General features: G+C 42.7%; 1 protein-coding gene across 4 annotated transcripts; it reads right to left on the bottom strand.

Annotated features, from left to right (window-relative positions):
* Positions 1-13,378: 13,378 nt before the first annotated feature.
* LOC137371885 (ras-related protein M-Ras) lies at positions 13,379-65,747 on the bottom strand. Of its 4 annotated transcripts, XM_068034869.1 has the most exons (7): positions 65,004-65,747; positions 54,706-54,796; positions 47,530-47,735; positions 26,854-27,007; positions 21,265-21,364; positions 18,428-18,507; positions 13,379-16,669 (listed from the first exon to the last, which is right to left on the bottom strand). In XM_068034869.1, the coding sequence occupies exons 3-7, from the start codon at positions 47,720-47,722 to the stop codon at positions 16,570-16,572; spliced, it is 627 nt and encodes a 208-aa protein (XP_067890970.1). In that variant the 5' UTR covers positions 47,723-47,735; positions 54,706-54,796; positions 65,004-65,747; the 3' UTR covers positions 13,379-16,569. The 4 variants fall into 4 exon arrangements, with proteins under 4 accessions (XP_067890970.1, XP_067890971.1, XP_067890969.1 ...); XM_068034870.1 differs by lacking the exon at positions 54,706-54,796 and having other exon boundaries at positions 65,478-65,747; XM_068034868.1 differs by lacking the exon at positions 54,706-54,796 and having other exon boundaries at positions 65,004-65,746.
* Positions 65,748-72,089: the final 6,342 nt, after the last annotated feature.

The following is a 72,089-nucleotide window of genomic DNA, read 5'->3' as shown; positions in this document are numbered from 1 at the left end:
TTGAAGATGAAAGCCATTATCCACATCTGAATTAGCATTAGGGAAAACACATTGAAATGGAAAAGAACCCATTCCATGCTAACAACTCCTATCTGCAGGAATGGAGCTAATAATGACTTACAGACAGACTAACTCCACAGCCAAGACTAAGATAATGGCTGGAATTCTATGCCCCCCAAATGGGCTCGTGGTGGGGCACATAAAATTGAGTGGGAGGCCGGGGGGCCATTCCCGATCCCCTCCTGCCCCCGTTGCAAATTTACGCGGGGCAGCAGCGGCGAGAAATGGCTCGTCCACCCCAGGCCAATCAAGACCCTTCAGTGGCCAATTAACTGGCACTTAAGGGCCTCAGCCAGCGCCGCGGTATTTTACTCTTGGCTGGCGGGTGGCTGATGCCTCAGAAAGGCTGCTTGGTGAAACCAGGTGGCCTTCTTGCGGGCTGGTGTGGGGGCCCTCCTGATCAGGCACTCTGTGCTCCACGGAGGGCCGCCCCTGAGGCTCCAACTGCCCCCAATGCACAACACTCCCTCTGACCGCCCCCACTAACCGCACCCCCCTTGCCTTACTGGGGCCCGACTGATTGTCCTGGTGAGGCCCTAAAAACGTATCTTTTTCCAGGCCATCCTTCCTGTTGCTTCTGATTGACCAGCAGCTCCGTTAGGTGGGATGTCCTGCCTCAACGAGTTGGTGATCCCGCCCAAGACCAATTAAAGGCCTGTTGAGTGAAAAATCCCGGTCTGCCTCCCCAGGCTCGGTGGAGGAGGGCTTGCAGGTGAACGGGGCCTCCCGCCCAATGAAAAATTCCAGGCAATAGGTCCACTTTAGCAGAATGGACCACATTCAGACACCATTATGTGGCAATGGTTCCCACATCCTGGAACATTGTACAAATCATCCCGAGGAGTCACTGAGTCCCCGCTACCCAACCTGACAAGTTTCTACTTTAAAAGGTGTCTCTCTGAAGAGATAGAGAGGCGGAATAACCAGAGAAGATCTTTTTCAGCCAGAACAGCTGTGAGACCGTTCCAGCTAAGTAAGAGCCCTGCTGATAATATCTTTTAACTACTGCAGCTGAGAAATTGCAAGGTGACTTTGGAACTCCCCATCTGTGAAAGTGAATCAGGATTTCCACCATCAACTTTGGATTCAGGCTTAACCATAAACAGTCTGTGACACTTCATCCTTTTCACGACGACGAACATTCAGGCTTACATCGTTGAAAAATTTCCTCCTGAAAATCTTCCAAGGGCTTTTTAAAAACAACAAACTCTTCTACAACAATTGGACCCGAATTGTATGCTACCCTCTACTCTCTACCTTTTCTTTTGTGTGTGTATGTGTGTGAATGCATGAGTTGGTGAAGTCGCAAACAGTTCATGGTTATTGTGTAAAAATAAATATTTGTCTTTCTTTTTTAACCTATGAGAAAACCTGTCATTTGTCTATTTATTTGAACCTTAAAACATTCAGGGACTAAAACACTTTTTAAAACACTATCTGCAGTCAGTTGAGAGGTGAAAAGTGGAAGTCACCCATATGACTTCCCACCTGTCTGTAACGGCATCTTTCTTCATCATACTCTATCCGTCTAGCCAACTTAGCTTACCGACCCCTACTTGTAAAAAGATATAGATAGGTTAAATGAGTGGGCAAAAATTTGGCAGCTGGAGTATAATGTGAAAAAATGTGAGGTTGCCCTCTTTGGTGGGAAGAATAGAACAGCTGAATATTATTTAGTTTTAGTTTTAGTTTTTGAGATACAGCACTGAAACAGGCCCTTCGGCCCACCGAGTCTGTGCCGACCATCAACCACCCATTTATACTAATCCTACACTAATTCCATATTCCTACCATATTCCCCACCTGTCCCTGTATTTCCCTACCACCTACCTATACTGGGGACAATTTATAATGGCCAATTTACCTATCAACCTGCAAGTCTTTGGCATGTGGGAGGAAACCGGAGCACCCGGAGGAAACCCACGCAGACACAGGGAGAACTTGCAAACTCCACACAGGCAGTACCTAGAATTGAACCCGGGTCGCTGGAGCTGTGAGGCTGCGGTGCTAACCACTGCGCCACTGTGCCGCTCCATTTACATGGAGAGAGACTGTAGAATGCTGCGGTACAGAGGGATTTGGGTGTCCTTGCACCTGAATCACAAAAAGATAGCAAGCACGTACAGCAAGTAATTAGGAAGGCAAATAAAGAGTTGGCATTTATTGCAAGGGGAATGGAAAGTAGGGAAGTCTTGCTACAACTGTACTGGGTGAAACCATACCTGGAGTAATGTATACATTTTGGTCTCCTTAATTAAGGAGGAATATACTTACATTGGAAGCAGTTCAGAGAAGGTTCACTAGGCTGATTCTTGGGATGAGGGTGTTGTCTTATGAGGAAAGGTTGAGCAGGTTGGGCCTATAATCATTGGAGTTTAGAAGAATGAGAGGTGATCTTATTGAAACAGATAAGATTCTGAGGGGACTGGACAGGGTAGATGCTGAGAGGATGTTTGGCCTCGCGGGGGAATCTAGAACGAGGGGGCATAGTTTCAAAATAAGGGGCCTCCCTTTTAAGATGGAGCTGAGGAGGAATTTTTTCTCTTAGAAGGTGATTAATCTTTGGAATTCTCTTCCCCAGAGAGCAGTGGAGGCTGGGTCATTGAATATATTCAAGGCTGAGCTAGGCAGATTTTTGACCTACAAGGAGTCAAGTGTGTATGGGGGAGGGGTGGGGGCAGGCAGGAAAATGGATTTAAGGCCACAATCAGATCAACCATAATCTTATTGAATGGAAGAGCAGGCGCAAGGGGCCAAATGGCCTACTCCTGCTCCTTTTTCTTATGTTGTTCTGACCTAATGGAGGCAAAGGTGTCTTCAGGACTGTTGCTGCTGTGTAAATCCGGCTGAACAAAGCAGCATTGCGTGCAGGGCTGGCAGCTCTTTAAAGATGGTACCAGCACCTCCTCTTCTGTGATGCCAAAATTGACACCTCATTGCCTACCCCCGCTCGTCCATTGGACAGGCTCTGTGCCTCAATACTATTAATTGACCGGCTGCTGCTACTTACTGTAGTGGGTAGCTAAAACTGGTCTCCCAAAATATTATTTTAAAACTACATATTAAAAAAAAGAGAAATAAGGAAAAACTAATAAAAATAATATAGCACGAAAAGGTATTGTAAATATGGCAATAGAAAGAACTTGCATTGTTATAACACCTTTCATGACTTTACGATGTCTCAAAGTGCTTTTCAGCCAATGAAGTACTTTTGAAGTGCAGTCACTGTTGTAGCGCAGGAAATGTGGTGACCAATGTGTGCACAGAATGGTCCCACAAACAGCAATAGATAATAACCAGATAACCTGTGTTAATGATGGACACTGAGGGGTGGGGGTGGGAGGGGGGGTTAGGATGGTGGGGGGGGGGGTGGAATGTCCTACCATTCTTTGTGATACTTCCATTGGATCTTTTATGTTTTCCTGGAAAGGCAGATGGGGCCCCCTACCTGAGATTGAATGTTGAAAGATGCTGAGTGCAATGACTGGATGCATAAAGTCACGTATCCCATTTTACAGTCCTTGCCTGCCATCAGCAAAGTCCTGCTTTGGCTTAGCCTAGTTACCCAACCCCCAAGAGTACACTACTATTCTCAGACCTCTTAGTGTCCAACGCCTTTTTGCCTTTAAGATCGGTATAATATATAAAGCTTCCATTATGTTTATACAGATGGCTTTGAAGACAAAAGACACAATCTCAACATGAACTAGAACATGGCATACTGTTTTCTGTACTTTTACAGGCATTCTGGGGCCCTAATAAGCCTTTAGCCAAGGAGTATAATTTTAAACTAATCTTCTCAGTGGGAGACTGACGCAATCAGATCCAAATTTGTGTAAAACAGATGCCTGGTCCAATGCAGCCAGTTTCCTCCTTGGGTGAATTAGGTTAAAATTACCCCCTTCATTTTGGTTGATGTTCATGGTCTACATGCACCCACACTGGCAGCTCAGGGAGTGGGTTCTGCTGGACTATGCAATGGGATTCCTCATCCCACTAATTTAAATAGGCTATTGACATAAGAAGATTGCCCAGGTTGCTTGCACTGGAGCACATGTCAGTCATGCATCTTGTTCAGAATGCCCAAAGGACTATCCATCCTCACCTTTTTGCATGGTGTCCTTAAATGACAGCAGCAACTCAAACTAAGTATAGGTAAGGAAGAAAAATCCTAAAACTGGAGGACTATCAAGCACAACCAATTAATACTCAAAGTACAGTGGAGCAAAATGCAGTAATTGTAATGGAAAGTAATATTTTCCTTTAAGAAACCTCCTGAGCAGGGCAGTTCCTGGGAACTGCCCATATGCCCAGTTTTACAGGGGAGGGGTTTCAGCTGTTGTTGAAGCCTCATAGAAAAATGGGAAATTCAGCTTCGGTACTGTTTAAAATATTTTTTAGGTTCCAGGAACAGGGCCTCCTCCTACCCTCCCAACCCACCTGCACCTTCTCCCTTCCACCTACAATTGAGCGCTGCAAGATGCTGTGTGCAATGACTGGATGCAAGTATCCCATTTTTCAATCCTCACCTGCCTTCAGCAAAGCCCTGCTTTGGTTTACATTAGTTACCTAACCCCCAAGAGTACACTACTACTCTTAGTTCTCTTGATAACTTTCCTTGTGCTAAGTCAGTTATATTCATTGTAAACTCTTACTTTTTGACCTGTGTAGTAGTAAGTATTGGCTTGGCCATGTGAGCCGCATGGAAGATGGCAGGATCCCCAAAGACACATTGTACAGCGAGCTCGCCACTGGTATCAGACCCATCGGCCGTCCATATCTCCGCTTTAAAGACGTCTGCAAACACGACATGAAGCCCTGTGACATTGATCACAAGTTGTGGGAGTCAGTTGCCAGCGTTCGCCAGAGCTGGCGGGTAGCCATAAAGGCGGGGCTAAAGTGTGGCGAGTCGAAGAGACTTAGCAGTTGGCAGGAAAAAAGACAGAGGCGCAAGGGGAGAGCCAACTGTGTAACAGCCCCGACAAACAAATTTTTCTGCAGCACCTGTGGAAGAGCCTGTCATTCTAGAATTGGCCTTTATAGCCACTTCAGGCACTGCTTCACAAACCACTGACCACCTCCAGGCGCTTACCCATTGTCTCTCGAGATAAGGAGGCCAAAGAAGTAGTAAGTATTACATTTAATCTGTCTATTGCATAACCATGTAATTCTTTTTTAAAATGTTGACCTTTGTTTCTGATTCTTTCCCTAGTTTTATGATCAGGAAATTTGATGTTGACTTAATTTCAGTATCCAGTCACTTATATGTGTGAATTACAAGTAATAAGAATCTTCTTTATGATAGTCCCGACGAAACTCTATCTAATTCTCTCCCAGTCTCGCATTTCTATGAGTTCTCTTGGTTTACTATATCTTAACCTACATCTAATCCAGTTCCACATTCTAACCCGGATTCCCGTGGCATTTTGTTTAAGCACAAGTCTTTCATGTGGATCTTTGTCAAAAACATTCTGAAAGTCAAAATAAACTCTTGTCATAAGGAGGTCTGTTATTATTTCATCTGTAATGTCCTCAAGGAAGGTTTGCTGGCAAAATCTCTCCCGTTAAAATGCACATTGACTGCATTTCCCCTTCATCATTTATTTTCCAGAGAGCAAGTTCTATGTAAATACTCTCTGATCCTCAATAGTTTTGAAGCAAATCTCCAGACAAATTATCCATCCTCACATCAACAGTCTTCGATCACCCACATTGGCAGCAACCCACAAGTTAGTCTTATCTTCCCTCCCTCCCCCATTGCACTTGTCCAATGTGGAAATGTACTTTTTTAGAAGCAGCCTATTAGAAAAATTCTATTTATGTGCATGTGCGAAAATAAATATGGATGCGTTAACAGCTTTAAAACAGCGCTGCAACACTGTCAGTGAATAATTTAAAAGGTGGCAGCTCCAGTTAATCCATACATAGAGATTTGAATGCTGAGCCTAGGTTATGGCTCTGGGTCTTTGCATTAACGTGGACATAAGAATAGATAAACCTGCTCGAAAGCTGGCAAAATAAAGAGCCCATCAAAATAGAAATTCAGGTCATGACCCATTTGAAGATACCTCATCTGAAAAATCAATTGCTGCTCTCTGGAGATAAAAGCAGCATCTTAGGAGGGTGTGGGCTCAGGTGTGCATGAGATTGAACATGCGAACACTTACACCCCTCATCGGTGCAGGGGGTCAGGAGTTTAATTGATCAAGGCTCAGCCTTACATAATATTTATGTCTTCTGTGTCTGAAAACAGGAGCCTCTGAGGTTATGCTTGGCCATTTTCAACCACATACCAGAAGCAGTAATTCCATTAACCTTCTCCATCGTTGGGGTCACAGCTCTCCAGGGAAGGCAGACTTACTGTTCCATATTGGATTATCACCAGCTCTGCAACTATTAGCTTGTACTGCCTTTATCTACAGCATCCTTATATTTACAAATAGACTTGTCTTTAAAACTTGATGTGTCTATTTGTCTTGTTCTCATTAACTCATACAATGCAGACAGTCCTTCACACTCCAGAAACAGCACTTTGGAAAGATCTTTAAATTAATTTAGAAAAATGTAGATGCCACTGTTGCCAGATTCTATTACAGCCTATCAGGAGATTTGTCAGTTCCGAAGAAGGGTCACTGACCCGAAACGTTAACTCTGCTTCTCTTTCCACAGATGCTGCCAGACCTGCTGAGCGATTCCAGCATTTCTTGTTTTTGTTTCAGATTTCCAGCATCCGCAGTATTTTGCTTTTATGTTATTGATTTCAGGTTGTATATACGTTGGACCCTCGTGTTGAGTCAGTCCTGTGTAAACCTCACCTCATCAGCCGATCGATAAGATGCAATCATGAGCCTTACCCAATTGCCACCATCAGCGCTGTACCTCTAAATCTTTTGGCCTGTTAAATGCATACCTGCAGTCGCTGCACATTTTAAGTTTCTTGCTTGAAAATATAATATACAAGCACATTTCATTGGGGTGAGGGGGTAAAAAACGCAAAGTAATTCTAGCCCTTACAGTTCAATTTAGGCCTTTAAAAGGGTCAAGCTTTCACTTATTTATGGGAGCAGCCATGTCACACTTGGATTGTAGCATGAATACAGTATTTGAACTTGTAAGGCAATATTAACAGTGAAGCAGTAGTGAGCCACAGGATGTCCATATCCCTCATTTGTGGGAAGTAGATATAAGGCTGAAGTGAACCAACAGAAAGCTGAAGCTCCTATGGCTTTCATACAATGGTTTTGAGAATGGATCTTCCTTTGCTTCTTTAGTTTGTGGAAATATTGGGAATGCATTTCAAAAAAAATAAATCCGTCACTTTTTTTCACTGGTTCTTTTGATACTTGAGCACGCAGATTTGAAAAGCATTTGGTTGCAGCTGCCAATTTATCGACCATGAGAGGTTGACCTTCAAAACCCTTTGGACTTTGGTGTTTTTCTTGTGTCTTTTTGACTTGTTTTGACTTTGTTTTCAATTACTCTGGAATAATAGTCGCAATCAAACTATAGATTAATGAGCTCCAAGAACCATTTTGCTTCAGGTTAAAGATGGGTCTGCTCCGTGAGTAAACATTTAGATCAGGGAGCTTTCCTCAGCTTTTGGGGATACTACTCAACTTTTCAGTTCAGTGTATTTTGAAATGTGGAGATGTCTGTTATATATTGCATTGTAGCCAGTCTTGCATAGACCAGGACTGTATGTTCTAGTAATACTTTGAAACAAGAGATAGTTGCATTTTCTGTAGGACATTACTACATCTCTCAGAAGCATCACATCGATGCATACATACACTGGGAGTGAAGTCACTGTTGAGAAGTCATAAAAATCTGATAAATGTCAACAGGATACAAAATTGGTTAATCTGTTTTTGCTGGTGCTGGACAAGGAAGGTGCCTGGATACCCCTCTATTCTTTTGCAAATATCGATTCCCGTGAATGACTGGAACAGGCAGATCGGATCTTTCTTTGATCTCTCATCTAAAGCTGACACCTCCAGCATTTCGTAGAGTGTCAGCGCCTAGATAATGTGCTCACGCCTTGGAGTGGGACTAACCACACAACCTTCTGCTCAAGGGCAGGAGCGTGCAGCAAAAAAAAAAATCAAGATATTGTCAGGAATTTTTATATGAACTACAGTTAAAAAATTCTGACATAAACGTCAAAACACTGTTTCGTCCTCAACTAGACTATTGTGCCCCATTCTGGGCACCACACTTTAGGAAGGATGTGAAGGCTTTGGAGGGGGAGCAAAAAAGCTTTGCAAGAATGGTTCCAGGGATGTGGGACTTCAGTTACAAGGATAGATTGGAAAAGCTGGTGTTGTTCTCCAGAGAATGTTGAGAGATTTGATAGAGGTATTCAAAATCCTGAGGGGTCCAGACAGAGCAGATAGAGAGAAACTGTTTCCATTGGTGGAAGGGCCAAGAACCAGAGGACACAGATTTAAGCCAAATGGCAAAAAAAATCAATGGCGACACGAGGACGAACATTTTACATAGTGAGTAGCTAGGATATGGAATGCACTCCCCAGAGTGTGGTGGATGAAGATACGATTGTGGCTTTCAAAAAGGAATTGAATAAGCACCTGAGAAGAAAGAAAACTGCACAGACATGATGGGCTGAATGGCCTCCTGCAATGCTGTAGCCATTCTATGATTCAAAGAACTTTTATACCAGAAAGTAATACTGGAATATTGGGATTAGTTTTCCAAGTTTTCTCTACTGGTAAGGAGCCCTGCCCCTTACTGCCCACCACCATTTTGAATCACTTTGTCATTGTATGCACTAGGGAGTGGAAACAAAAACATGCTTTATCTCGAATAATGATTTTTAATCCACTGGCTGGAAACCTGAATTGAACTTAAAAAAAGAGATTAAAGGTGACCTGACGTTTGCAGTTAAAGATGACTATCCCAATTTGCACCACTGTACTTTCTATATTCCAATGCATTGAGATGGAGTCAGCATGTCTACACAGACTCATTAAGGACAATGACCTGGGGAATCTGAGTGAACCCACTATTCTTTTCCCATTAGTAAGGCATCAACCTGAGGTATTAAACTGGTTGAGTTAGAACCATTCTAACCTAACCACTTGAAAAATGGGATCCTAGCTGTGAGAAGGGGATTCCTAGACATGGACTAATTAAGTTGCAAGAGGGAATACACTAGTAATGAACCATGCTTGAATCGCTGGATGACAGTCTTGTGACAGGCCCACCCTTGATGTGCTTGAGGGAGTAAATCTGACAAGTCCCCGGGACCAGATGGCTGACATCCTAGGGTTCTAAAAGAGATAGCTGCAGAGATAGTGGCTGCGCTGGCTATGATTTTCCAGAATTCCTTATATTCAGGAATTGTCACATCAGATTGGAAGTTGGCAAATGTTATGCTGCTTTCCTAGAAAGGAGCTAGAGAGAAAACAGGGAACTACAGGTCAGTTAGCCTAACATCAGTCATTGGGATGATGCTGGAAACTATTATTAAAAGAAGTCTTAACATTGCACTTGGAAAGGCATAGTATGATTAAAACAAGTCAGCATAGTTTTGCTAAAGGGAGATCCTGTTTGACAAATTTATTTGAGTTTTTTGAGGATGTAACTTTCTTTCTTTCTTTGGCCTCCTTTGTCTCGGGAGACGATGGGTTAGCACCTGGCGGTGGTCAGTGGTTTGTGAAGCAGCACCTGGAGTGGCTATAAAGGCCAATTCTAGAGTGACAGGCTCTTCCACAGGTGCTGCAGATAACATTGGTTGCTGGGGCTGTTCCACAGTTGGCTCTCTCCTTGCGCTTCTGTCTTTTATCCTGCTAACTGCTAAGTCTCTTCGACTCGCTATGCTTTAGCCCCGCCTTTATGGTTGCCCGCCAGCTCTGGCGATTGCTGGCAAATGACTCCCATGACTTGTGATCAATGTCACAGGACTTCATGTCGCGTTTGCAGACGTCTTTAAAGCGGAGACAAGGACGGCCGGTGGGTCTGGTACCAGTGACGAGCTCGCTGTACAATGTGTCCTTGGGGATCCTGCCATCTTCCATGTGGCTCACATGGCCAAGCCATCTCAGGCGCTGCTGGCTTAGTATGGTGCATATGCTGGGGATGTTGGCCGCCTCGAGGACTTCTGTGTTGGAGATATGGTCCTGCCACCTGATGGCAAGGATTCTCCGGAGGCAGCGAAGATGGAATGAATTGAGACATCGCTCTTGGCTGACGTACGTTGTCCAGGCCTTGCTGCCGTAGAGCAAGGTACTGAGGACACAGGCTTGATACACTCGGACTTTTGTGTCATGTAACTAGTAGGGTAGATAAAGGGGAACCAGTAGATGTAGTATACCTGGATTTTCAAAAGGCATTCAATAAGGTGCCACATAAAAGTTTAATAGTCAAGATTAGGGCTCATGGTGTTGGGGGTAATATATTAGCATGGATAGAGGATTGGTTAACAGACAGGAAGCAGTGAGTGGGCATAAATGGGACATTTTTAAGTTGGCAGATGGTGAATAGTGGGGTGCTGCAAGGATCAATGCTGGGGCCTCAGCTATTTACAATCTATATTAATGACTTGGATGAAGAGACAGAGAGTAATGTATCTAAGTTTACTGATGATACAAAGCTCGGTGGAAAGGTAAGTTGCGGGGAGGACATAGAGAGACTGCTAAGAGATATATGCTCCGATTTCTTGTGTTCTTCTACTTAAGCTTCTGTTTTCTCTGCAGTAAAGGAGACAAGCAGCTAGATACTGATGAGATGACCCGAGTGGGGCCCATCCTTCCTATCTTGCTCCCCATCCACCTTGCAAGCTTTGAACACTGTTTGCTGACCGTGACCGCCCAAGGATGCCCCTGCTGCAAAGAGATTCCTTAAAGGAAATCAGCCACACTAACCACCAAATCAGCTGTTCACATCTTCAAATCAAAAGCCTCAGGACCATCAAAGTCACACTATCACCAAATTCAGCCTGCAGCCAGTTGAGTTACCAACTGCCACAGACTATATCCCCCTTTTATTTCTCTGGACTCTAATTTGAACAATCTATCCTTCCCCCCCCCTCACTCTGTAATCTATTTATTTGTGTGTGTGTGTGTGTGTGTGTGTGTGTGAGTGAAAGTCAGAGCATATTTTTATTATTTTATTTAGATTGGTTTAAGTAGAAGAAAGCTTGTTAAACTCACGAAAATTCGTCCAGTTGGTTCTTTTCATGATCACCACGCATAAACAGTTTAAAACTCACTGAATTGGTAAGTATATCCTCTTCAAAAAAGAAATAAACCTATTGCAGTCAAACAAAGAGAGGGAAAAAAGAGGGGAATGCCTCCTCATCAGACTAACGATTGACACACTTTAAAAAAAAATGGACATCTTGACAGAGTTTAAACATAGGACTAAAGCATTTTTAAAAACTGCACAAATGTAGGGTGCAGACGGAGGAAAAATTAAGCTAGGATCTTACAATATTTCTGAATGTGGTGCAGAAATACAGCCTGAGCTAATGAGTTAATTATCCTGGACCTGCTATATAAAATCAGTTGACTATATACACCCTTTTTGGAAAGACTGCGGAGAACTCCAGACAGCAGGAGACATGAGGTTGTTAGTCATGTTCAATGGTCTATTTAGACACATGAAGGAGGAGATGCATTCCATTCAGATACCACATCAGTACTCAAATAGCTTGTGAACAATAGCTTTCAAATTCCAACCACCTTCCCTGTTCTCCCCCCCACCAACCCCGAGAGGAGGCCAGGGAACAGAAACCTTTGAACTATCAATCCCATACATGGCTTCAGCATGGTGCACTTTAAAAATTGTATTTAAGCTGGAAGGCAAGATAGAATACTAATTCATATGAACTAATTAGATCTCTTTCTATTAGCCATGAGACACCCACAGTGTGATAACTCTCTTCCTTCACATCTTACATTGCAGAGTCAGTCGAGGAGCAAGGGGCTTCCTCATCATTTAACTGTCCACTTTGTAAATTCTTCTTCCATTTGGTCTTTCCACTATTAACTAGCAGCAGCATGTGAAGGTCATAGATTTGAATAAATTCCAACAACATTGCTGTTCTATGCTCAGCTGATTGATATAATGGTTCAGACTGTCGGTATGTCATTTTTAACTCACTCAATTAACTATAATTTAAAAAACAAACAGTAAACAATCTTGATGCAAAAAGCTAATTATCTTAACAAGCAAAATCCATTCCTGTTCTGATAATGGATCTATGCTCTCAATGCACTGAATGAACAAGCAGGCTTCCATTAACCTCAGAATTTAAGATTTCACATTCACTGACTCATCAGCATTTATAAATTTTTAGCAGATGATAAAATAGCTCAAGAGACTGGCAAATATATTTCATTTCATTGCCAACATACAAGCTATTTTAATGAGAAACTGGTGAAAAAAAGCTTCTTGCATTTGTAAAAACAAATATTGGCAGGTACAGGAAAAATGCCAGACAGAAAGAAATTCCTAACCTAATGTTGCTTGCAGTTCAAATTTAAGTTTAAAAGGGAACAGTGCACCATAACTGAAATGGATTGGTGGTCCAGTTCAATAATCTGGCAATTATGTTTCTGTTACCCGACTCAGCCCATCATTTTAAATTTAACCAAAACCCTGCAGCTGCAAAGTTCTGCACACTTGGAACGAAGGTTAGTTTTCCAGCCCGTGTGCAACAGATGTGATACAGTCACTACTACATTGGCACTTGGCCTGAATTATGGAGGATGTAACTGGGCAACAGCAACAGAAGGCCAACCAAAAAGTAGCATCCCTTGCAGATCTCAGGATGGCAATATGTACTTTCAAACTAAACTATGAAGTTTTACTGCCACACACCTAATAGTTGAGTGAAGACAGATCTGCCACATGCCATTAAAAGTGGATCTTTTTCAGCCAGTTCGGTGCCAGAAGAAACAGAATGAAAAATAAACTACTGAATTGTTGCACTTTTATTAGACTCTAAAAAGGTGCAGATCTTGACTTTGTGCAGTAGTGTAAAATGGGCGATAGTCAGCACCCTGTCTTTACCTCGCTCCTGATTTTTATTTCCATCGACTCCTAGATCTGGCAGCAGAATTCCCTCCCTTATCAGCCTCCTGAACTCCAGCCTATACCAACAGCAGAACCTCAGTCCCGAACAGTTTTGACAATTAGTCTTGGTATTATATATGATCAAATTTACATAGATCATACAAAACAAAATCCCACATCAAAATCCAATAGGTTTGTGGGAATGAAAATTGGATCATTCAGTCCATCCATCTCTGCACATATAAATCTTAGTCAAAACAACTTCACAGATACCAGTTCTCCAGTTAGAATTTTATTAAAATATTACATCGCTTGTTTAAAATCTTCTTTACTTTTTTTTTGCAATTAAGGTCACATTATACCATTTACCACATATGAAACCTCCAAGTCTCCAATTAACTTGAAGTCAGCAGCAGCCAATAGATTCAGTTGGCTGTTGTCTTGGTAACCATTCAAATTCGCATGCTATTCACATGATTCTGTGGTTAACCCTTAAATATCACCTATTTACTTTTCACTAAAGCAACAGTCCACTATGAAGAACAGTTATGGCAGTGAAGGCAAAAGGTCAGAAATGTGACCTTCTGTGGGTTATGCCACTAGTGTGGTACTCATAGGGTTAAGGTGTACTCCAAAATTCCAAGCCCTTATTCCTCTCTGGTACCAGATACTGAAGGGGTGTCGTCATCCCTTTAAACGGTTATGTAAACAATTTAATGAATGAATATAGATGCCAAATTGCACTTTAAAAAGGTGTTCTGAAGACATCACTGTGTCACTTACTGACGTACACTGGTATATTGCAACCAACAGTTGACTCGTGCCAACACTTCATGTCACTTGGTAACTTTGCAGCATTTACGAAATACGAAGCTTGGTTGTGATCACATCATCTGCAGACAACTTTTTGGATCCTACTATCTAATACAGGGTTCTGTTTTAACAAAGATATGCCACATCACAAGACTAAATAAATTATTCTGGCTGCAAAATGTCAACTGAGCAGGAGGATTCAATTCCCATATTTATAATTGTAGAGCAAGTCAAACTCTGCTGTGCCTCAACAATACAGCTCTGCACTTTCAGAAAAGTTTTCTGTAAGCCATCATTTTGCATTCTCCACAACAATCATTCTGCAGGCTCTCCAAGTGAGATTGCCAACTTCTAAGTTAGGGATAGTTTTGGGTTGATTATTAAATAGTAAGACACTTCTTGTTGGTCTGGGTTTCATTTGAACTGTGGTCTCAGAGGTTAAAGGTCAGTAAGGTGCCAGCCTTGGCTTAGAGATTGTACACTCATCAGTCTGAAGGCTCATGACCTCCTCCACTGCAGAGCACATAAGCCAGCCCAGTGCAGTACTAAAGGAATGCTGCACTATCAGAAGTGGCATCTTGCAGACCTTTCTGGTGGATATAAAAGATCCCATGCACTATATGAAAAGAGCAGGGGAATTTTCCTGGCCAATGGTTATCCCTCAACAACATCATTAACAGATTAGCTGGTCATTTATCTAATTTCTGTGCTGTCCTTGCTGTGTGCAAATTGGCTGCCATGTTATTTACATTTCAACAGTGACTACACTTCAAAATGCTTCATTGACAGGAGCACTGACGTTGCCCACTTTTGCATTTTCATGTCTGTCCTGTTATGGGCATTAATGGACAGTCAGTCATCTAGCAATTAGTGTGTACTTTTGTGTAAAACGTAAAAATAGTTGTTCAGCCAAAACTGTTAATTTAAAACTAGTTTGCAGCAGGCTGAATTTTCTCAGCTCTGAACTGGAAGAACCTTTGGGAGTAAGGGCTGGTCCTGGAACTAAGCCCAGCTGAAAAACTGCCCCAATGGGGTGGTCACACCCTTTGTAATTCTATAGTTACTCAGACCAGCTCAGTAGCAATTAAATGATTTCCCAAGTGGACAGCAACAACTTCAAGGACCAAAGCTGGACATCATTGTAGTGATGCTAGCCACAGGTAGAAGTTTCATACAGCCCTGGTCACAAAACATTGAATGCATGACATGCTGAAGTAATGTCCTCAGCTGTCACTTACAATGGTAACAGAACATTCATCAAAAAAAAAAGTGACCAAGGCATGGACCTAAATTGTGGTGTGAATTCCATAAGATGATGGAAAACCTCAAAAGATTAAGTTAGCACTTCCCATCTCACTTAAGAGGCCACTGTAAACATCATGTAGAGGGAGAGTTGGCTTTTGTGTGTGTACAGTTGGTTCATTCACATTGCATGGCATTTGTCCAACATCATTCTTTCCTGCTAATGTTGGGAATTATTACCAAGTTTCTCATTACTGACTTTTCATTGCAGTAATTGAAACAGAAGTTAAACACAAATTGCAAGTTCCCTCCCATGTACTGCCCTCACAACGATAGATAATTCCACCTTGCCTGTTTTCATGAGCTCATCTCCAGCTGGCTAGTCAGACAAGTCTGTGGCTTGCTGCTCCTGTTCTCTGGCTACAGAAGGCTGCATGCTATAACGAAACATGAGGTCAAAGATTATTTTCTATTGTTTGCTTGCTTTCTTGGGAAAGGGAGAATTTGCTTCTTGTTCAGTTAGAGCAATATCCTTTTCACAGGTCTGGTACCAGAAAAGGTGCCATTTATCCAAACACTTTCTTTAAACAAATCAAATTGCAGTGCAGTTTATTTTAAAACAACCAAGGGTATAAAATGAGTTTGAAAACCCAACAAAAGTGCAGATATTTTAACAATTACAAAAAGACAAATCAAAGGAGCTGCTTTAAGGCCCTCCTCTTCTACAAAGGTCTTCCATTTTGTGTTTAGTAGTTGCAGATTACAGACCATTGTGCAGCCACAACTTAATGGGACAAGTAATGTGAAGCTTTTCTTTATATATATATATATTTTTTTTTTAAAGTGGGTGGTGGGAAGAAAGAGAACTGCAGTTCAACTTATGGACTAAGTTTGTTCCGTGCCAAGTTTGAAGCAATGTCCAGGAAGCAACTGCAGATGGATTTAATTCTCTCATTCACATTTCAATTCCAATTCCAATCCCTTTCCTTTCTCTATCAGGCAGATTTTGCAACATCGCCCTGTCTTGGAAAAAGAGGCAAGGTGCCACGTCGCTTGTGGAGTTGGACGCACGACAGCTCAGTTCAGTGCAGCAGTTTATTTTAGCGCACGACTTAAAGTGAAAGGCAAAGAAGTAATTTTTTTTTTTTAAATGGCTTCTCAGCCAAATTCAGTTTTAGTGAAATCAGATGAGGTGCCTTTGCATTTCACAATACAGGTCCTTATCATCAAGAGTGCAAACCTGCTCCGTGGAGGAAAGAGCGTTTCCCCACCCTACCCCATACATAACACTGCTACAGTTTACTGCGCACAGTCTGAAAGGTCCTTGTGCAGCACACAGGCGGTACATAACTTAGCATTGGGTTCAACATTCCTATTGAATTGAACAATAGCAGCTTTCAAGTAGGCAAGAAAGGCTGGTCACATGACTGAGCACTGCAGTTTGTTTGAGCCAGCTGTCCGGTCTCCACGCCATTTTGCTTTCTTCTTTTTTTTCTGGCTCTTCTCTGGTATTTGTTGCCTGTTTTGAATTAGAAACAGCACATCTTTAGTTAATGCTTCGCCTTTGCCAACTTTCATTATTCTCATACTTCAGGGCAATGGACTCCTTTGTTTTCTTATTGGGGAGAGGGGGAGCAAGAAAAATTGGCTCCTGATTTTGCTACCTTTATCGCATTAATACATCCAAGAAAGAATTTAGGAAAAACCTCTCTACGCCGGGAATGGTTAGAATATGGAATCTGCTACCACATGGAGTAGTTGAGCAGAATAGCATAGATACATTTAAAAAGGATGCTAGATAAGTGCTAAATGAGGGAGAAAGGAATAGAAGGGTGTGCAGATGGAGTTAACACAGGCACAGACCTTTTGGGTCAAATAGCCCACTTATGTGCAGTAAAATCCATGAAATAGGTAATCAGCGTGTGGCAGTGGAATTATTCTGTGACTGATTTTTAAAATTTGTTGTAATCAAAAGATCAAGTCAAATTATGAAAGTTTTCATCACCATAAGCAACAATTTATTATTTGTTTTACTTTTTTTGTGTAAACTCCATAGCATTGAGTGCATTTACTTTTAAGCACCCAGTCATAGTAGACCACATTCCCAATTTAGGTATAGCATAGGTAGATACATTGAGAGAGAATGTACCTCTACATTTCCCAAACAATAATGACACAGTAGTTTAGTGATCATAGCACTGGACTAGCCATTCAAGAAGGTTTTGAAATCACCTCACCATAGTGTTAAAAAAATCAACTGATCCACTAACGCTCGCCAGGGACCAAACCCGACCAGTCTAGGTGGGCTGTCTGTCTCCAGCAATGACGTCAGCTGCCTGTGCGTAGACGCTGGCGCCATTTTTAAAGGGACGCCAGCCATGCTGCCTAGTTTAAATTTTTAAGACAGAGCCACCCCCACCATAATTAAATAAATTTCTGATGACCTTTCCCACCCCTCCAATAACAATTACATTAATTATTTGCCCTTCCCCCACACAAAACACTTATCTTTAACATCTGATCTTTACCCCCCACAAACTGCACAAAGCCTACAATTCAACCCTTCCCACCATCCCCTACACCCATTATATTTATTTGATCTCATCCCCCCCACTGCACTGAAAATATTACCTCCTCACCCCTCCCCACCAGCGTGGCGCCGCCTTTCCCCAAACGGGGATTTAAAGGCGTGGGAGTGGAGACCAGCGTGCCAAAGATCGCAGTGGGCCTTCAAGATCGTAGGTAAGTGTGTGCTAATTAGTTCATTTTATTGGATTTGAATACTTTAATTATGGTCCCGTCACCCAGCGGCAGGGGCCGCCATGGAGCCTTGCCACCGCTGGGAGGATTGGGCCAGGCCCTCACGGTGTCTAGGCCTCATCTGGAGCCATCTTCAGGCACCACCCCCCTTCCCCACACCCCCCCACCCCTGCCACGGAACCCAACACCTCGGGGAGAACAAAATCCAGCCCAATATATGGGACAGCTAATATACAAAGTTAAAAGAATAAAAAATACTCCAAAAAGAAAGTGTAAAGTTTTTTTTATTGTATCTGGTAGTTCATGACAGAATGTCCTGAAGTCTGAATTTAATGTGAGCTTTCCCTTAACTGTTCTTTTAAATCTGGAGACACCATCCACCCAAGTTCACAATGTATAAATACTGTCCTTTCATTTACACATCAAAGTGGCTTAATGTTAGAAAGATTCCTGAATAGCACACTAAATACAGAAAAGATTATGATTACTGGAGTCTGAACAACTTTCAATTATCTACCTTATGACTCGAACAAGATCGTGAAAAGCTTTGTCAACATTCAGAGGTGGATCCTTGGCACTAGTTTCTATGTAAGGTATCTTAAACAAAAGAGAAAGAGATTTTTTTTTTTTAATCAATAAGTAACAAAGCACGAGCATAATTACTGAGGGAAATACAAGCCCTGAATCTTGCAGCGATATCTCAGCTGGTTGAGGGGGAGAGGTCAATTCAAAAATTTAGGAGGATGGCTTTTAAATTCAGTTATTGTGTGCACACTAGCTGTCTAATATCATTCAAGATCTCTGGTGAATTTGAAAATAGAAGTTCAAAACAAATCTTTATCCATTTCACAGAAACATGCACCCACAACACAGAACTGCTCTTAAACTTGGCAAACTCCACTGCTTGGAATGGGAGTGCTGATGTTAGTAGCAAATTTCCTGCCACAAGGTGGATGGTAATACTGCATAATCGCTATTGGTTATTATAACGGGAACACTTTGGTAGCTGGAAATAGAGTGCAGCGCACATTTTGGGAAGCAGGGGAGCCACAAAAGAAAACTGGTCCCTGCTGAAGAGGGTTAAACAGCACATCCTGTCGCAGCTCTTTCAAGAATGGTTATGACTGCGTTCTTCCAAGGTAGAGTGTCTGGGGACTGCCAGGCCAATCTACCAAGCACTCAAAGGCAGTCCCAAACAGTTGGATGCCAACAAAAAGTATTTATGGGATGACTATTTTGAAACTCCCGGTCCAGGCATATTGTTTGGTATACTAAGCTATACAATAAGCTTCATCCACTGTTGACCGAAATAGCCAATGTGTGATAAGTTATGCCTTTATAATTGACTTTAATGGAAATGGCAAATGGCTAGCACTATTTATCACTATAGGCAGCTGGTCACAGTAAATGTGGATGGTGCAAACGGTGGGGAGTGTAATTAGTGCCAAAATTAGCAGTTTCAAGGGAAGAATCCCATGAAGGCTGGTGTAGGAAGCAGGAAAGAAAAACAAAATAATGTACATTATTAGCGCAAAAAAGAGAGTATTACTCTATATCTAGGCCGTGCTATACTTCCAACTTGGAAGTACTTGATTCTGACACTGTGCCTAAAACGGTAACACGCTCCAAATTTTAGCACCGACATCCTTCACATTGCTAGGTGCACAGATTCATCAAAAGCAAAAAGACAAGATACATTTGTTGCGTATGGAAACTGACATTCTGAACAGAGTAGGGTGCCTAAGGGATCAGAATATTTCAGTTTATTACTCACATATTCAATTAGGTGAAATAAACAGGAAAGCAGGCTAATCCTAGTCAAGTGCAAACTTTGTGGCCACAAGATGGATTTTGCATTCAAATACAGAGGATGAGCTAGGCAGCTAAAAATAGCATGGTGTTGAAATAAATTGGTGGCCATGGCAACAAATGAAGCTTTGATGTGACGAAACTTGGATAAAACTCTCACAGGGAGAAACTGAATCTATTTGCATGGCAATAATTAAGTGATCCTTTTTCCAGCAAGATAGAGCTGAGAGTGGGTGGATCATTTCAATTCTGACGAAGGTACCAGTGTTCTAAATTCTCCCTGTTTATGCTGTGGGGCAGACTTAGGAGAATTGACAGCAACACTTGATTTTAAAAGAACTGCGCAGGCTTAGATTGTTCATCATTAATGACTCTGGCTGTGGATCTTCCTGGATGCCAGCAAGTCACATTGCTGGTGTGAACAGATAGACTAGGAGCTCAGCCTGCCTGTAAATCAGAACAAGATGGCAGCACCAGCAACAAGTAGCATCCCATTTACTTTGGCAGCTGGAGGCACTTTATCCTCAAACTTTAGTGTTCAAGACATGTATGCAGCTACATTTAAGAATTAGTGCTGTGTCTGAAGGCAGTACTGCAACAATAATTTATGTTTATATAGCACCTTTAACATAATAAAATGTCCCAGGGTGCTTCACAGGAGTAATAAAACACAAAATATGCCACTGAGCCACATAAGAGAAGTTAGATCAAATGTTTAGAAACTTGGTCAAAGAAGTAAGTTTTAAGGAATGCCTTAAAAGGAGGAAAGTGAGGTAGAGAGGTGTAGGGAGGGAATTCCAGGGCCTAGGCAGCTGAAGGCACAGCATCAATGCTGGAGTGATTAAAATTAGGGATCCTCAAAAGGCCAGAATTAGAGGAGCACAGATATCGGAGGGTTGTGGGGCTGGAGAAGATTACAGAGATTGGGGTGGGGGGTGGGGGGGGGGGTGGAAGGGCGGAGGGCCATGGAGAGATTTGAAAACAAGGAGGAGAATGTTAAAATCAAGATGTTGCTTGACCTTGACTGGGAGCCAATGTACGTCAGCAAGCACAGGGGTGATAGGTGAATGGGACTTGGTGCGAGTTAGGACATGAGCAGCAGCGTTTTGTATGGCATCAAGTTTATGCAGGGTAGAATGTGGGAGATCAGCCAGGAGGGCACTGGAATAGCCAAGTCTAGAGGTAACAAAGGCATGAATGAGGGTTTCAGCTGAGGCAGGGGATAAGTCCCTATCTCTGCTTTTTTATACCGTCAAGTCTGGGGCAAATTAAACTTTGGAGCGTTGATGCCATTCAAGGAAATGCCTCGAATGACTGGCCTCCCACTCTGCTCCCATCTATCATGCAAAGTGTCAAGCGCTCTCTCCATTTAAACAAATGTTCATAAACAAATGATAGATAACTGGGCTTCATGACACAGAGAACTTCTTGTGCAAAGTGAGACGATTGCAACTCGTTACCGGTCAAAACACGAATCGCAACATTTCTAATCAAGTTAGGAGGAATTGGGGATTGAAGCTCCCTTTGATAAGTTGCAATATTTACATTGTACTTAGCAGCCATCTCTCGCCCTTGTTCGCTTGTCACTTTTCGTAAGTGCATCAGATCAACCTTATTGGCCACCAGAATCATGGGGAAAGACTCTCTGCAATAATTAAACAGAAACAGAGATTAAACCAAGGTAGCTACATCATGTACTTGATTACTCTTGGAATGAAGGGTCACATAGAAACTAATCGACCTCCTCCAATCACAAACATAAAGCACTGACTTATCAATGAAGAATAATCCTTGCATTTACAGAACACATTTCACATCAAAAGATCTCAAAAGCATTTTACAAAATGAAGAAGTATTTGAACCACTGTGACTCTTGTGTATGCAAAAATCAGTCTTGGACCTCAACCCACTCATCGATAGAGCAGGTTCAGTACTTCCTCCGAACAGCTTAATAGATAAATTATCATGTGCAATGGTATTGAGCCATATAGACCAGGCAAGTCCCAGGTTGATCGAAGGTGAAGCAGCAGAGCAGGGTGCTACTGTTGATGCCACCATCTTTTCTAAGTAGATAAAAACTACTGCTCATAATTCCACTGTTTAGTGACCCTGGCTGGAAGTTGAGTGTATGGAAATTGGGTGAGAACAGGATTAGAAAAGACTAAATTCAATTAACCCACAGAATATTCTCTTTCATTCTCAAGACATCAGCAGGAATACAGAGGGAGGCACCAGACACCACACATGGAACCACAATCAGCACTAATCACAACTGTGAGGAGAGGATGAATAAGGGGAGACAAGCAAAAGGAGGAAATCAAAGTTGCATATCAGTCAAACCATACATCACAGCAATAACCAGTTGAAAAACATGGGGTTGTAGAAATTTATCTAAAACAAAATGTTCAGGACATACTTTCTATTTGGACATAAAATCAAAAATCATTGACCTGCGCACAAGATACTGAAGTTTAACTGTACCCTTTTTGAAGGAATATTTTGTTTAACTGCTGACAATCAAGTTTAAGTTTGGCTTTCAAACTAAAATCAAAGGCAAAATTTGAGCACCATTTCCACCTATCTGAGAGCCTTTTTTTCTTACATTATATTAGATTATTTTACTGGAAATTGTTTCTGCTGCACTCAGTTATTGAACTCGGTCATTGCCATGCATTTATCTTCTGAAATTCTGCCGGCCGAGCAGGATGTGTGCATTGGGAGCCGATAACACCAATATAAATGCACTGTTACATCTTCAGCAGGGCTCCCAAATCATCAAAGCAAGTTAGTTGTTGAATTACATTGCATTAAAAGCAATCAAATTCTTAGTAACTGCTAAACTCATCAGCCAGAAAGACGAGCAGGCAGAGACTTCAGTCAGTATCACCTGACTTTCAGCCAAGTGGCTCTGTAACATGGCTGGTGTTATCAAGAGGTAGCAAAGAACGATACCCCACTGATTCCTAATATCATTTAAATCAATTTCATGAGCAGCCTTAATGTGTCTTCTACTTTCATTGAGAATTTTACTTGTACTCTTGTCCTCAATAACTTCCAGATGGGGATTCTAACAAACAGGCTCCAACTGAACTTCTGTTCTCTCTGCTCTATAGCCTCTTTATATCCCCACTTCTCTTCCCACTTCCCCTGAAGCTGACTGATACTCAGGTACGTTCCTCACCTTTCTTGATATGCAGCCTGGGACAGTGAATGTTATCAATTTGATCATGTGGGACATCACTGACAAGCCCAATCTTATCCTGATTTGAAGATTACATGTAATGTGTTAGCTGACGACACAACTTCAACATTTCCCCTGGTTAGACAGTCAGGAATTAAAAGTCAGTCTCAGGATAGGGACTCGGCCATTTAGGACTGTGCAGCAAAGAAGTTTCTTCACTTGGAGTGTTGTGAATCTTTGGAATTCTCTACCCGAGAGCTGGGGATGTTCTTGAATGTTGCATACATTCAAGACTGAGATCAACAGATTTTTCAACTCTAAGAGAATCAATGGGGATAGTGCAAGAAAGTGGAGTTGAGGTAGAAGATCAGCAATGATCTTATTGAATGGCAGAGCAGGCTTGAGGGGCCAAATGGCCTACTCCTATTCCTTAGGTTATGCTTTTTTAACTATTCCATGGAATGTTGAGATTGAAGGCAATGACTAACTGCTACTCAGTTGATATCAGCTAGCTCAGCACAGATCAAGGAGTAAACTTGCAGCTTTTCTGGTGAGTATGTCTCAATGCCACATCAGGGTATTTATCCACTCACTCAGATACAAGTGGAAATTGAAAGCAAATTTATTGAAATTTGATTGCAATGCTCGTCAAGACTTGTTGGCCTGGAGAGAGACTGATGCGAGCTGCCATAAATTTACAATTCAAGTCTTAGAATATTCAGGATCAACAAAACGTAGGTTGCACTGGTTCTAGCTTTCGATGAGTACTTAGTAAGCATGCAGATATGTCTAATAATGGAAGTGAGGAATTTGGGAGGGGTATTAATTAACTGAAAAAGTGAGTACAAATTCCAAGAAAGTTCTGAAACCCAAAGGAGATTTTGGTAGAGAGAAAGTGATGAAAATATATTTAATCTTGGAAACAACTTCGTGCAAGAACAGAAGTTGAATTCTTGGGGAAAACAAAAAAAAAGGAATTAAGCCATCTTATAATTAAGTATTTGGGACCCTGAGATCCTGATATTGGATAATCCAGACCATGGCCCAATTGGTGGGATCATTTGCATTGTCTGGCCAGGAGGGTGGTCCTATAAACATGTAACAGTGGAGCCAATCTTGGTTTGCCAGTGGAGAATGAAACTGATCAAAGCCACACCTCGAGTGACCTTGAGGCCTTCCTGGACTGAAAAAGAACTTTATTTAAAAAGAAAAAAGGTATCTTCAGCTCCTAAGGAAGCCATCTGCCTATGGTTACAACTGTTTGAGAGAACTGGCTTAAGTTTGATGGGCCAAATGGCAGCATTCTGTGCTAGGAGATCCATCACTTCTTCAAAACATCTTGCCAATAGTTGTATGATCTTGCAGTGTCCAACATGACTATGTTTGCCTATATGGCAACAGTAGAATTTTCTATGAGAACAAAAGAATGCATTAAAGCTGCTCATAATTACACTTGTATTCTCTGGATTACTAATGCTGTAAATAACCACTGCAACTCCGTATCTAACAGCATTGCGGGAGTACCTTCATCACACGGACTACAGCAGTTCAAGAAGGCATGCTAATGTCTATTTCATAAAAATCTCTCATTCAAGATCCTCAATCCATATTCTAAATATGGCAGAACCAAGATTCCGACAGCGATGTCACTTTAATGTAATTCAGTGTCTATGAAATGCTTTGATAGGTTTCCGAGAGGTATAGTAGAGATGTTGTACACCATATTGGGTGTGCCGTAATTTTGGAATATACCAGAAGGCCTATTTAGTTTTCAATGCTGCACTTGCAGCATCAGAATGCTCCACGTCTTCTATTCAACTAGGGCATCATCCAGTAGAATAGTTTAAACAAAAGGAAAGTGACAGGAATAGTATGGATTGAGGACCTAGAAAGAGATCTTAATGAAATAGACATTAGTGGGTACAGTAGCAAAGTTTTTTCCTCCATTTTTGGAATATGGGCCTTGCTGGCACAGCCAGCATTAATTGCCTATCCCTAGTTGTCCTCAAGAATATGGTGGTGGGCCACCTTCTTGAACCACTGCAGTCTGTGTGATTAAGGTACTCCCACAATGCTATTAGGTAGGAGTTCCAGGGCTAGCAAATCCAGAGAATGTGAGCTCAAATCCCATCTTGGAAGCTTGAGAATTTGCATTGAGATTTTAAAAAAAATCTAGTAATGAAAAGCAGGTGTCAGTTAAAGTGACCTCAAATCTGTCAAGATTGTTGTAAAAAAAAAACCTAATTGGTTTATTAATGTCCTTTGGGGAAGGAAATTTGCACCAGTTATCCAGTCTGACCTATATGTGACTCCAGCCATACACTAAAGTGATTGGTTCTTAACTGGCCTCTGAAGTGGCCTCGCAAGCCACTAGCTGCAGTGGTTCAAGGTGGCAGCCCACCACTCAAGGGCAACTGGTAATGGGCAATAAATGTAGATTTGCCACATTCCAAAGTACGTATAAAACAAAATTCAGAGTTGGGATAGTTTTTTTTGGAAATCACTGAGCTGTATGGTGAGAATTAAAATAAATCTCTAAACTAACTGAGGAGAATGTCTTTCCTTTCAATATTATGGGATAACTATTTGAAAAAGGAAAATACAGAAGGAGAGGGGAATGGGATTAAGTGGATGTCTCCTTCAGAGGAGACACAGGCAAGATGGACTGAACGGCCTCCTTTTGTGCTGAGAACTTTCACGTTTTGAAGACAGTAATTCTGCCAATGCACTTCCTATTTAATTTGTTCTTAAGTGGATTTTAATGACGAGCAGTGCAACCACTGTTCAGTTTGGGATTGACAGCTCAACTAACGGGAGGGAGAGGGATTTGAGCAACTTCATGAAGTACAAGTTCAGAACACTAGATTTTAATAAGCAGCCCCATTTTCTGTTAGCAGCTACTTAGTTTCAGGAGAGTAGTTCATCATTGGGGTGACTAGGTGTTAATGTAAATGCAAATAAATATATAAATTAGAATCATAAATGCTGGAAACCTGAAATTAAATGTGTATTGCCAGACTGATTCCACCTCAAACTTCAATCTACATTTACCTTGTCAGGTGAAGACTAACCCTGCTGTGCACTTACCACCATTTAGGTTAGCCTTCCTGCTTGTTTTTTTTCCCCAACTATCCCTATTTTGAAAAGGTGACTGGCAATAGCATTAGCAGTGCTGGTTTGGGAGAGTTAACTGAATCAAACAGTGCAAGAAAACTTGATTAACATAGCACAGTTGATGTGGAGTCATTCTGGGTTTTTGACTGTATCTCGTCCAACAATTCGGATCCCTGCAGGTTACTGTTATCTCCTTCGGGCTAATAATTCCAGACCAAGACCCACTGTTCTTTTATTAAAGGGCCCAAAAGGACAAAAAGTTAAGATTTTCATGTTAACAATAGCCAGAAACACCTGACATGTTCTCATAACATCACTGTCTGCTATTTAACACGGAGATATTAGCCCATTTAAAATAACCAGATTAATGACTGCATTAAATTAGCAGGTAAAGGAATGTCAGCTTCTAATATTGGCAATATTAATAAGTTTATAATTGTGAAAAACAGATATGAAATGGTGATATTCCCTCCAAAAGAATGCATAACAAAAATATTCCTGAGGTTTCTGACTAATTTATCATTCATACTATAGCCTAGGAAATCACTGCAATGTTGGCATATTTAGCAATTACTTTCTACTAATGCGTTTATCATGCAAATGTAAAATTTCACTGTTTTGTGTTTTGAAGGAGAAACTAATCAATCAGTTTAAAGTGAATGGGTGAACACCTCTGTTAGAATGGTAGATTAAAGGGCATCAAGCATTCAAATGCTAATATTTCAAGCCATAATTTAGGCCAAGTCATAGTTTTCAGGCAGTGTTAAGACAGAGAAGTGGGCAGAGTTTCTGAAGAAGAGCTCACAGTGCTTATTTAAACAGCAGTTGTACAGACTCACCTGTCTTTGACCCGGAGGATCAGCTGGTGAAACCTGTCCACATGTTCAAAGCTGGCCTTGTCAGTGACTGAATAGACTATGAGAAACCCATCCCCCGTCCTCATGTACTGCTCTCTCATGGCACTGAACTCCTCTTGACCCGCAGTATCTAGCACTACAGTCACAGAGAGAGAACACAAAATCAAAACTAGAATTACAGTAATTTGTGAAAGCAAAACTTTGGACTTTTCGTATCTCAAATCCACTTTTCAGCCTTGATACAAGTCTCAATGGTGCCAATGTGGTTTGCTAAAAGAATAAAATACTTTTGTCATCTGACAAGTTACTAACTCAATGACTACACAGAAGGAGGCCGCTGCTTTGTTTTGGAGGCCCTGTTGATGTTAGCATAGAGTTCAAAAGTAAAATATGCAAATAATCATATCAACTTGAAAAAAAAAGGACAAAAGTGACGAAAATTCATAACAAAATCCTAAGTAAGGCTTGCAAATTCTCAATTCATTGCAATGGCCATCACTCAAGGTCAGTCAGAAGGCAATATCTGAGCACTGGCGAGAAGCAGAAATTAACTTTCACACCCAAGGTGAAAATTTTGCCTCGAGTAATCAAAATCCTTAAATAACTCCCTTCATTCCTAAAATAACAGTTGCACTTCACTCGTTCTCACTTTCTATCTGAAATATAAATATTTTAACACATTTATGGGAATTACATCATATAGTTTCAATGAGAATAAATTTGTATCCTGAGCTTTTCTCCCCCAAAGTACAATAACGGACAAATGTCATTAAGTTCTAATGAATGCCATATTTCATTTGTACAGCTGAGTATCAAAATTATCTCATTTGAGTTATACCCATCCTCTTCTCCAAGTTATATATGGCCTTCCCAGGGTTGGTGCTATAATGCTTAAAAAAACAAGAATAAAGAGCATGATACATTCATTGCAAAGCAATCTCACTTATTTCAGGAGATTGCTCATGAATGTTGTAGGTACCATTCGGGCCTCTTTCTGAAGAACACAGCCGAAGTTAATGGCCCTGTCCAAATGGATCAGTGGTGGATTGCGCAACTAATAACAGAGGGTGGCCATTCATCCTGAAGGGTGTTCCACCATTCAATAAGATCGTGGCTGATATGTATATTAACTCCAACTACTCACCTTGATTCCGAACAAAAAAAATATCAAACTCAGTTTCTAAATTTTCAATTCACCTAGCCTAAACAGCTATTTGGAGAGACAGGGTGGGGGTGGTGGAAAAAAGTTCCAGATTTCCAGATACCCTTTGTGTGAAGAAGTGCCAATGGTTAAATTCTTGCCACCCTCCCCACACATATACTTTACTCTTCATTGAAAGCCATCTTCGGGCCTGCCTGACCTTCAGACTGGCAAATATTTCATTTGGAAGATACTCACCACATTTTGATTTAAAAAGGCAATTCTTTCTTGCATGTAACATATTTACACCAAACTCCTACATGCAGGTAAGGCAATGTCAAACAAACATAATAAATCAAAAAATGTGCATCATATTAATATAATACTAAGAAATCTCCCAGTGCTGCTCACAGTAAGTTGGATGATATGTTGTTTCCCAAGGACAGGTATACCATGCAGTGTATAATGCATTAATCTGCTGCCAAAAAAAAGAGTGGCATCTCTAACGATTGCCACTTACTAACTGGAACCCAGCTCCTTCCCATCTACTTCACTTAAGCCAAGTCTGCTGTTGCTTATAGGTCTGCTCTGATGTGGTCAGGACAATTTAACCAGGTTATAGGAGCTGTATCATCAAAAAATAAGAGACAGACTTGCATTTGTATCACGCTTTTCAAGACTATCGGACATCCCAAAGTGTTTTACAGCCAATGAAGTACTTCTGAAGTGTAGTCACTGTTGTAATGTAGGAAACATGGCAGCCAATTTGCTACAGCAAATTCCCACAAACAGCAATGTGATAACGGCCAGATAATCGTTTTTTTTTGTGATTTTGGTCCAGGGATAAATATTGGCTTGGACACCAAGAATAACGCCCCTGCTCTTCTGCAAAATAGCACCACGGGATCATTTACATCCACCCGAGCAGGCAGATGGGGCCTTGGTTTAACGTCTCATCTGAAAAACAGCACCTCCTACAGTACAGCACTCCCTCAGTACTGGAGTTTCAGCCTTTATTTTTGTGCTCAAGCCCTGGAGTGAGACTTGAGCTGTGAGACTCAGAAGCGAGAGTGCTACCAACCAAGCCACAGCTGATACAACAGAGACTTGTCAGACATGTCCAACAGGCCAGCTGCCAATCGTGTCTCATGTAACTCCCCATTAAAAAAAAAAATCATCTAAATGACATTAAAATGATCCAAAAACACAGCATTATAAAAATTACAAAAGTTAATGGCTGCAGCCTTGCTAGCTAGCTCAAATCTTTTCCCAAAAAGATTTATCTTGAGATACAAGGTGCTGGTTCCTCAGTCAGGTGCTTCTAGTAAGAAGCTGCACTTGAAGATAACGCTGCTAGGGAAATGAGAGTGGGGAGTCCATAGCCTCTAGTTTTTCATCCACTTAAAATTAATGTGCTCCTCATCCAAACCCCACAATATATTCTCCTGTCATGTGGAGCTCTGTGCCGGAAATGCTCAAATTGTGAACATCCCTTCCCCATCAAGTATTATTTCAACAGGAACTCTGCACACTTCCCCAAATGTAGCCATTCGAAACTCAAGTGAGCGGCCTGTAGTTTTGCTACCTCTGCTGTAAGGGAGATCTTTCATTTTCCCATCATCTGCAGGAATCACTTATTGTTGAACCTGCTGTACAGCAAAATCAAACTCACTGCTTCAAATAAATCCCTTCGGCAATCTCCCCACTCTGAGCATTTCACATCAATGCTTCAGTTATTTTTTTTTTTAAAGGGACACTTCTAAAGCAATTTGATGGCGCTTTCATGATGCAATAATACAGAACCTGCAGTATGAACATCTCCTTTTTAAAAACAAAAAGTTACTGGAGTTTTAGACCACCAATTGACTCATTAGAAACAGTACCTAGAGTTTAAGATATTAAAGGGAACAGATAGTTTCTCCCAATCTGCTCTATTTCGGCTAGTTGGGGAGTATTGTACGAGGGGGCATAGTTTAAAAATTACAGCTAGACCTTTCAGGACTGAAATTAGGAAACACTTCTTCACGTAAAGGATGGTAGAAGTTTGGAACTCTCCAGCAAACTGCAATGATGCTAGATTAATTGTTATCTTTAAAACTGAGATTAATTGGCTAAAAAAAAGTCTAAAGGTATTAAGGGATATGGGGCAAACATGGAGTTAGGTAGCAGATCACCATGATCTCACTGAATGGCGGAACAGACTGGAGGGGCTGAATGGCCGACTCCTGTCCCTGTGTTCAGAGAAGTGTTGGTTTCACGGAAGCTCAGCTGCAAGACAACTGCGACAGGATAATGGAAGTTATGGTAGCAGGAGTGAAAAATGAAGGGTTTTATTATTTTTAAGATTGAAGTTAAAGAGTTCACTGGTGCTTTGCTGGACCTTAAGTTTTCAGTGTTAGTGAATGGTATTGAGACAAGAGCGAGTAGAACTCTAGGTGTACGAGTTTGCTTACATAGAGCTTCTCTTTAGCTAAGCAGAGAACAGTGGGTTGAAGAAGTCTGACTAAGCACTATCCCCTTGCACTGTTCCCGAAGCACACAATAATGTCTGAATATAATAGCAGCTTAATTTCATATCGGGAATATTTTGAGAGAAGATTACTGGAAATGTCATTGTATTGCCGACTTGTGCACATGGTCTGTATGTGGCAATACTGAAAATCACATTGGTAAGGTTGCCATAGTTACAATCGCAACATGCAACTGGTATTAGTACATAGGTCTTCAGGAATGGGAACTTGTAGGGTCACTAAGATTAATTTGTTTTTGAAAAATGAACAAATGTTAAAAAAACATTAGCTATCATGGCAACGTTAAACATTAAACTAAAAAAAACCTAAAAACAGAATGAGGTAGATGAATGAATAAAAGAGAAGGGCGAGGGAGTAGAGTGTTAAAATATTTTTAAATAAAAAGGCAAAGAGTATTTATTTGAAGTGTGTAGGGTCACTATCACTGCAATACAGCTAATTTTAAAAGCAGCTGAGTGATTGGAATTCATCGGTCCTGCCAACAGTTCAAGAGTTAATACTGAGTTTTCAGAATTGGGTGGAAAAATGTATACTTATGAAGATCCGATCCAAGAAATAAACTGTTTCACTGCACAATCCAGTGAACTAGTGGTTAAAAAAGCACCAATTCAATTGACAGCAACCTTGACGAACTACCCAACAAAACAGGGGTCATCGAAGTTCATGCTGGGGCAGCTGAACAATGCAGCAGCACAGGAGTCAGTGATCAGTCAATAGGTGACCTGTTTCCCACCACCTCCACCCACCCCCCAACTCTGCAGCCAGACACTCTACCCTTCGGCTGAAGGTGTTCAGGAATAACGTAGACAGTCAACTGTTCACTGCATCGCTATGATTTGCCAGCATGTGTACTGATACTGGATATGTAGTTATTGGGTGTGGATCAGTTGGGAGCACTCTTGCCTTTGAGTCCGAGGGTTGTGTTCAAGTCCCACTCGAGGACTTAAGCAGAATATTTAGCCTGCCACTACAGCCTTTCGGAAGAAGCATTAAACCGGAGGCCCCATCTGCCCCTTCATTTGGATGTAAAAGATCCTACGAATCTATTACAAGAGATGGGTACTTTTCCTTGCTGGCCTGAACAATATTTATCCCTCAACCAACACTGTTGATTAACGCTAGATAAAAAAAATTGACTTTCACTCTCAATTGGAAAACAATTTACAAAGAAAGTGGTTATGATTTGCTACATTCTCCTCTCACCACACCGTTTGTAAAAAATGAGGATCGTTCACAAAGATTTCCTCTCCTACAATGAAGGACCTTTTTTCTGTGATAAGTGAAAGATGCTGACACATTTAAAGTTATGATGCTGACCAGAGGATGATTTTACTGCACACAAGCTTGTGTGCAAACTAGACAAACATGACAATATGTTTAAAAAAAAACCCAAACCCAGCAGCATTGCCTATGGCCAGGAAACTACAATCCACCCTCAACACTAATAAAGAGTAGGTTACCGCAAGTGCTTTTCTGTGAGGCTGCATTACATCATGCGATTACTCCCACACCACCCAGAGTCCTAATTTACCAGCTCTCTCTACCTTATTCCACGTAGAATTGAGTCATGTAATGCAATCCCTCTTAAACATTTAAAAACAGTAACCTCTTTGTCCACACTTTAGATTATTTTATAGATTCAATAGAGAAAAACATACTTATAACCGTAATCATTCCTATTGTGGTCTTGGATAGAAACAATAATGCAAAAACAGACATTTAAAATGGTATAATAAAAACAAGAAATGCTGGAAGCACTCAGCAGGTCTGGCAGCATCTGTGAAAAGAGAAGCAGAGTTAACGTTTCGGGTCAGTGACCCTTCTTCGGAACTGACAAATATAAGAAAAGTCACAGGTTATCAGCAAGTGAGGTGGGGGTGGGGCAAGAGATAACAAAGGAGGTCTAGATTGGACCAGGCCACATAGCTGACCAAAAGGTCACGGAGCAAAGGCAAACAATATGTTAATGGTGTGTTGAAAGACAAAGCATTAGTACAGATTAGGTGTAAATACACTGAATATTCAACAGCAGCAAGTGCAAACCTGAAAAAAACCAGTGGGTAAGCAAACTGAAACAAACTAAGATGAAATGAAATAAACGCAAAAAAAGATTGTAAAAAATGTAAAAAAGAATGTAGAAAAAAGGAAGAAAAAATAACTAAAAATGAAAGTAAAATGGGGGGCTGTCATGCTCTGAAATTATTGAACTCAATGTTCAGTCCGGCAGGCTGTAGTGTGCCTAATCAGTAGATGAGATGCTGTTCCTCGAGCTTGCGTTGATGTTCACTGGAACACTGCAGCAATCCCAGGACAGAGATGTGAGCATGAGAGCAGGGGGGAGTGTTGAAATGGCAAGCAACCGGAAGCTCAGGGTACTGCTTGCGAACTGAGCGGAGATGTTCCGCAAAACGGTCACCCAGTCTGCGCTTGGTCTCCCCAATGTAGAGGAAACCACACTGTGAGCAGCGAATACAGTATACTACATTGAAAGAAGTACAAGTAAATCGCTGCTTCACCTGAAAGGAGTGTTTGGGGCCTGGGATAGTGAGGAGAGAGGAGGTAAATGGGCAGGTATTACACCTCCTGCGATTGCAGGGGAAGGTGCCCTGGGACGGGGACGAGGTGGTGGGGGTAATGGAGGAGTGGACCAGGGTGTCGCGGAGGGAACGATCCCTTCGGAATGCTGACAGGGGAAGGGAGGGGAAGATGCGACTGGTAGTGGCATCACGCTGGAGGTGGCGAAAATGGCGGAGGATGATCCTTTGGATATGGAGGCTGGTGGGATGAAAAGTGAGGACAAGGGGAACCCTGTCACAGTTCTGGGAGGGAGGGGAAGGGGTGAGGGTAGAGGTGCGGGGAATGGGTCGGACACGGTTGAGGGCCCTGTCAACCACAGTGGGGGGAAATGCTATAAATGGCTAAGTTAGTTCCAGAGGGATGAATTTTGATGGGCTGAATCCCTGAACTTTCTTGTATACGGAAGAGGGATGGAGGGACACAGAGGAATAATGAACACATTGTTATTTGGTTAAGCAAAAGAGCTTTACACAGGTGTGAAATTATAGCTGGATCAAACTCAGCCTTCTTCCTATTCAGCGCAGTTAGAGCAGAGGGGTTCTTGTGATAGGCACTGAAAATAGAAAAACACAATTGTTTTTCTCTTGTATATGTATTGAACCAGACTGGTTTTATATTCAAATCTTTCTGCCACAAAATAGTAATAAGTATCTCAAAATTAAGCCACAGATAACCTGACTGCAACATGCAAAGCTGTCCAAAGTGGTTTAACACACTGTACCAGGTTTAAGTGAGTAACTCACTGACAAACTGATCGGTAAGGAATTCATGTACTGTTATGCAACAACTTATATTGATGTAGTTCCTTTAACGTAATAGAACATCCCAGGAAACTTGAGATATGGGTAGGATATGGAGATGAAGGGGCCAAATTTCTTCAATGGAGCATCCAGTTGGTGCCTATTTCCAGGGCATTCTGATGCGGACAGATGGGCTGACATGTACAATGCCAGATCCCTGCTACAGTAGTGCATGGACTGCCTTTCTGGCTGGGTAGAAGCAATGTTGGAACACGTGCCAGGAGCAGGCCATTTCTTGATCTTATACATTCAACTTACACCAGATGAGGGAAATTGTCCCCGATGCTTTAATATTGCATTTAGATTCTGCAACGTGAGCAGTGGTGCAGAGGCAAAATCTTCTTTGTGGCGATGCTAACCTTGTAAACCAAGTGTGAAAGCCTGAGCCGATTCTAAAGTGAATACAAGAAGATTCCTTCCTTCAGAGAGCCTCAGCTCAGTTTGTTCCATTAACAGGTCAGACGCAGACATCAGTCTGAGGCTGCACAGACATTATAGCTGCAGCACTACTGCAAAGCCAATCACCGGAGTCACAGTGTAAATCTTTAATCATATGATGATTTTACATTGCATGCCATCCAGGTGATTGATCCCCATTCTCAGAAGTGCGGCTCCTGCAAAGAGCTCCTCACCATAAAGGCCTGCTCAGGTCTGCAAAAAAAAAAAAACCTGACCCGAGCTCGACAGAACCACATCTGACCCGAGCCCGACCCGGCCAGAGTCCTTCCATTTTATCCCACACCCGACCCCCACCATCAGTTAACTTCCATTTTTCACTTTGTTGCTGATCTGCACAAGCTTAAAATAACTAACAAAACCACCTTTCTAGTCCAAAAATTAAATTAACATTGGAGCCACTTACCTGTGATAGAGCATGTCCGACCCGGCCTGATCCGGAAGTGCAACCTGACCCGACCCAAACCCGACATGTCGTCGGGTCCGAGTTGGGTAGCAGGCCTTCACCTCACCAACCAAATGTAAAACTGAGATCAGTGGTGTAAAAGTTTGCAGAAAATGAAATACCTTATTATAGTTTTAAAAAAATTCCTGCATTCCAATCACCACCCACTGCAACACTTTGGAGCAAACGTTTACTCCAAAGTATAATGGCTGATATTATATTTCAAATAGGAATGATCCTAGAGTTAGAGAAAACACAAGTCCAAAAATTACTATTTGCAATATTAATGGCTGAACTTTCTTTTGGGCCTCCTTATCTCGCGAGACAATGGATACGCGCCTGGAGGTGGTCAGTGGTTTGTGAAGCAGCGCCTGGAATGGCTATAAAGGCCAATTCTAGAGTGACAGGCTCTTCCACAGGTGCTGCAGAGAAATTTGTTTGTCGGGGCTGTTACACAGTTGGCTCTCTCCTTGCGCTTCTGTCTTTTTTCCTGCCAACTACCAAGTCTCTTCGACTCGCCACATTTTAGCCCCGTCTTTATGGCTGCCCGCCAGCTCTGGCGAACGCTGGCAACTGACTCCCACGACTTGTGATCAATGTCACAGGATTTCATGTCGCGTTTGCAGACTTCTTTATAGCGGAGACATGGACGGCCGGTGGGTCTGATACCAGTGGCGAGCTCGCTGTACAATGTGTCCTTGGGGATCCTGCCATCTTCCATGTGGCTCACATGGCCAAGCTATCTCAAGCGCCGCTGACTCAGTAGTGTGTACAAGCTGGGGATGTTGGCCGCTTCGAGGACTTCTGTGTTGGAGATACGGTCCTGCCACCTGATGCCAAGTATTCTCTGGAGGCAGCGAAGATGGAATGAATTGAGACGTCGCTCTTGGCTGGCATACGTTGTCCAGGCCTCGCTGCCGTAGAGCAAGGTACTGAGGACACAGGCCTGATACACTCGGACTTTTGTGTTCCGTGTCAGTGCGCCATTTTCCCACACTCTCTTGGCCAGTCTGGACATAGCAGTGGAAGCCTTACCCATGCGCTTGTTGATTTCTGCATCTAGAGACAGGTTACTGGTGATAGCTAGGTAGGTGAACTCTTGAACCACTTCCAGAGCGTGGTCGCCGATATTGATGGATGGAGCATTTAACACATTATTAAGACATATCTCAATCTGTTATGCAACCAAGACAGCTGTCCATTTATTTTACATGGGTGAATGTTAGTTAATACTGGACAGAAAAATGTGATGGTAACAATAACTTGTATTCATATTGCACCTTTAATGTAGCAAGTGCCCACTATGCTTTACAGGGGCCCAGTAGTTAAGCGACATGAAAAAATGGCCAAAAAGCTAGGTTTCCAGAGTCAGGAAGTGAACTGATGGGTTTTAAAAGAAGGAAATGCAGAAATTAGAGCTGATACATGTGAAATTTCTGTTGAGTGGAGGGATAGATGTACAAACAACCAGATCTAGCGGATGGAAGGGAATGAGCTGGGACATAGCACTGGAGAAGATGCAGAAAATGAGTGGGGTGAGGCCATAAGAGATTTGGAGACAAGGGCAAAGATTTTGATTTCAGTGCATTGGATGACTGAGCTAGTGGAGGTCAAAGAACAGGGTGATGCCAAGCAGGACTCTGAGGCACAGGACACGTGGGGTGGAGCTTTGCACAAGTTGCAGATCGTGTAGAATGGACCTTGGGACGAAATTACTGCAAAAGTCGAATCATGAGGTTAACACTGGCACGGATAGTGGGTTCAGTGGCAGGTGAGGTGAGGTAGGTGCAGAGATAATTAATGTTGTGGAGGTGGAACGAAGTGGTCTAGGTAATGGGTACAACCTCAGCTCAAAAATCAAACAAAACACTGAAGTTGTACGTTATATGGTTCAGCTTGAGCAAGTATGTTGAGGAGGGAGTCAGTGGGCAAGGCTATGAAGATTATGGCAGGAACAGATAGAATGGCTTTGGTTTTCCTAGTATTCAGCTGGATAGTTCTGGTTCATCCATAACATGATGTCAGAAATAGCTGTCAATCAGGAAATGGAAGGGAGGGAGGAACTCAAGAAAATTACAATCACCAGGGAAGTGGTACCGAGCAAATTGTTGGAGCTGCAGACTGACAAATCCCTGGGTCCTGATGGACTTCATCCCAGGGTCCTACAAGAAGTAGCTAGTGAGACAGTTGATGCATTGGTTTCAATTTTCCAAAATTCCCTAGATTCAGGGAAGGTTCCATTAGATTGGAAAATAGCCAATGTAACTCCTTTATTCAAAAAGGGAGGAAGACAGAAAGCAGGAAACTACAGGCCAGTTAGCTTAACATCTGTCTTAGGGAAAATATTAGAAGCTATTATTAAAGACGTTATAGCAGGGCACTTAGAAAAAATAATCAAGGCAATCAGGCAGAGTCAACATGGTTTGTGAAAGCGAAATCATGTTTAATCAATTTATTGGAATTCTTTGAAGTAGTAGCATGTACTGTGGATAAAGGGGAACTGATGGATGGACTTAGATTTCCAGAAGGCATTTGATAAGGTGCCACCTTAAAGGTTATTTTGGAAAATAAAAGCTCATGGTGTAGGGGGGTAACATATTGGCATGGACAGAATATTGGCTAGCTAACAGGAAACAGAAAGCAGGCATAAATGGGTCATTTTCTGGTTGGCAAGATGTAATGAGTGATGTGCCACAAGGATCAGTGCTGGGGCCTCAACTTTTTACAATTTATATAAACGACTTGGATAAAGGGACTGATGGTATGGTTGCTAAATTTGCTGATGACACAAAGATAGGTAGGAAAGTAAGTTGTGAAGAGGACATGAGGCTACACAGGGATATAGATAGGTTAAGTGAAGGGCAAAGATCTGACAAATCGAGTATAATGTGGGAAAATGTGAAATTGTCCATTTTGGCAGGAAGATTAAAAAAAGCATATTATCTCAATGATGAGAGATTGCAGAGCTCTGAGATGCAGAGGGATCTGGATGTCCTAGTTCATGAATCACAAAAGGTTAGTATGCAGGTTCAGCAAGTAATTAGGAAAACTAATAGAATGTTATCGTTTATTGTGAAGGGAATTGAATACAAAAGTAGGGAGGTTATGCTTCAGTTATGCAGGGCATTGTGGGACCACATCGGGAGTACTGTGTACAATAAGGATGTAAATGCATTGGAAGCAGTTCAGAGAAGGTTTACTAGACAATACCTGCAATGGGCGGGTGGGTCTTATGAGGAAATGATGGACAGGCTAGGCTTGTATCTGCTGGAGTTTAGAAGAGTAAGAGGCGACTTGATTGAAAGATCCTGAGGGGTCTTGACAAGGTGGTTGTGGAAGGGAGGTTTCCCCTTGTAGGAGAATCTAGAACTAGGGGTCACTATTTAAAAATAAGGGGTCGCCCATTGAAGACAGAGATGAGAAGAAATTTTTTTCTGAGGGTCATGAGATTTTGAAAACTCTTCCTCAACAGGAAGTGGAAGCAGAGTCTTTGAATATTTTTAAGGCAGAGGAAGATAGATTCTTGAGAAGCAAGGGGGTGAAAGGTAGACAGGAATGTGGAGTCAAGGTTATAATCAGATCAGTCATGATCTTATTGAATGGCGTAGCAGGCTCAAGGGGCAGAGTGGCCTACTCCTGCTTGTTAATTCGTATGTTCGTAAGTAGTCCGACAATGCCAATAGTCATGGGGATCAGGGTGTTGGGGGAGTTAGAGCTTGGTATACGTGTGGAAGTTGACCTCTTGGGCTGAATTTTACTGGCCCCTTAAAGTCACGGAGAAAATTCTGCGGAGAGAGGCACGCCTCAACCCATGACATCGGAGAAGGACCTGCTGCAAATTACTGGCAGCAGCGGGACCTTGCTGCAGCGCACCCCCTGCATGGCGGCGGCTGCACCACAATTAGCATATGGTAAATAGTTACTTTTGCTGATTAAGTAGCCCATTGACACTTTCTGATTTTTCGATGAATGGGTGGCCATCATGTGCCGTCCCATTCACGATTTGAAAAGCCGGTGGGTCCACAGAGGCAGAGGTTAAGTTCCTTTTCAGGAGTCTCAGTCTCCATTCTTAAAGGGAGGAGGGAGGGGGGTATTACAGGGGTCCCTCTCTGCATTCTTAAAGGGAAGGGGTCTGGGATTACTGGTGGGAAAGCTCTGCTGGCATGAAGGGAGGTACTGTGTACCATCCCTCCGTTAACAGGGTACACTCTGTGTTTGTGAGGGTGCAATGGCACACTAAGCACCCTGTGTGTGGGGTGGGTGCCAGAAAGGGCAGGAGCATTAAGGTTATATGGATGGTGGGGGCAATCGATTCAGCTGGTAGGATCTTGATGTGGTCATGCTGTGCCACTCTGAGTGTTGGCCAAGATGGGCAATGCCATGGCATGTAACATTGTTGATCCAGGAAAGCAGCTGATGTACCCGTCAACACCAATCCCTGCCCTGTTAGGAACCTTCGAATACATGAAGGGTTCAACTTTATTTATCACATGGAAATAGGTATGGCTCATCCTACATTGTGTGATCCTCTGCACGTGATGATCTGTATGCACCAGAGGCAATATCAACAGGCAGGTGCAATCCACATAGAGACCCCCGATCGTGAGCAGCAGCCTGCAAGGGGAGCCCGCCATTACATTTGCCGTGCATCTACAGGCCTCACATGACATGCCATCGGATGTCAGAGCACCAGTGTCAGAGGCGATTGCGCATGTAGAGAGGTGGAGACACGTCTCTGTGCCCTGCTCAAGGATGACCTGCAGCCCATGGGCATCGGTGGACATCCCATGCCTTTGTTCCTCATAGTGGCAGTGGTTCTCAAGCCTGACTCCTCTGCACCTTTTTAGGGGCCCACCAGAGACCTTTGTGGGGGTCACACAGTCAGCAGTGCACCGCTGCAGCAGGGAGGTCACCAATGCCCTGCACCAGAGGGCCCGTGAGGATGTCCGCTTCAGGATGCGCTCTCACAGCCAGGCCCAGAGGGTGATTGGTTCTGGCACCATTGCTGCAGAACCATAGGTTGTAATGTTCATAGACTGCACTCATGTGGCCATCAGGCCTCCCGCCAGGCTGACACCTGCAGACGTCACCATTAAAGGAGCCCTCTCGAGCTAGGTGAAGCTGGTATGTGATTACCACAGAAGTTTGCTGCGAATGTGTGACCGCTTCTCGGCCATCTGCCATGACACCTGGGTCTTATGCTAGTCCCAGCTGCCACCGCTGTTCACTGAACTGGCTCAGATGGAGGGATGGCTTCTTGGAGATAAGGGCTATCCTTTGCAGACATGGCTCCTGACACCAGTGAGAGACCCACCACTGCTGCAGGAGGGAGATACAACGCCAGCCACTGAGCTACATGTGCCACCATTGAGCAGGAGATCGGCATGCTGAAAGAGCACCTCCAATGTCTGTATGGATAGGGTGATGCCCTGTATTACAGGCCGAAAAAGCCAGCTCCTTTCTTTGCTGCTCTGCACAACTACGCACCCAATAGGGGTCAGGCCTCGCATGATGAGGAGAGACATCAACAGAATTCCTCCTCAGACTATGAGGATACTGAGGACCTACAACATGAAAGACGCATGGGAGGACAGATGGCACCCAGCTCTGCACGCAGGGCCAGCAGTGAGCTAGGGAAGTATGGAAGTGGCATATCAGATAAAGGCTGTCTGTACCATAGGAACTGACATGAGCTCTGCGAGCCACACATCACCCTCGCTCACCTGCTGTGCACCAGTCCACATCTGCAGCATCCCTGTGTAAACCATTAGAGGCAGCAGCTGACTGAGCCCATGTCCATGTCACTGCATCCGTGGAGACGCTCATGAGTAATGGTGGCATGGCAATGATGTTATTGCATAGATTGGCTCTCCTGAAGGGCCAATGACGCAAAAGGATGTGACATTGGCGCTACATGCTGGCTCACATCATTCACAGAGAAAAGGGCACACATATTGGTGAGGAACATTTAGCGAAAGACGTATTTACATTGCCGTGACACCCGTGCATTCCCATTTGTGTCAGTGTGTTCTCTGTAAACCTCTAATATAATTTATGGTGTATTTAAGTCTCACGTCCTGGAATGTGCAAATTCAAGATTATTCACCCAGGTGTGGCATGCCTACTTGAGTGGGAGAAGAGGATTGCAACTTCACAGGACACTGGGACACAGCAGGGTAAGTATGTGGCGGCAAAGCAGAAAGTGCTGGGGTAACTCAGCAGTTCTGGCAGCATCTGTGGAGAGAGAAGCAGAGTTCACTTTCAGGTCTGTGAACTTGGACAAGTTAGCTCTGCTTCTCTCTCCACAGTGGCGCAGTGGTTAGCACCGCAGCCTCACAGCTCCAGGGACCCGGGTTCAATTCTGGGTACTGCCTGTGCGGAGTTTGCAAGTTCTCCGTGACCGCATGGGTTTTCGCCGGGTGCTCCGGTTTCCTCCCACAGCCAAAGACTTGCAGGTGATAGGTAAATTGGCCATTGTAAATTGTCCCTAGTGTAGGTAGGTGGTAGGGAATATGGGATTACTGTAGGGTTAGTATAAATGGGTGGCTGTTGGTTGGCACAGACTCGGTGGGCCGAAGGGCCTGTTTCAGTGCTGTATTTCTAAATAAAATAAAAATAAATAAAATAGATGCTGCCTGACCTGCTGGGTTTCTGCAGCACTTTCTGCTTTGCTGCCAGATTGACAACAGCCCCACTCTTCAGTAGTCAGGTAAGTATTCTTTGATAGCTGTCAGGAAGCAGGTGCTGGGGCGCCTAAGATAGGGCCCCAGCACCTGCTGCACAGCTGTCAAAAACTCTCAGTGCGCCGAATGTTCCGCCTCTCCTCACGTAATATGGGGAGGGCGGCTTGGCGCAGTGATTCTAATGAGCCCCCGCGTGTAATATTGCGGGGGCTCTGCGGCGGCCGCCAAATGTGGACGCCGTGCTGAGTTTAAAGGGCGCTGCTGTGCAGTGCGGCACCCGAATAAAATTCTGCCCCTCGTGTGTGTGAATAATGCTGTTGAGGGATAAACATGACAGTGACTGAATTAATGCGCTACTAATGTTTTCCAGGTTAATGCCAAAACTATGCCTCAAATTCAATTTAAAAAAAAAGCAATTTGTTGTTCTTGAGTCATTTTGAAGCCAATATAAACATGAACAGGGAAGTAAAGTTACAAAGGTTTGCGTGCCCAAATTCTCATGGCAATTGCAGTGAAAGCACATCAGCAAAGCAAGCGTGAGGTCATCAAACTGTGCCTTCCTGATGCAGCCTTCACATGCAAGCTACCTTGGAACAGATAAAACTCAATAGTTTCTCAAAGGGGAAAGAAACGTCAGAACTGAGTATCGAGAATGCTAGGCACTTAATCTGGTGGAAACCCTTTTTTTAGGCAATGTCACCAGAACAGCTTCTCTGAGGACCAGGTTGCAATTTGTGAAAAAATTTACTTTGAGATTATCCATTATGTACATAACATTCAAAAAGAAAATCTCGAATTTGAGAGTGGTTTGAAAATGTGAAGATAATATGCTAGGTCTGCTTCTCACCAGTAGCAAAAATATCTAACTTGAGAGCTTCCTTCCCCTTTCAGGTTTTTGGGCGAATTTTCCATTACTACAACAATGCACCTCAATCCCAACCTTAGAGAAACACACTGTTAATTCTCCAGTGTAATATTTGATTTACCATTCCAGCTATTCAGAAATGATTTTGGAGAAAGATTGTCAATTGTGAGAGACAATAAATGGGTAATTTATATTCAGCTAGGAATAGGATTAATCCCCCAGGGACCCTTACTTGCTCATCTCATTCCTGTTGGCTGGATTCAATGCTTGGAGGTGAAAAGGGTATGGTGTAATATACCATTTCACTATATCTCTGAAGGTAGTAACGATGATTATATGCAAAGCTGATGAAGAATACTGGAACTCAACCTCATGAATATTTAGTTAGGAAACCAAACTTTGCCACTGGGTTTTAAACTCATCAAACTCAGGGATATTCAAGTCAATTGAAAAACACTGCATTAAAGAAGTGCTGTTGCCATGGTAAAAGTGTCTTGCAACACCCAAGTGTATAGATGAGGAAGAGACAAGATCTGCAATACAATGATTTAAGATAATTTCTAGTTGCTACAGTTGTTTTACAAATCTCAACTCTATTTTAAAAATAAAAGTGCAAAATTTGGATAACAGGTTTGTGGGAAAAACATCTGCAGCACAAACTTAATCCAGTGCTAAAGCGTGTTAACTTTCAGCAGCATGGGGACACCGTCTCTTTCACAGAATCATACAACACAGGAGGATATTTGGCCCATTGTGCCTATACCAGCTCTTTGAAAGAGCAATCGAATTAGTCCCACTCTGCTGCTGTTGCCCCGTAGTCCTGCAATCTTTTCCTTTTACGAAGACAAGAGGAGGACTCGGCCATTTAGCCCCTTAAGCCTATTCTGCCATTCCATAAGATTATGGCAGATTTGTGACCTAACTCCATGGACCCACCTTAGCTCCATACGTTTGGTTAGCAAAATCTATCAATCTCAGATTTAAAATTAACAATTGACCAAGCATCAACTGTTCAAAATAGATATCCAATGAACCAAGAAGAGCACTTCCTACTGCCAGTTACACTGTAGTTCTTCTGAACAAAATTATCATTTACTGCTGAATTAAAAGTAGCTTTGTGCTTCAGACCATAGCAACCAGGAACCGTAATCAAGACAACTCAAACTCATTTCACATTGGATACAAATCAGAGCTGGATTCAAATCCAAGCCACTGGGATAGAAGGTTCGTATCTAAATCATCTAATTTATGGGGAGAAACTTCCAACCACCCTTTCAGGTCATACGAACATAAGAAATAGAAGCAGGAGTAGGCCAATCAGTCCTGCGAGGTCAAGAATCTTAGCTGGCCAAAAGTAATTTGTTCCTTACATTCTCAGCAGCCCTACTTTGCTTATCAAGGGAATTAAGGGGTATGGGAATTGAACAGGAAAGTGCAATCACAGAATAGTACATTACAGAAGGAGGCCATTCAGCCCATCGTGTCTGCACTGGCTCTTTCAAAGAGCAAAGATCAGCCATATCCTTATTGAATAGTGGTGCAGTCCACATGGGCTACTCCTGCTATTTCTTATGTTCTTAACAAAAGCACAAGCATTGCTACATTGGTGGTTGCCAGGAGACAAACAACATTTTAATTCCTTACAGGAACCATCGCATGGGGAAGCTTAGATAGCCCGAATGGTGAACAGCATAATACTTCCTTAATTGAATCATCTTCTACCTGCATATTAGCTTTCTAAAAAAAAAAGTACATCCCTGTAAATTGCAGATTTCTGATCCATCTACTTTGCACTATTAAAATTAGCGTGGAATGTGTAATATAATTTATTGAGGATGAATGTAGATCACAATTTAAGGTTTTTTATTTGAATTGCATAGTTCACTAGGTCAGAATAGTGCTCTTTTATTTTTGGGGTCTGGGCTCAGATCAAGCCTAGATTAATGGTATTAACATTTCCTCTCTGATTCTAAACGTTTGGACAGCCTCAGACAAGGTTCTCGTAGTTGCAAGTCCAGAGCAAATGGACAATAAGATGAAGACCGTTGCTTTTACTTAGAGAAAGTGCAAGGAAGGTTGGTATGAGAAATAAAACATTGTGATGCTTTTGCAAACCAGGGGCTGGGGGTTAAGACACATCTTGAGTACAGGGAGCTTTAATGATCACTAAAGGTGTTCCTAAAAACAAATTTCATAATCAGTTCCTGGATTTCTTTGAGGAGGGAGGGGTTTAATAAGTAAATGAAAAAAAATCCTTTCCTGACATTTGTGGAAGGAAAAAAGATAAATTCTCCTTATTCTGCACATTGAAAACTGGGTCCAAAGATGTGACACATTGCACTCATTTCATCATGTACATGGAGTCTTCTAAATGGCCCACATGATGCACATTTGTACAGCATGCAATGTGCTTCCAGTGTTCAGTACAGCACGCAAACATCATGACAATTTTCAGCTCCAAATTCAATTGAGAATTGCATTGAGGCAAGCTCAAAGTTTCTGTAATACGTAAACACGTATTGAGTACATTTAAACATCAACTTGTTTCAACAAACAAAATTTGATTACAGATGATTAGATGTACAATTTGGCATGCTTTGCACTATTATACACCAAGCCAAATAGATTTTAACATGCAAATTGACTATGAATACAATTATTATTATAGGTTGGTACAAGTTTGACTTCAAACACACAATTTCTGTTTTTGCCCACCTTAATATCTACATTAAAAGTCTTTTTTTTTAATAAAGTAAAATTAAAAATTGCCACTGCCATTGAGACCCATAAAAACCATGTTCATGACCTGTGGCAGCAATTGTGGGCTGTTATTTCATTCACCAGGCATTATTTTAAATTTCTTGCTACTTTTATAGAGTTTTAAATCTCAACTTTCTCTGATTTTTCCTCCCAGATTTTCTTCCCATTTTGGGTGCTAAAACCTTTCCTCTCCAAAGTCTTTGGGCATGTTGTCACCTCCCAAATCCATGCCCATCTTTCCTGGGATTCCATGCTTGAATCTCTCCAATCAGATTTCCGCCTTGCTACAGTACCGCACGGCTCTTATCAAAGTCGCAAATGACATCCTTTGTGACTGCAACTTAGGTAAACTATCCCTTCTCATCCTTCTCGACCTGTCTGCAGCCTTTGACATGGTTGATCCCACCATCCTCCTCCAATGACTCTGCACTGTTGTCCAGCTGGGTGGCGCTATTCTTATCTATCTCTTCGTATCACCTGCAATGGCTTCCTCTTCCTGCTCTCACACCAGTACCTCTGCTTTCCCCAAGGCCCCCTCCTATTTCTCATCTACATGCTACCCCTCAGTAACATAATCTAAAAACAGTGTCAGTTTTCACATGTACACTCATGACACCCAGATCTACCTCACCACCACCTTTCTCGGCCCCTCCACAGTTGCTAAACTATCAGACTGCTTGTCCGACATCCAGTACCAGACGAGCTGAAATTGCCTCTATTTAAATATTGGGAAGTATTGTTTTTGGTCCCTGCCACAAACACCATTCCCCAGCGACTGACTCCATCCCCTTTCTTGGCAACTGTCCGAGGCTGAACCAGACTGTTTGGAACCTTGGTGTCAAATTTGATCCTGTGATGAGCTACTTACATATCCGCTCCATCGCCAAGCCCACCTATTTCCACTTCCATCACCCATGCGTCAGCTCATCTGCTGCTGAAAACCTCAACCTTTGTTACCTCTGGACTTGACTATTCCAATGCACTCCTGGCCGGCCTCCCACATTATACCCTCTGTAAACTGGAGGTCATTCAAAACTCTGCTGCCCATGTCCTTAATTGCACCAAGTCCTGTTCACAGAACACCCCTGACCTACATTAACTTCAGGTGAACCAATGCCCCGATTTAAAAATTTTCATGCTCGTTTTCAAATCCCTTCATGGCCTCGCCCCTCCCAATATCTGTAATCTCCTCCATCCCACAACCCTCAGATATCTGCGCTCCTCTAACTCTGGTCTCTTGGGCATACCAGATTTTAATTGATCCACCAATGGCGGCCATGCCTTCTGCTGCCTAGGCCCTAAGCTCCGGAATTCCCTCCTAAACCTCTTAACCTCTCTTTTTCCCTTTAAGACACTCATTAAAGCCTACCTCTTTAATCAAGCTTTTAGCCATCTTCCCTAACGTCTCCTTATGTGGCTCGGTGTCTAACTTTGCTTCGTAAAACTACTGTGAAGCACCTTTATGAAGTTAAAAGGCGCTATATAAATACAAGTTGTTGGTTAAAAATTGAACCTAAAAACGCCTGAAATAACCTGGTGTTTTAAATTGGCAGCAAAAAAACCTTTAACAATCCTTATTTACTCTGCATCTCAACTCACCAACCATGATTGATAAAGGTGTTGGGGGGGGAAGGGAGACGGAGAAAAAGTTCTATTCTTTGTTCCGATGAAGGGTCACTGACCCGAAACGTTAACTCTGCTTCTCTTTCCACAGATGCTGCCAGACCTGCTGAGTGGTTCCAGCATTTCTTGTTTTTATTTCAGATTTCCAGCATCCGCAGTATTTTGCTTTTATCTCTGTCCTGGGCCGGCTGCAGTGTTCCAGTGGTAAATTATCACAAGCTTGAGGAACAGCACCTTATTTTCCGATTAGGCACGCTACAGCCTACCGGACTGAACATAGTCTCAATAATTTCAGAGCATGACTGGCCCTTTTTTATTTTGTTCCTTTTTTTTTTTTAAAACCATGTGCCTGTCTGCTGTATTTTTCGTGTTTGTCCTTTTGGCTAGGGCTGCTCATTAATCTGTCATTAACACTCCCTCTGCACTAATGCTTTGTCTTTCATCACACCATTAGCACACTCTCCTTGCCTTTGTCGCAAGACCTTGTCAGTTAATCGCACTGGCACTCTGTTGTATCACACACCTTCCCTTTTGTTATCTTAAACCACACCCCCACTTTACTTGTTTAAAACCTACTACATGTCTCACCTTTGCCAGTTCTGATGCAAGGTCACTGACCTGAAACATTAACTCTGCTTCTCTCTCCACAGATGCTGCCAGACCTGCTGAGTATTTCCAGCACTTTGTTTATATTTCAATATATCAATACCCTTTCTGTAACTTCGAAAACTGCACTCATTAGTTGGATAAATATATAATCTTTCTGACCAAACTTACCATCCAGGATGGCCCACTGCCCATCGATTTCTGTGTGTTTCAAGTAAGAGTCTTCAATTGTTGGGTCATAATCTGGCACAAAAATCTTTTGGAAGAATTGAATGGTGAGAGCACTTTTTCCAACACCACCATCTCCCACCACCACCAGTTTGTATGTGGGAAGATTGTCACTTGGAACGGCACTTGTTGCCATGTCTTAATTTAACCTGTAAAAAAAAAAGACAGAAAACAGCATTAAACCCATAACTGTTTATTGTGAAGGAAAGAGAAAATTACTCCCAGGAATTTATTTACAATGCTGAAAGGTTCAGACATTAGGGGATGGAACTAGAAAATAATGATGCTAAAAGGAGAGAAGCAAGGTGGCAGTTGTTCATCTAGAACTTTTAAATTCTTATTCATGTCCCTCCATGGCCTCTTCCATTCCCATCTCTGTAAGCTCCTCCAGCCTTTCAACCCACCAAGATCTCTGCGCTCCTCCCAATTCTAGCCTCTTGAACATCCTCAGTTTTCAATGCTCCACCATTGGTGACCATGCCCTCAGCTGCCTCGGCTCTACACTCCAGAATTCCCCATCTAAAACTCTCCACATTTCTACCTCCCAATTCCTCAAATTTAAAATTTTCATCTGGATGTTTCAATCATCCATGTTTTTACTCTTTCCCATCTATGAGAGATAAACATTACCCTTTCTCCCCCCCACCCCCTCCCCGTACCCCAACACCCAAAACTCATCTGGTACCAGTTGACTGCTTGCCCACCCTCTCTTAGCCCAACAATTGGCTTGCTTTCAGCTTTGGGATTTTCCCCCTACACTACTTTGTCACTCCATCTCTCTCTCCCACTTTAAGACTTCCCTTTTTTTTTAAAAATTCATTCGTGGGATGTGGGCTGGCTCGGTCATTTTAGAGGGCATTTAAGAGTTAACCACATTGCTGTGGGTCTGGAGTCACATGTAGGCCAGACCAGGTAAAGGACGGCAGATTTCCTTCCCTAAAGGATATTTCAAACCAGATGGGTTTTACAACAATCGACAATGGTTTCATGGTCACCATTAAACTAGGTTTTACTTCCAGATTTATTAACTGAATTCAAATTTCACCATCTGCTGTGGTGGGATTGAACCCATGTCCCTAGAGCATTAGCCTGGGTCTCTAGGTTACTAGTCTAGTGCCATTACCACGACACCACCACCTCCCCAAAAATCCACCTCTTTCATTAAGCCTTTGTCTACCCCTTCCCATTTCAGGTCACAAGGAAGTTCCATTGTTACACATCTGTGCCACACAAAGGTAGATTATAGGGCAGTGACAGTCAACAACCAAAAAAGCAAGACACCTGAACCGCATATAGGAGCAACAGATGCCATTGAATCATGCAGAAGATATCGACAGCAGACCTGAATTCATTAACAGTTTTCCTTCTCCTGATGGCAATGCAAAAACATAGGAAAGTATTCAGCTTTTGGAGACTGAAACATTGAGAAAATAATATTTGGCTACCAAACTATGAAATTCTGTTCAAACATTTCGGCACACAAGAAAATGTAGAGTTACTGGCATTAGGGAAGTGCAAGGTGTAATATTTGTGCCGGAGATTCAGACGAATTGCAAATCCACCTGAACATTTGGTAGCTGTTTCATTTTAAAGAGTTGCATCCATAAAGCAGGTCCCTTTTTAAAGGCCAAGATAAGTGATTGTTGCTGGCAATGAGGGACACTTTGCAGTACTGAATGTGCATTTTTGAAAACGGTATGGAATTCTGTAGTGTTTGTGGTATATGGGGCCCCAAAAATTGATTCAATGAGCAAACTTCTTTGGAATTGCTCAATACTATTAAAAACCAGCAACAACTCACTGACACTTTTCAGCATTTGGCAGTAAGCTAAAATTAATGATAAAAAACTTAAACAAAGCAGATTATTGTAGTACTTAAGAAGCCACACTGTCATTTTCATGGGTCTAGCAAAAATTGGCATTCAGACTAGCTTTTAGACAGAAACTAATCCAGAGAACAGTTCTGGTGAAGGGTCACAGACCTGAAAGGTTAACTCTGTTTCTCTCTCCACATATGCTGCCAGACTTGCTGAGTATTTCCGGCACTTTCTGTTCTCATTTCAGAGTTCCAGCAACCACAGTATTTTGCTCTTATTACTGATATTTGCTCCTATTACTGAGGAGTTTGAAGTACATTTGACAACTTTAGTACAACAGTATCTTTGTTAGCGCGACAAAATTGTGCTATACGGAAGGCTGTGTTCTATTGTTTCTCTACCAACACAAGATCCATAATAATGCAGGTCATATAGGAGACCTGCGACTGCAGTTCATGTGAGAATTTACTGTATTTAGAACTTCTAAAGAAAAAGTTTTTTTTTTTTAAATTTGTTTTGTGGGATGTGGGCATTGCTGGCTAGGCCAGCATTTATTCCCCATCTCTAATTGTCCTTGAACGGAGTGGCTTGCTAGGCCATTTCAGAGGGCATTTTAAGAGTCAGCTACATTGCTGTGGATCTGGAGTCACATGTAGTCCAGACCAGGTAAAGGTGACAAATTTCCTTCCTTAAAAGGACATTACTGAACCAGATGGGTTTTTACAACAATCGACAATGGTTTCATGGTCACCATTAGACTAGCTTTTAATTCCAGATTTATTAATTGAATTCAAATTTCACCATCTGCCGTGGTGGGATTCGAACCCATGTCCCCAGAGCATTAGCCTAGGCTCTGGATTACTAGTCTAGTTTTGATCACTTTTCTCTCCTTTCCAATCATTGCTTAATTGTCGGAAGTAAGCACACAGCTACTATGCACAAAGAATCCAAGAGTGGAATGGGAAGATCCTTTGCAGTTGCGGGAAAAAAAGACTACTGCAGCATTTCTTCACCACCCCCTCTGCCCATCCTATCACATCTAAAAGGGGCTGAACGACGCTACAATAAAGTTCCATCGGAGTTGGTCAAACTTCAGTTCCTGGTTCTCCCAGTTGCTGCAAGTAACTTTCATAAAGTGTTGATTACCAATGAGGTGACATTGGGAAATTTTTTCATTTACTTCCTCACGTTACAAGTTCCTATTACTGTCTCATTAAATCTCTCAAGTGCTACGCACAACTCACTGACTTGGCAGGGATGGACTTGTCTCAGGAACATTGCCAATTTCACCAAGAAGTGTACAAATAAATATACATCCACTTCCCCTTCCCTCTGGATGATCCAGCTGTGATTGGAGAATATGGAGAGTGGGGGAGTTGCTGAGGAAAAACTATATCCCGCCAAGCTGGGACCTCTCAAGTGGCACTTCTAAAAGGTTTTACAATAAGAGCGTATAATGGATACAAGCCTGTAAAATCCCTTTACATGTAAGAGCAAAAGACAAAGCTACATGGATAAGAATAGAAAAACAAATAAGCATTGTGGTCTTCAAATATTTAATGCCTACTGGAACCTATTATTCATCTACTTTCCATTATGTGCGTGGCGTCATTTAAAAAAAAAATTGATTTGCTTCATTCTAGAAGTTTTCTATCTCAGCGTGCAACACAACATTCACTTCCTCCCCTTCATATAAAGTTCCTTAGATAATTTGATTCAATATAAAGATTGATTATACCTCATCTAACTTGGAAAATCTAGCGCCAAAATATTCAGCTGTTCACCTAATATCAGTAGTGATTAAGCCTCTAGAAATGATAATAGAATAAAAATTAATTCTTGCTTAGAAAGGCAAAGGACAGTTAGCAAGGATTTGCAAAAGGCATATTGCTACTGACAAAAGTATTCAAGGTCTTTGAGGAAAGAACAGCCAAATTATCAGAGAATAATGGAGTGTTTTTATGAAGGAAATGCAAATGATGCTGTGGATATGAATTTCCAAAAGGTATTTGGTAAGGGTACAAAAGAGATTTACGAAGATGGTAATGGATGAGAGACTTCAGTTATAGAGAAAGATGAGAGAAACTTGGTTCTTTCCACTAGACCAGCTGATAGATGTGTGGGGTTTTGATAATTTAAATAGAAGGGGACTTAATTGTTAGGACATGGAATTCCCTACCATAAACAGATAAGGGAAGCAGAATCTATCATAGTTTTTAAAAGGAAGTGGATGAATATTTGAAACATTTAAAGGATAAGGGGAAATGGCAGGGGGATATGACTAAGTGGAGAGCTCTTTCAGAGAGCTGGTATGGGTGCGATGATCCAGAGAGCCTCCATCTGAACTTCAATCCTAAAAATAATGATATGCACATTTACATAGTTCAATTTCTGTAGTCCTATAATTAGAATTGAAGGTGAAATGCTTTGAAATATCAATTTATGAATTACAAATGGAATTTAATCATCTAGATTTGACTGATATGTGAGGAAACCCTCCTCCTCCCAACCACTGTCCCAGACTGAACCACTCTAGACGTCCTATTTGATCCTTAGTGAAGTTTCCAACCCCATATCCTCTCTATTGCAAGATCCCATTCTGCATCAAGCCCCACTTGTCCATCATCCATGTGCTGATCTATATTAGCTTCCAGTCTCCCAATGCCTCAAAATTTAACAAGCGCCATGTTTAAAATCCCTGAATGGTCTTACTCCTCTTTATCTCTATAACCTAGTTCAGTGCTACAAGCCCCTCCTTCCTAACCTCTCTGTTCCTCTGATACCAGCCTCTTGTGCATTATCCCCTCTCCATCATTTTGTGCTTCAGCCACCCAGGCGCCACTCTTTGGAATTTGGTCACTAAATTCCTCCATCTCCTTTATGATCCTTATTAAAACCCATCTCTTCGACCAAGTTTTGATTACCTCTCAATCTCAGCATCCTGTATTTCCTTATGCCTCTGATGCACCTTGGGACAGCTTTCTCCATTTAGGAGGGGCTATATAAAAGCAAGTTGTTCTTGCTGTTGTTCCATTGATGGTGTAACTGGGATTTAAGAATTGGGATCAATATTTAATTCCTCAATTCATCACGCACAATTTCACCCTATGCTGTCGTGGTGATGCACTAATAAGAAACCATGTATTCCCCAACAGGAAAGAATAAAAATGTAGGCAAGTTTCTGGATACTTGGCAAATATCAACATATACTCAATTCTGTACAAAAATAGAAATGCCAAAAAAATACTGGATAGACTCTCTTCCTTTACATACAATCTTGAAATTTGATGGCTAGGCAGCTAGATTTCTTTAATAAATGGTGCATTAGGCCAGTGACTCATTATACCAATAGTTTTTTTTATAAAGATAAAGATAGCTCTTCATTCAATGTGATGCATCTCATCGACATCATTACAGTGACACATCCTCACCCACCGTCAGGCATTGCTTCGCCTCTTTGAAAAGAAGTACAACATTTTAAAATGTGTAGGTGGAAAAGGCCTGTTACACATCAAGAATGCTTATTTGGATACAACACTTGCAGTGAGTTATGCAATCAAACCCACCTTTAGAAATACAGTTGGTGATCATCTGCCTGTAATGTGTTGAAAGGATGGGAATTTAGGTTGGTGCTTTGTGCAGTATCCATAAAACCTGCACATCTGTTGATTTGTGAGTTGTGTGAGATGTTGCAGCTTTGTTTAATATCAGGTCATCCCAATTAAAAAGGAGCAGTTAAGGAGTGGGATATACTCTATGCCAGTACATCATGTAACAATCAGAAACAGCACACTACCAGAAAGGCAAATATCTGATATGATTTTCAAGGATTCCAGGAGCACAGTACCCATGCACAGCAGAGCCAACTTCTGGCACTTCAACTTACATTTATATAGCACCTTTAGCAGTAAAGATGTTCCAAGGTGCTTCACAAGCATGCGGTCATACAGAATTTTGACACTAGACCCCCCAAAAATAATAGGACAGGCGACCAAAGGTTTGGTGAAAAAGAAGTAAGTTTTAAAAGGAGAGCGAGGTAGTGGCGGAGAAGTTTAGATTTAGAATATAGTACACTAGAAATTCCAGTGCATCAAACTCATTCTTACTTTGTTGCTCTTTTCAACAACTTCCTGACTTTTTTTTATTCTTTCATGGGATGTGGGCGTCGCTGGCAATGGCCAGCATTTGTTGTCCATCTCTAACTGCCCTTGACAACTGAGTGACTTGCGATTTAATGGCATCGGTCATTTCAGAGTCAACCACATTGCTGTGGGCCTGGAGTCACGTATAGGCCAGACCAGGTAAGGATGGCAGATTTCCTTCTCTAAAAGGACATTATTGAACAGATCGGTTTTTACAATTCATGACAGTTTCACAGCACAATTATGGAGACTAGCTTTCAATTCTTGTTTTTTTCATATTAATTGAATTAATTGATTTTAAATTCCACCAGCTGCCATGGTGTGATTTGAATCCATGTCTCCAGGGAATTAGACTGGACCTCTCAATTACTGGTCTAGTGACATTACCACTACACCACCGTCTCCCTATACTAAATAACACTAATTTAATAGGCACACCCTTAAACTTTTAGAGGACATTACATTAGGATGACTCTGGAGAAAAAAAATGAATTACGCAATGGTGGCAATTGGTCTGCCGTTGTTCTGGGGAACTGGTGGATTTGTCGTATTCATTATTCAGGTAACTCAAGAACAACACGAGTTAAATCCAAAAATGGAAGCCATAATTTTCAATGGCTTCATAATCACTTAAGTTTCCTGTTTTGTACAGAAGCCAGCAGAGGCCATATACTGAACATCTTTGTCCTGGGCTTGCTGCAGTGTCCCAGTGAACATCAATGCAAGCTCGAGGTACAGCACCTCATTTACCGATTAGGCACTCTACAGCCTACCAGACTGAACATAGAGTTCAATAATTTCAGAACATGACTGACCCCCACTTTTTTATTTTTAGTTTTATTTTTTTTATTTCAGGTTACTTCATCATTCAATTTTTTTTTAACCATGTGCCTGCTCACTGTTCTTTTCATGTTTGTGCTTTTGGCTAGGGCTTTCATTATTCTGTCATTTAACACCCTCTCTACACTAACACTTTGTCTTTCACCACACTATTAACACATCCTTTGCCTTTGCCCCATGACCTCCTTGTCAGTTATTCTCTGTAACCCTCTGTCCTTTCAACACCTTCCCTTTTGTTCTCTTTTGCTCCACCCCCACTTTATTAGCTTAAAACTTATTACATTTCTAACCTTTGCTAGTTCTGATGAAGGGTCACTGACCTGAAACGTTATCTTTGCTTCTCTCTCCATAGATGCTGCCAGACCTGCTGAGTATTTCCAGCACTTTTTGTTTTTAACAAAAAAAGCAAACCTGGGGTGACCACAGAAAAGAAAAAAAAAAACACTGTATAGGAATGGAGTGAACCAGGGGTTCCCGAGAATGACTCACAATCACTAATGTTGTGAAGATATATGTAAGGTTTTGCACAGAGCATCAACAAGTCGCCAGACAGAAGGACTAGTAAAACCACTAAGTTAGTTTCAGTCATCTTGTGGTGCATTAAATTCAACTTTTTGGGGGGACGGGGGGGGGTTGCCTATTTATATTAAATTAGAATAAATTCTTACACATACAGAATTAGAATTATGGAATGATTGCGTATCCTGGCTGCCCTTTATATCTCATGATGCCTCTGTACAATAACAATGCTGTTTCAACATCAAGACAACAAATCCCATTTTAACTGGAATTAACTTAAATTCCCCTTTTTTGTTTAAGGATTGAAGTCCTCACATTCCCTTTCCTCCTCTTCAGGCAACATTTTTGGTTGGTGTACTATTGACTTCGAACTGTTCAAGAATGGGCAAGATCAGTGCTGAATTCGCTCGTCTTTCAAAGCTTTTGGCAATCTATGTTAAGTCAAAGGGAATGCATAGAATTTGCAGGCAGAATTTTAACCTAGAGAAACTCAGTGGACACTGGAATTTGTTCATTATATGGTTTCTTGCTGAACAATGTGACTATTGTTCTTCCTTTCTGGACTATTGTTTCAGTTTTTTAAACCTTTGTACATATACACTTCTGTAGACTTTAGCTCTCAATGACTCAATGCTCTGTCATAGTTTTGAACAGTGAAATCTGACGCTGGTCAAGCAACAACAACTCTTGTTAAGAAACAGCTGAGGATTGTCTCATCAGCCTTGAAGCTTCGTTCCACGTCTGATATGATTCACAGCATCATGGTTAAGTCAGAGAATTTCTCATAACAGTTAGATTATTTTTTTTTTTTAAAAAGCAGAAAAATTGCCATGGAGAGCAGGGAAAGCACAATGACCCAAAATGACCTTACAAGCTACTGAGAAAGCAGCTTGCAGCCTCTCCTGGAGGCAAAAGTAACAACTCCACCACCCCCACCAACTTCCTTACAACAATTCCCGGAAAAAGACAGCTTCCTGCTCTTTTCCACATAAACACTAAATGTCAATGATCTCACATTTTGCCTATCATCCTGATATCAGAATTTTTCCTTCATAAAACAAAAAGCTACGATGCTAATAATCAGAAAGCAGAGTTGAAGAGATGTTCCCAAAGCTGCAATGTCCCTCAACTAGTTCGGCCTGGTTTCAGAAAGCCAAGGCCAGCCAACCACCAATTCACATCTGTAGTCAAATCCAAACCCAGCCAAGTACAAGAAAACTTTTGGCAGAACAACCTATATTTATATAGCATCTTTAATGTAATAAAACATCCCAAGGCACTTCATAGGAGCATTATAAAACAAAGTATAACACCCAGCCACATAATTAGATATTAGGTCCGATGACAAAAAACTTGGTCAAAGGGTTAGGTTTCAAGAGTGTCTTAAAAAGGAGGAAAGTGAGGTGGAGAGGAGTAGGGAGGGTATTCCAGAGCTTGGGGCCTAGGCAACTGAAGGACCAGCCACCAATGATGGAGTGATTAAAATCAGGGAGGCACAAGAGGCCAGAAATAGAGCAGTGTAGCTATCTCTGAAAGTTGTAGAGGAGATTAGAGAGATAGGGAGGGATGAGGCCATGGAGGGATTTGAAAATAAGGGTGAGAATTTTAAAATCAAGATGATGTAAATAGATTTTTTTAATTATATAAATAAAGCGTTAAAGTGGCTCCTGGTTTAAATCGGTTCTGCTATGCCTAGTCCTATTGTATTCATCCCGTGGCCACAGTTGTGGCCATGTGGATATGATGACTGGCCGCACTCCCATCCCCCCAACAAACCCAGATGGCAAGGGAGGCTCACAAGCGACTGAAAATTCTAGTTGGCCTCCGATCATTGGCCTTAACAGGCCTTTTAATTACGTTACTAACCTACCTGCCACTTGCGGGCGGGTAACCATCGCCCCACCTGATCTGCCTCCTTACAAATGGCCTGGAGCGCGAAGATGCCAGTAAATTGGTATGCCGGCCGGTGCTGGGAAATTCTGGTCCCGCCTACCTCTGGCAGGTTTTCAAAATCCAGCCCAATATGTTTCAAAATACTTCTTTTCTATTTCAAAACACAGGACAGGAGCTAAGAAGATATAGTCTGGTCAAGCACATACTTCATTAACTTCTACATGACAGCAACACAAAATGGAAATAAACTGCAGCATATATATGTACTAACACCTAAACACCTTGAGATGGCTCATAAAAATCAAGAAAAACAAGAATTAAGTGGTTCAAGGCTGTTGGACATGGCATAATGCTGTTTCATGTGCTGGTTAGCTATCGTATTAGCAGAACTTAACTCAATCAAATATGCAATTGATGTATTACTGTTCTCTGACCTAATTTAGAGCTGGGTTAATCCCTCTTGATTGAAGTTAACCTAATTGCGAAATCTCTCCAACCTACACTATACTTATCATAAAGAATGGGAGGTTTGAATTGATGATAACTCTAAGTGAATTACTAGACAGTAATCTAATTAAGGGGTCCAGACCATCACTAAATACTTTAGAAAGCCTAGAGGAGTACAGAAAGTGCAGGGGTGAAGTAAAAAAGGAAATTAGAAAAGCAAAGAGAGGACTTGAAAAATTGGCAGGTAAAATCAAGGGAAACCCGAAGATGTTTTATCAGTACATTAAGAGCAAGAGGATAACTAAGGAAAGGGTAGGGCCTATCAGAGATGTACAAGGGAACTTATGTGTGGAAGCAGAAGTTGTGGGCAGGGTTCTTAATGAGTTTTTGTCTCTGTCTTCACAAAGGAAAGGTTGATGTAGACATTATAGTTAAAGAGGAGGAGTGTGAAATATTAGATACAATAAGTGTAATGAGAGAGGAAGGACAAGAGGGTCTGACATCCTTGAAAGTGGATAAGTCGCCAGGGCCGGATGGATTGCATCCCAGGTTGTTAAAAGAAGCCAGGGAGGAAATAGCTGATGCATCTTCAAATCCTCCTAGATACAGGCGAGGTACCAGACGACTGGAGGTCTGCGAATGTTGTACCATTGTTTAAAAAGGGTGTGAGGGATAGGCCAAATAATTATAGGCCGGTCAATCTGACCACTGTGGTGGGTAAATTGTTAGAATCTATTCTGAGACACAGGATAAACTGCCACTTAGAAAGGCACGGATTAATCAGGGATAGTCAGCATGCATTTGTTAAGGGAAGGTCATGTCTTACTAACTTAATTGAGTTTTTTGAGGAAGTAACAATAAGGATTGATGAGAGTAGTGCAGTGGATGTGGTCTACATGGACTATAGTAAGGCATATGACAAAGGTCCCACATGGTGGACTGGTCAGTAAAATGAAAGCCCATGGGATACAGGGGAATGTGGCAGGTTGGATCCAGAATTGGCTCAGGAACAGGAAACAAAGGGTAGTAGTCGACAGATGTTTTTGCGAATAGAAAGCTGTTTTCTGTGGCATTCCACAAGGTTCAGCGTTGGGTCCCTTACTGTTTGTGGTATATATTAATGATTTAGACTTAAATGTGGGAGGCGTGATTAGGAGATTTGCTGATGACACAAAAATTGGCCATGTAGTCGATAGTGAAGAGGATAGCCGTAGACTCCAGAAAGATATATTTGGTTGGTTGAGTTGGCAGAAAAGTGGCAAATGGAATTCAATCCAAAAGAAGTGTGGGGTAATGCATTTGGGGAGGGCAAATAAAGTGAGGGAATACACAATAAATGGGAGGATATTGAGAGGGGTAGCAGAAGTGAGAGACTTGGGATGCATGTCCACACGTCCCTGAAGGTGGCAGGACAGGTAGATAGATAGAGTGGTGAAGAAGGCATATGGAATGCTTTCCTTTATTGGCCGAAGTAGAGAATTCAAAAGCAGGGATGTAATGCTGGAACTGTATAAAAAACACTGGTTAGGCCACAACTGGAGTATTGATGGCAGTTCTGGTCGCCACATTACAGAAAAAGGACATAATTGCTCTGGAGAGAGTACAGAGCAGATTTACAAGAATGTTGCCAGGGCTCGAAAGTTGCAGCAATAAGGAAAGATTGGATAGGCTAGGGTTGTTTTCCTTAGAACAAAGGAGGCTGAGCAGTGACTTAATTGAGGTATACAAAATTATGAGGGGTCTAGATAGGGGAAACAGGGTCCTTCCTGTCTACTCTAGTGAAGAGGTCAATTACCAGGGGGCACAGATTTAAGGTGATTGGTAGAAGGATTAGATGGTGGTGGGTGCCAGGAACGGTGGTGGAGGCAGAAACCCTCAATTCTTTTAAAAGGTACCTGGACATGTACCTGAAGTGCTGTAACTGGCAAGGCTATGGACCAGGTGCTGGAAGGTGGGATTAGATTGGGCGGCTGTTTTTTTTTCTGGCCGGCAGAGACATGATGGGCTGCATGGCCTCCTTCTGTGCCATAATTTTACCCTCATGGTTAGAGCCATAGAAAAGTCCAGACAGCTTAGGTCAGTTATCTAAACCTCAAGATTATATCATGATCTTGTCACTCGTTTTTACATAATTTGCTCCTGCAGCAAATATCAGGTAGTGCTACTTTATTTTACCACTTTACAGTTCCATTTCCGAAACAGGTTCCCTCTCCCCACCCAACAATATTACAATTTGAAAGAGAGAGGTGGAAATAGGAGATTTCCAATATTATTAAGATCATAGGAAATAGGAGCAGGAGTAAGCCATTCAGCCCGTCGAGCCTGCTCCGCCAGTCAAACAGATCATGGCTGATCATCAACACCTTCGCCATTTTTCCCCACTATACCCATATCTCGATGTCATTAGTATCCAAAAGTCTGTCGATTTCTGTCTTGAATATGCTCAATGATTGAGCTTCCATAGCCCTCTGGGATAGAGAATTCCAAAGATTCACCAACCTCTGAGTAAAGAAATTCCTCCTCACTTCAGTCTTAAATGGCCTGCCCCTTATTCCAAGACTTGTGTCCCCGGTTCTAGGCTGACCAGCCAGAGAAAACATCCTATCTACATCCACCCAGTCATGCCCTGTAAGAATTTTGTAAGTTTCAATGAAATCTTTGAAACTCTAGAGAATACAGGCCCAGTTTCTGCAATCTCTCATAAGACAATCCTGCCATCCCAGGGATTAGTCTGGTGAACGTCCGTTGCACTCTCTCTGTGGCAAATATATTCTTCCTTAGATAAAGAGACCAGAACTGTACACAATACTCCAGTTGCAGTCTCACCGAGGCTTAATACAATTGCAGAGTAGATCTACTCCGGCAGGGAGCTTCAAAGAGATGAGGTGGAGTGTTGCAGCCAGGAAGATGGAAAAGAGCATTGGTGTGATGACACAGCCTTGCTTGATCCCAGTTTGCACTCGGATTGGGTCAGTGGCAGATCCGTTGGGAAGGATTACAGCTTGCATGTCGTCGTGCAGCAGGCGGAGGATGGTGACGAATTTCTCCAGGCAGCCAAATCTGAGGATGTTCCATAATCCCTCCTGGTTGAGGGAGTCAAAGAAGGCTATGTTTAAAGATTGCTGCTGCTCCCTCCATTTTTCTTGGAGTTGTCTTGCTGTGAAGATCATGTCCACTGTCTGTGCCTCTTGATAGATGGAATCCACATTGTGATTCTGGTAGGAGCTCTTCAGCCACGGGGAAGAGGTGGTCGAGAACGACTCTTGCGATGACCTTCCCTGTGGCGGACAGCAGGGATACCCTTCTGTAGTTACCACAGTCGGTCTTGTCGTCTTTTTTTGAAGATGGTCACAATCACGGCATCTCGGAGATTCCCTGGCATGTTCTCCTCCTTCCAGATGAGGGAGATGAGAATATGTATGTGTGTCAAGAGTGCCTCTCCACCGTATTTTAGAATTTCGGCAGGAATCCCGTCTACGCTGGCGGCCTTATTCTTTTTTAGCTGTCCGATGGCCTTTTCAATCTCATATCGGGCTGGAGTTGTGTGGAGGCCGTGGGGGTTAATGTGCTGTGGAATGTGATCGAGGGCACTCGCATCAAAGTCTGAGTCGCGATTGAGAAGATCTTCGAAGTGCTCCTTCTAACGAGCGCTGACTGCCTCTCTGTCCTCGATCAGCGCCACTCCATTCTTTGCTCTCAGTGGGCTAGGTCCTTGGGCCATAAATGGTCTTGACTGCGCTGAAGAATCCATGCATGTCGTGGCTGTCAGTGAGTTGCTATACTTCCTGTGCTCTTTCAGCCCATCAACTGTTCTTCAGGTCACAAATTTTTTGTTGAACCTTGGCCTTCAATTGTCCGTATATCTGCTTTTTTCCCCCTCAAATTTGTGAAGTTCACAGTTCAGGAATGCCTTGCGCTTGCAATTTAGTAGCTCCTGGATCTCCTGGTTGTTCTCGTCAAACCAGTCTTGATGTTTCCGGATCGAGAAACCAAGAATATCTTAGCAAGTGCTGATTATGGTAGCTTTGAGGGCAGACCAGGCATTGTGGACATTCTGTGATTCCTGCTTGTTGAGCACCGCCAAGTTGCTTGTAAGACATTGCCTGAGTAGATCTTTCTTTGCAGAGTCCTTGATACCATCGATATTGATTTTTCTGCAGCAGTGCTTCTGCTGCAGCCGCTGTTTTTGGACTGGGTTTATGGAGATAGTAGATCGGATTAGGCGATGGTCGGTCCAGCAGTCATCATCTCCTATCATGGCATGGGTGAACATCCTTGTGGTCCTTTGCTCGGACGATGATATAGTTGAGCAAATGTCAATGCCATGAGGTCTTCTATTTGTCTCTCTGATGCCGTTATGATCAGGACATGTTCAAAGCATTTCGTCAGAAGGAGGACTCTGCTGGTGTTGGCCCTTCCAACACCTTCCTTGCCAATAACACCTTTCCAAAGGTTTGTGTCCCTCCCAACTCTGGCATTGAAGTCTCCAAGGAGGATCAGCTTGTCTTCCTTGGGAAGACGGGGCAGCAAGCCATCAAGGCTGGAGTAGAATTCCTCTTTGGCATCATCTGCTGCTTCTAGGGTTGGGGCATATGCGCTGATGACTGTGGCGTGCTGTTTCTGCAGTATGCTGACGATGCTTGTGTATGTGCACACTCAAGAGTGCTGAGCTTCAAACCCTTGTCGATGTATTCATGGAGGCGTATGAAAGAATGGGCCTTAAGTGAAACATCCGGAAGACAAAGGTCCTCTACCAGCCTGCTCCCAGAGCACAACACTGCCCCCCGACTATCAAGATCCATGGCGAACCACTGGACAATGTTGATCACTTCCCATGCCTTGGGACCCTCCTCTCAGTAAGGACAGACATCGACGATGAACATCAGCATCACCTCCAATGTGCCAGTCAAAGATCTCAAACCTGGCACCAAGCTTATGGTCTACAGGGGCGCAATGTTATCTGCCCTCCTGTATGCGTCGGAAACACGAACACTGTATGGCAGACATCTCAAAGCCCTGGTGTGATATCACCAGCGGCGCCTCCGCAAGATCCTGCAAATTCAACAGCAGGACAGGCGCTTCAATGCCAGTGTCCTCTCTCTGGCCAACATCCCTGGTATGAAATCACTTGTCATGGCTTATCAGTTACTCTGGGCAGGCCACATTGTCCGCATGCCTGACACAAGCTTTCTACTCGGAGCTCCATCACGGCAAGGGGCTACCAGGAGGGCAGAGGAAATGCTACAAGGATGTCCTTAAAGCCTCCCCGAAAAAAATGTGACATCTCCACCGATTCGTGGGAATCTCTTGCCCGAGACCACCCAAAATGGAGAAGCATCCACAACGGTGCCGGCCAGTTCGAACAACGTCGACGCACCCAGGCAGCAATCAAGTGCAAACAATGGAAGGAGCGTTCAGAATTTCTAACTCGCCTCACCAAACACCATCTGCCCTACCTGTAGCACAGTGTGTGGATCCAGAATTGGACTATTCAGTCACCTAAGCACCTGGAGTGGAAGAAAGTCATTCTCATTCCTGAGGGACTGCCTAAGAAGAAGAATACAATTGCAGCAAGATATCTTTTACTCCTGTACTCAAATCCCCTTTCAATGAAGGCCAACATACCATTTACCTTCCTAACTGCTTACTACACCTACAGACTAGCTTTTAGTGACTCAAGAACAAAGACATCAACACTTTCCAACCTTTCACCATTTAAGAAATACTCTACCTTTCTCTTTTTTCTACCAGTGGATCACTTCACACATTCACATTATATTCCATCTGCCATGTTCCTGCCTATTCACTTTGCCTGTTCAAATCCCATGAGACCTTGCATCTCCTCACAAATTACATTCCCACCTAGTTTTGTGTCACCAGCCAATTTGGAAATATTACAATTGGTCACCATACCAAATCATTTATATAGATTGTGAACACCTGTGGCCCAAGCACTTGCAGTACCCCACTAGTAACAGCCTGCCACCCTGAGAGTGACTCACTTATTCCTACTCTCTGCTTTCTGTCCGTTAACCAATTCTCAATCCATTGCAGTATATTACCACCCCCACCCCCCAATCCCATATGCTCTCATTTTGTTTACCAACCTCCTGTGTGCAACCTTACCAAAAGCCTTCTGAAAATCCAAATACACCACATCCACTGGTTCTCCTTTATCTATGCTACAAGTAACATACTCAAAAAACTCCAACAAGTTTGTCAAACATGATTCCCCTTTCACAAATCTATATTGACTCTGCCCAATCATATTATTTTCCAGTGTTCAGTTATCTCATCCTTTCTAACAGATTCTAACATTTTCCCATACTACGGACATCAAACTAACAGGTCTGAAGTTCCCGTTTTCTCTCTCCCTTCTTTCTTAAATAGTAGGGTTACATTTGCTACTTTCCAGTCTGCCTTCCAGAATCTATTGAATTTTGAAAGATCTACTATCTCTACAGCCACCTCCTTCAATACTCTGGGATGGAGCTCATCTGGTCCTGGGGATTTATCAACTTTCAATCCAATTAATTTTGAGTATTACCTCTTTATTGATACCAATTACTTGCAGAAGATTTTACAGTCCACCTTTATGTTTCTAGTTAGCTTGCATTCATAATCACTTTTCCCTTTCTTCATCAGTTTCTTGGCCCGCCTTTGTTGGACTCTAAATTGCTCCCAATCCTCAGACTTACCACTTTTTCTGGCGACTTTATAAGCAACTTCCTTTGACCTAATGCAATCTTTAACTTCTTTTGTTAGCCATGGTTGATTCACCTTGATCTGAGAGTATATTGGGTTATTGGGTCATTGGACAAGAGCTTCAGTATTAGTTCTTCATTATCCACAGTGACAGTCACCCAGAGATAAATAAATGTAACATGTGAATTGCTTTTAAATGTTGGTGTAGGGCCACTTTCCCCATGTACATTTTTAAACCACTCTTTTCAAATTCAATGCGAGATAGCCAATGATCTGCATGTCCATGTGCTTATTTAATGGTTGGGGTGAGAGTGGGGAGGTTAGTGGAGTGGTCTTGGTACACAGTCTACTACAGTAAGGCTTAATAAAGAACACGACAGAAGAAAAACACTCAAATTGTCACAAAAATATGAGAATGGAAAATGTATTGTTGTTGTGAAGCCTGTAAAGAGAGGCCCAAGAAAATTCATAATGTAATGATCAGAAACTGAAGTGCACCTCCATCCCTAAAGCAACCATTCTCTCACACTCGGCTGATTTGAACTGAACAATCACAAGCAATCCAACGTAACTTCTGTACCTTAAAGTAATAAATATCAGAGTAAAAAATGCAGGAGATACACAAATACCATTGAATAATGCAAAACGCCCCGAAATCAAAACTAACTCAAAACACTAGTTACCAAGAAAAGTTTCATAACGTTGAAACGCATAATTTTGAATTAATTTTTAAGCTAGCACGTTACATTAAGCCAGATCTGTAGTAAGAAACACCGTGGGCATTAACTTTTGAAATTGTACAATGACTCGAATTATTATTATTATTATTACACAATATGTCTGGATTGCTATCGAGAACAGACTCCCCAGCTGGGAAAGGAGAGGCAGGTTACTGAGTGTTTACTCTGGATGTGAAATAACATGGGGTGCGGAGGCGAAGGGGACAAAATCAAGAAATGAAAACTTTCTTTTTTTTTAAAAAGAAAAAAATGATTTAAATCCAAACTGACGCGAAATTAAGAAGACAGGTCTTGGCTCTTGCCCAGTAACTTACCCTCAAGCCGCTGCTGCTGTCGCTGCCTTTCTACACGGCGCTGGCCAACATAGCAAGACTGTAGTGAAAGCACCCCCCAGGGCTGGTCCCTCACTGAGCCTCTGCCATTCACAGACACAGTCCCTAAAGTGATCTCTCTGTAACAGTGCAGCCGCTGTGAATTCCCCTCCTTTCCCCCCTTTATATTAAGAGCCTCCCCTGATCACTGCATAAACCTGCCCTGACTTTACACTCTAATCCATGCTTTATATTCCAACAGCTGATGCTAAAAATAGAAGCCCAGGGTAGGGGAGCTCTCCTTCCAGCAAGGAGGCTTCTTTTCAGCCTGGAAACGAGACGCCCGCAGCCCGGCGGCAGGAGGGGATTAGGAAGCCGACCCTCGCCTTCACATTAATGGCTCGTTCACTCCGCCGCCGCCGCCGCCGCCGCCTCTCCCCTCCTCACTTGGGTTTTCTGCTGACACCAGTGACTCACACTTGGAAATGGACTAATCCAGAGCGCAGTCAGGTGGACAGAGAGAGAGCTGTTCAGTCTGTGTCACTCAAATGTTTCTTTCACAGGAGCTGCAGCCTCGGAGTTCTCCCTCCCCTCTTTCTGCTCTTCCATTATATTTTCAGATGAATATTGATTGCATGTTGCAGCCCCCTCCTCCAAACGAAAGCTCTTGAGACCTACAACCGTTGCTGCAACTTATAAAGTCCCATGTACGCAAGCGTTGTTTGGTAGTTCCTGTTCTCTCTCTCAAAGTTGCGTGTGAACGTCTTTGGGGTTTTTTTTTCTCAGTGTGCTCGTGTAATTTGACTAAAACTGCTCACACATTCGCCCAAGACTAAATAGACCCCCCGGGGAGTGACATTCAGTCTCTGCCTGCACTGGATTTAAATTCAGCTCCTACAAATAAATAATATTGTGCTAACGCCCCTTCAACATCCTCACCCCACTTCCATCCAAGGATGCATTTGACAAATCACATTTCGGGCTCAACAGTCTATCTTCATAAAGAAAGATACAGAGGAATGACTGAGAAGGAAATAGGGCGAATTAAATAGAATTACATAAATTTTATGTATATTTCTGTGGCGTTCAATTACATACATTCTGTGTAATTCACCCCATTTTCTTAATCTATAAAATCTATGTAACTGATCACCACAGAAACATACTTAGAATCTATGCAATTCTACATAATTTACCCTATTTTCCTTCACCATAATTCATATTTCTTCCTCTAGCCTTAAATCTTACCGGCTAAGGAGATAGACTGTTGGTCCCAATTATAGGGTCATGGAGTCATTTACAGCACAAAAGGAGGCCTTTTGACCCATCGGGTCCATGCCGATTCTCCACCGAGCTATGCAGTCAGTCTCGCTCCCCAGTTTGATCCCCGTAGTCTTGCAAGTCTATTTCTCTCAGGTCACCATCCAGCATCCTAGTGAAGTCATTGATCGTCTCCACTTTCACCACGAATCGTCTAGCAATTTGTGCTGATTCACAACTCATGCTGCATTTATCTGCCACAGTTGCCCATGTAACAATAATAACCGCATTTCAAAAAGTAACTCATGGGCTGTAAAACTGTTTCTGGTGTTTTCAGATCCTGCAATGCAAGTTATTTCTTAAATCAATCACATTTTCAATAGAAAAAGCTAAAAAAAAAACAACTATGTTGCTGATGATTCTGCTTTTTCCCATTTACACCTCTGCTAGACATAACTTTTGTTTCTTTACTTGTCCCATTACCACCTCCTTTAGTCTTGCACCATCATCCCTTTTGTCATTTACTATCTCCTGCCTTCTTCCTTATCACAGACCTTCCCTTTTGTTCTGCTACCCCTCCCCGCTTTGCTTGTCTCTGTACTTGCTTACCTGTTACATGTCTAAATTTTTCCAGTTCTGGTGAAAGGTCACTGACCTGAAACGTTAACTCTGTTTCTCTCTCCACAGATGCTGCCAGACCCGCTGAATATTTCCAGTGTTTTCTGTTTTTAGTTCAGATTTCCAGCATCTGCAATATTTTGCTTCTGTATTTCTGTAAAACTAATTGGATTTGAATCCAGCATGAAGAATGGCTCACACCTTTGGTCTGATTTTATCACAGGTTAACTTCCTCTATTTGTGTGATGTACCCATGCTTAATGATATCTTTATATCAATCATACCTATCTAGAGTGCATTATTAATTATGATGGAGCATGGTAACATAGTGGTTATGCTACTGGACTAGTAATCTAGAAACCTGGGACAACCCATCCAGAGACATGGGTTCAAATTTCACCATGGCAGCTGTGGAATTTAAATTCAATTAATTAAATAAAATCTGGAATAAAAAGCTAGTATCAGTAATTGTCGTAAAAATCCATCTGTTTCATTAATATTCTTTAGGGACGGAAATCTGCTGTCCTTACCTGGTCTGGCCAATATGTGACACCAGATCCACAGCAATGTGGTTGACTCTTAACTGCTCTCAGAAATTGACTAGCAAGTCACCCAGTTGTATTCAAGAAGGCAACTCACCACCACCTTCTCAAGGGCAATTCGGGTTGGGCGATAAATGCTAGCCTTGCCAGCGATAACCACATTTTGTGAATGAATTAAAAAAGAAGTAAATAGTGGAGTTGTAAAAATGAATGAACACTCTGGCTATGTGCTTCACATTCTCCCATTGAATAATTGCTATATGGAACAAACTCTCAGCCAATGCAATAGATATTGTTCCCAGGAACTTGTTCAGAAAGGTGTTGGATAAATACTTCATCGGGGAAAGGGTTGGAAGTTGTAGGGATAGGTTCTGACCTTCTCTTTGCTTTTGGGCCTTGAGAGGTGGAGTTGAGATGTGGAATTTTATGAGTGCCGTGGCACTCCCAACGGCGGGATCACAGGGTGTCGTAACTTCCACTCCTGCCGCAATTCCAGTTTCCCACGCAATTTTGTATGTAAGTTAGCCATGCAGCGACGGGCACATGAACACGTGGGATCATGTGGCAGGGGCGGCCTTTCATTGGTGGAACCCGTCGTCACTGCCCCAAGCACCATGATCACCACAGGTATAAAACAGCCTCAAGAATCTTCAGTTAGTATCTTCAGACTAACTTAAATTGAATCTTTTACTTCAATCAAAATGTTTTTGCCTCCCTTATTTTGTGAGAGTCGCCACTCACTTCACATTATTTATTTTACCTGCAGCCAAAGTGAATCATATGGCAGCAACAGGCAGCCTCCTGCCCCATGGTTCAGGGATGCCTCACTGCAGGTTTTCCTCCAGGCCATCAGAGAAGGGCGGGAGGTCCTCTTCTCTGCAGATGCAGTGCAACTAACCTCCCACCTCACCAAGGCGGCCTGGATGGAGGTAGCAGAGGAGGTCTCAAACCGTGGGGTCACTTGTTGAACATGGGTGCAGTGCCATAAGGGAATCAATGATTTGCTCAGATCGGCGAGGGTAAGTGGTCCTGGCGAAGCTCCTCCATTGTTTTCTTCCATGGCTCCCTGTCTTTAAGGCAGACGGTACACAAGAAATGCAGTGGAATGAGTGAGCAGCCTTGGTGCCATTCGCTAAATGATGTTGTGCCAAGATGAATATTGGCATTGTTTATGTGATTGGCAGAGTCCTGTGAAAGCCAATGCAGAATGAGTGATGTTGATGCATGTATGCAATGGTTGTGAGGCATCATTTGCCATGTCATTAAATCTGCACTGTCTGCTGCAGGATAAATGAAGCCACAACCAGCGTGAGCATGCGAGAATGGGAAGAGGGTCCCTGACATAAGGCTGCTGACCAGGGCTGAGGAGGAGGCGTCAGAAATCGCGAGAGAGGAGGGAGGCAGGGCGAATGGAGATGGCGAGGCAGGAGCCACAAGGCGGAAGGATGAGGTGTCATCTCCACTCTTGCAGCCTTGTGTGGAAACTGAAGGAAATTGTGTGGGCTCATGTGAAGCACTGCTTAAAGTATCTCTGTCTGTGTCTCCATTGCAGGTGTCCACACTCAAGTCACAGAACACCACGCGGCCCAAGAATCTCCACCGGGGAGGAAGAAGAAGCCAGTGCCCCAGAGGGTGCACCGTCACCTGCCTCTTCTTTCACCTCCACCTGCGCAGATACATCCACACAGTCTGCAGGGGGTTAAGTTTAGAATCTGGATCACAATCTGGTGTTCATGACACAGACATGTGCCAGCAGCTGAGGGAGTATGTGCCACCCAGATCCCCTGACAATCGAAAGACTGCTGGAGACCAGGCCTCTGCTCAGCCCCATGCTCATGATGATCTTCTGTTTGTTGCTATGAGAAGTCTGCTGGATGTGCAGCTTATCCATGTGGAAAATACGTTGGAGATGCCTGAGGTAATGCGTGGCTCTGCACACACCATGGAGGAGTCCGTGCAAGCCATGACATCTGTCATGTTCCAGGCATTTGAACGTGTGAGCTCCGTGGCAATCGAGCCATATGTGATCTGACCTGCACTCCATCACTGTTGCCTTGGGCTCCATGCAGCAGAGTCTAAGTGAGAAGGGGAACCGCCCTCCGGGTGACCCTTCCTTTCAGGGAGACAGGCAGGTGCCATTGTGCACACAGATGGAGGAGGAGCGCGTACCAGTTGCCCCGGGGTCTTCTTCTCATGACATCCCCAGGGTAAGTCTCGTCTTCCCTCTCAACATTGACCCCCTTACCTCCAGCAGGCAAGCACATGGGGGATAGTCAAGCACCAGTGCTGCAGACCCCCAGTAGGATGGAGCCATCAAGGCCCTATTCCTCCAGAGGACGCCCGCCATGGTCATCCACAGCAACGAGGCAACGCACTGAGCAGACTGCCTCCACCTCAGCTGCTAATGTCAGGATAGCACCGAGACATAGTGGGAGAAAAAGGAAATTGAAACAGTTTTGAGCATGAAGGTGTCACAATGCTGTGACAATAGAAAAGATTTATTCATACATTTTTATTTAATTATTTAATGCAAAATTTGATCCACTCTCAGCAATGTTTTGCTTGGTTACAGATGGATACAAAGATGTTCACTGGAGTTCTATTGCAGGAATGTAATGATGTTTGCAAAGCATCTCAGAAAATGCCAAGTGTCCATTTCTCATTGATATTTGAGCCTTCAGTCTTCTATGGTGGCTATTTTCCTATTGATGATTATTTCTCCGTTACTGCCATGCCTTACTTTTGATTTCTATGGTCATAACTTAATGATGCTTACAGTGGTGTGTAGTCACATCCATCATAACCCATAAAAGATTTCAACTGCCAATCACATGAAAGTGCCTAAATGCTTTGTTATGATTGCAGCAATTAATAATTTCTCTGGGGAAATGTGATGTTTCTCCTCCCAACATTCCTGGATGATGTGGCGTATAATTGGCTGAAACATGCATAAATGAGGTTCTCCCTAATGTCTCTTGCATGTCTCTCCATGGCCCTCATATAGATGATGGCATTGTTGTCATCGTTGTCCTCCTCCTCACCCTCGTCATAGTCATCCTCACCTGAGGAGGACTGGTGTTCTTCCTGTTCTTCCACCTGCAGAATGTTGCCATATCTAATTGCAAGGTTGTGCAAGACACAGCAGACAAAGATTATTCATGAAACCTTCTGTGGCGCGTACTGATGAGCCCCTCCAGACTGGCTAAAGCAACAGAATCACATTTTCAGCATGCCAATGGTGTGTTCAATGATGGTTCGGGTGGATGCGTGAGCCGAATTGTACCTCTCTTCAGCAGCACTTTGGGGATGATGTACTGGTGTCATCAACCATGGACAAAGTGGGTAACCCTTGTCACCCAGGATCCATTCGTCCATTTCAGCTGGTGCCTCCAAAACTGCTGGCAGCTGGAAGTTCCCCAAAATGTATGATTCATGACAGCTTCCTGGGAACCATGCACAAACATGCATGATTCTGCTCCTATGATCGCAAACCAGCTGTATGTTTAAAGAATGGAAGCCTTTGCAATTGACAAAAGCAGCAAGCTTGTCCCAGGGAGTTCTAATGGTCACGTGAGCGCAGTCGGTCCCCTTGCACTCTAGGGTACCCAGTGATGGCGTTGAAGGCTGCAGACCTTGCTTCCTGGCTGTCCTCATCTACAGGTAAGTAGATGAAATCATTGACATGTCAAAAAAGGCATTGTTCACCTGTTAATGCACTTGTGGGTCGCAGACTGTGAGATGTCATATATGTTGCTTGTGGATCCCTGGAAGGAGCCACTGGAAAAAAATTTGAGTGCGGCAGTAACCTTGCGGACAACTGGCATGAGATTCCCACCGAAGCCAAGTAGCTGCAGGTCATGCTGCAGGATCCTACAAGTTTCTGTGATCAGTTCACGTGACATCTTTAGGTGTCTCTGGCATTTCCTCTCTGACATTTGAGGGTCATTTGTCCTTGACCTGAGGATGCGATGATGTGCCAGTGCCCATCTTCGATAAGGCCGTCCCTGGATATTATCATTCAGAGCATCCTCACCTTCCTGTTCTATCTTTTGCTGGTGCACAGGCAACATGAGTTGAGGGAAATGAGCCTCCTTAGTCTCTCCCTTTGTTCTGCTTCCCATGGTGCAAGACAAATTGGGTGTATGAGACCCATGTCGCTGTGGCTTTACTGAACAATAAATAAGCAGAGTGTGGCAATTCAGCCCTCTGTTGACACTGAGCTGAAACATTGAGGCAACCAACAACTCCCTTATATCTGCCTTCAAATTGCAGCCAGGCAGAAGACACACCCACTGTTGTTTGCCTCCTCCCACTCTCCTTGAGTGTCCATGTGGTTTCCATTATTGGAGAAAATGCTGCGCGTGGAATTCAGGGCAAGTCTCCCCACTTTCTAACCTCCTTCTGCAACCTTCCAGCTTGAACCCATCACCCTTGACCCACCCAATTTTACTGTTACCCCTCCCTCCATTAGCACTGTGCCTCCCCCCCCCATTACTGTGCACAGTGTAATCATCAATGTATTCATGCCAACCCTCCCCCCATTTCCTACTCCTGTTACTATCGACATGCCGACTCTGACCCTTGAATCTCCTCACTTCGAACTGACCATTGTTGTTGAGTCTCATTCTCCTCCATATGAAGCTGTCACATTCCCACCCATTAGTCTTGA

Source organism: Heterodontus francisci, chromosome 7 (genome assembly GCF_036365525.1).
Source record: "Heterodontus francisci isolate sHetFra1 chromosome 7, sHetFra1.hap1, whole genome shotgun sequence".
In the NCBI taxonomy this organism is placed as follows: Eukaryota; Metazoa; Chordata; class Chondrichthyes; order Heterodontiformes; family Heterodontidae; genus Heterodontus; species Heterodontus francisci.
This window is presented reverse-complemented; position numbering and strand designations above follow the sequence as displayed.

Excerpts from the sequence above, each read along its gene's own strand:
- LOC137371885 (XM_068034869.1), bottom strand. The coding sequence starts at position 47,722 with ATGGCAACAAGTGCCGTTCCAAGTGACAATCTTCCCACATACAAACTG. Across the intron at positions 21,365-26,853 it reads ATCCTCCGGGTCAAAGACAG|AGAGTCTTTCCCCATGATTC; the intron begins GTGAGTCTGTAC and ends TAATTATTGCAG. Across the intron at positions 18,508-21,264 it reads AGATGGCTGCTAAGTACAAT|ATACCTTACATAGAAACTAG; the intron begins GTAAATATTGCA and ends CTTTTGTTTAAG.